Source organism: Melitaea cinxia, chromosome 6, assembly GCF_905220565.1.
Source record: "Melitaea cinxia chromosome 6, ilMelCinx1.1, whole genome shotgun sequence".
Classification (NCBI taxonomy): Eukaryota; Metazoa; Arthropoda; class Insecta; order Lepidoptera; family Nymphalidae; genus Melitaea; species Melitaea cinxia.
In genome coordinates, this window is record NC_059399.1 from 7,463,146 (window position 1) to 7,535,234 (window position 72,089).

Consider the following 72,089-nt stretch of genomic DNA (forward strand, 5'->3'; position numbering starts at 1 on the left):
TTGTTAAACAATGTGTTCAAATGTAACATCAATACGCTTCGTTCATACATAAGTATACGTTAAAATTTTATTCAGCAACATGGATACCAATTAATTCGCCACAGGTGTCACCTGTAACGACTCGTTCACGTAAATGTCCAATAATGCGCTTACATCGTTACGGTTTCACGCTAATTTATTGCACCGAAAAGTTGCCCACAAACGCGTTTGCTCCACACAACAACAAACTTAATGTTGTGGTATCTTCTCTGCGGTCTGCTCCAACGTATTGGTAATTATGTTCATTTCCGGGAATAGAAACAGAGTATATAGAACTTTATGTGTGGTAATTTAATATTAAAATATCATCAAGCAAGAAAGTATCAAAATACTTATTATATTTGATTATATCAGCCTCTTATGCTATTAAAACGATTTTTTAAGATTCAGCCGTGCCTTTGATCGATTTCAGATTAGTCTATATGTTTCCATTTTTCACAACCTCTTATTGTTTAAAGTTTTCTTTTAGCACTGACGAGCAAAAATACAACTTTAAAATTCGTCACAAACTCATGCTCATGGAATCATTAACTGCGGAATAACTGTTAATGAAAGTTCATTTCGTTCTTGGCGTTTGACATGATTTAAATGTGAGCTGGTTTTTAACCAACGATTTTATAGACAAAATTGTTAAGTGTAAATAAGTAATTGTTAAGTGTAATAAGTGTGTACTAAAGTAATTAAAAATTTAAACGTTACAAGTTGTTGGCCTTTCACAAAATTTTATTGATATCACTGATGAGGGCATCAAAGTACATTATTCGTAAAATATCATATATTGGAATTGTAACCCAATAATATTCAAGCTAAAGAAACCACCAATCATTGCGAGTGAAAACAATTGAAACGTTAAATTATTTAAGTTAAAAAATCAGTTGTGAAGTTCAATTTTTTTTATTAAATAATTCTACAAATATTACCAGCTCTTTGCTATGACCTAATTAATCACTGTTGCCTTTTCGAATTGAGTGTTAAAAAACATTAATAAGAAATGAATATGCAAAAAAAAACATAGTAAATATGTATAATATAGGTCATAAATCTAGGTTTCACCGGATTTGTCCTAGTTTAGAGAGCGTTAGAATAGCGTACGGAAGTAAGTCTCTAAAACAGCTCATTTTTTAAAGGAAACTAGATTTAATAAAGAATATAATATAATTATTTAATAAGCAAAACGAAGAAAGGTCGTCAACGGCCAAAGTCGACGATAATTCAAATATCTTACCTTATAAGTATATTACACGGATTAATTATATCATACGGATAAATATTTTATTTTGTGTCAATTTTAGTTACTTTCAACTAAATAATTTTACTAAACCGAACTCGAATAACAAATAAAGATACAAACATTCATGTTTGTAATATTAACCCCTATCATAACTCTTCGGTAGTTTCAATTAACTAAAACCCTCACCATTTGTTAAATACAAATATTGTCAAAACATATATAACCTTCATCAAATCCCTAACAAAGTAGATACTACTGAAAAAGGCCTCGCTGCTTGTCTGTACCTAGGTATATGAATATAAGTAGGTCGCTTAATATGTTTACTTTAAGCTATACTAAACCTTGAACATAAATTGTATAATGCATTTCAATTCAAATAATTTATTTTTGTATAACGCATCCTGTTTCCTTTTTTTATATACCACTAGGGCGGCAAACAAGTGTAAGATCCACCTAATGGTAAACAAATAGTGTACTGGCTATGGACGCGTGCAACACTAGGAAAATTGAAAGCGCGTTACTGTCTGTACTGCCGACTCATCCCAGGAGCTCCGGCGGTCTTACTTACCACAGAAACACAACATTACTTAAGAGCATTATTATTTAGCTATGATCTTAATTATGTAGGGTTGAGGTACTTCTGGAGTTGGGCGGCTTCAATGTTTTTGTAAGATATTTCCCGCTGTGCATAACCTCGATAAGTAAACATACTAAGTATATCTATATACTTTGTAAATCTGTTATATCTGTAAAATAAAACTAGGTGCTTGTTAACGGTGTTATGACATACCACGGTCGTTACGTACCGCTCAGTCACCAACAATTTGTTCATCAATAAATAATTGACGTCACGAATTGCTGTCACGATGAAGTACTGTATTATATCGTTGTAATGAAATATGCTAACTTCATACGTGATAAATTGTGACGGTCGAATTGCACGGAGCTACTATTAACGAACGACAAATTCATAAAATAAATTGCTTTATCGCCATACAATGTACTTTAGTACTCATACAAATCATAAACTTGCCATAAAAATCAAATGTAGGACAGACTCATTTATGTGAATACGTTTTAATGTAAAGGAAAAAAAATGTACTTATGACACATTAAAATATATGTGAATATGTATGTATAACGGTCCTATTGCTAGGACCTTTGGTTCGATTGAAGATCGAAACAAAATAGTTGGTAAAGAACAAGAGATTTAAAAAACAAGTAATAAAGTTTATTATATATTCAAAACTGTGTACATGCAAATAATATTTACATATATGATGGAATACGATGATGACATCACAGAAAAAGTAGTGGATAGATTTCCGTTAAACCTTTTAGTTTTGTTTCTTCTTTGTTTGACTTTATCTGACAAAACGTTGCGAAAATTCCATTGAGTTTATGACTTTTAAATAAGTCACTAATTTTAAATAACTACGACTTTTACAAGCTCTGCGTATTTAGCGATGCCTATCCAAAGACTACTGCTAACATTTTGTAAGCACATTATTGTGCCTCTGTAATTTTGATGATGCTGATAAAATACATTGATAATATTATAATAAGCAACACGCAGACCAAACTAATGAATATAAAAGTGTATATATACCTGCGTATAAATATATATATAGTATAGTTGCAACATTTGATCAATTTTATAATAATGTTTATATATAATAATGTTTATATATAATAGAAGCATTAGTTTAGCATTAGAAAGTTTTTGATTTTACGTACCTAAATAAAACACTGGGCAGACTTTAACATTTTATTTACGACCTGTTAATTATATGTATTTTTACATTTATTGGAAAATATAAATCACAAAATAAAGAAAAATATTTTAGACGAAATCAGATTAGTTGAAAAGTAATGGATATTTTTGGAAGAAATTTAGCGTTTTGAAAAGATATTCTGTCATTGCATTTTTATGTGATTGGCTTTTGTAAACATAATTTCTCCATTTGAACGTCTTCGTAAGAAGTAGGAAAATTGCAGTGTGTAATTATAGTGGGTATTCCACTATGTTTGAAAAAGTACTTCAAAATGTTGATTTTCCAATAAAAAGCCACATATATATATATATATATATATATATATATATATATATATATATATATATATTGCAGCAAAATAAACACGCTTTCATGCCATAAAATTAAATTACATTTTAAACCTTTTTTATGTCCACGAAAACGTTAGCGTTTACGAATAAATAATAATCGATCTGGAGACATGGGGATTTGAACCGTGGTCATCACGCGGTCGATCCCGACCGGCCGATTTCCCACCTGAGCTATTACAATTTTATTGACAATTGCTAAATTTACTTTTGTATTCTAACCATAATATAACGATTTTTCATTGCCTAAAAACAAGAATCAAACGGCATTTACTAAAAATGAATCTTAGCTATATCGATTTATCGTCCCCGAAATCCCCTGCATACTATATATATATATATACGTCGCGTTTTACTTTTAATAGCGCCAAGGTGTTGACAAGTGCTAAACGCGAATACGTTTGTATTGGGCGCTTGTGCACTACATTTGAATTGACAAATATTCAAGGAATTATAAAGTACGAAATTGTATTTTATATATAAGCTGTATTACCTGAATTACATTGCTGAATGCTGTAAAATTTGTTTTTACAGTTGGCAATGTGTAACCAACTTGCTGTACCGCTACACATTGCTTTACAAAATATAATTCAATTAAATACAAAACTAAATCGTAAAATTATGAAGGCTTAATGAACTTATTATGGTAATAAATATGCCTTCATGAATAACACATATATTCTGAAAACTTCGTTGTTCGTGTTTTATCAGGCAGCTAATTTGCATTGTAGGCACCAAGATCACCATTTCCAGAGCACTGATTGAAAATAATTATAAACTGCGCGCCATAAGAAATATTCGTCAAGGATAAAAACTTATCTAGGTAATTGTTTTAAAATTTATTATTTTTATAATTTGTCATATATTTTTTACAACTATATATGGATAATTGAAAAAAAGATGAATGTTAAAAACAGAAAAAATTAATGTAACAATACAGTATATCAAGAACTATATGACGATATAATACTTATGTCAATGAATGAAATATCATTAATAATATTTATATTCGTCGATTTTAAATCTATTATTCATTCTTAAAAAAAATAACTCTAACACCAACTTATAAAATAGATTCTTGCAATACAATCAAAACACAGACAAAGCAAACCTTTCTATGTTATATTACAAAACATGTTTATTACATGATTATTAATGTTATTTATATATCCATAATGTAAAGATAGCTTATTGAAAAATATTGTCGGTAAGTATATAAAATGTAAGAATTGGGCTAAAGTTTGTTTCCAAAGTAAATATTTTACAACAATAGACTACGTACCGCGATTCAAAATTTCTTAACCTTAACAAAAGACGCAGATAAAAATCCTTCTTAAAACTCTCTAAGAAAATATTCCACGAAAGTCTTTAAGATTCTCTTTCAATGTAATATAAGGATTTTTGAAAAATATTCAATTTTTACACTGAGGATTGCAATGAAAATAAACAAACAAAACGACTTGTTAGATACTTTTAGTATACTTAAATACTTAACGATTTTTTTCCCTAAAACCTTATTATTTTTTTATACTTACTTTTACGTTACTTTTTTAAAATTTATTATCTATTTTTTTATTTCCTTCAGACTTTCAATCAAAACCTTAAAATCCAAATCAATTAAAAACTCTAAGAACGACACTTCTCCATGACCCTTCCATAAATTTTTATTCTCATTTTATTCTCCCAAAGAATGTTACTCCTGAAATTTTAAATTTCAAATAAAAAGTCTTTAGTCGTAAGTAGTTAGTATTGTAAACGACCTATCTATTAATTTTCATACTTCTCAGTGCAGAAATATTAAAATTCCATAATTTAACAACCGTCTCCTACGCGGTTACGGAGCAAGTAACTTAAAATCCTTTCTTAACTGTCAAGTCTTACTTATAACCTACCTCATAGCCAATTTAAAATTGCATAGATTTACTAGTATTTAATATTTTTAGATAGACTTTAGTTAGGCTTTAAAATACAAAGATTTGTCATGTTATTACTTACGAAATGTAAGACAGATTCAACTATCAAAAAAGATCAAGTAATGTATTTTTATTTCTATAAAATTAAAAAAATATATATTTTCAGACGCTGGCTCATTATAACTTCGGTTACTTTCTCACAGAATCCAAATATAAGACTTGAAACAACATTGAGTATTTGCAGCATCTGCGCTCCAAGTGCTTCGATCATATTATGTAGAAGTGAGCTGAATAAGCCGCACTTTGCTACAAATCCCGCACTCGGGTTGGATTTGCCTGTGTCCGTTTTGTGCTTGTTATTCAGACGCTCTGAGACCGGTGCAGGCTTATGTGAACCCACACACAAGGGACGCTAATAGAACCTTGTAACAAATGTATCTACATGCTACTATGTACTGTTATAAAAAGGATATATTGTTTGAAACATTTAACCGATTAGTTTTTATATTTAAAAAAGGAGAATAAAACCAGTAAAATTAATTTTTTTGTTACTTGTTTGACATTGAAATCATCTATTCTAAAATATTATATCATTATTTATACATTTATCATTCATATACATAACAACACACAATATATAACTTACACGTAAAGATGTGAACTACGAACGAATACGTAACCTCTGCATCCTTTACGCCTTAGTAACATATCAAATATCTGCTATAAACGTTTTAGTTTAAGGAACTAGTGACCGCGGCTTCACCAATTTGAATTTGATACCAATTGAATTAATAATTATATTCCTTACAAAGTTTGTAACTCTTCTATCATACGAAAAGTGGAGTAGGTACTATTTTAGCAAAAACAATTTCGCCTAAAACATCGACGGTTTGCGGGTTCGATACCGCTCCGGATGGTATTTGTATTAAGTACAAAAATTTCTTTTCGGTTTGGATGTCTATTCTTGTGGGTCTCCCCACCGTGAGCGTGGAGAGCACGTTAAGTCGTCGGTCCCGTTTGTTATCATAAATACCTGATAGCAATCTTTATTCATAGTAGGGAACGTATCCGCCAACTCGCAGTGAAGCAGCGTGGTGGATTTAGCTCTAAGCCTTCTCCTACATTGAGAAAGTGGCCTATGTCCCAGTAGTGGGATTTTAGAGGCTGAATGCGTGCATTTACAGAAAATGCTTTATTACCATTTTACTATTTTGTTTAATTTATTTCCATAAAATATTTGAATTGTTTAAAATACAAGTATAATGTTATAATAATAGTAATACGGTGTATACTATGAAAATCTTTAGGATACAAAATTCTACTATCTAGCTATAAAATACTTATTTAATAAAACTAATTATTTAAACCCAAAATAAAACGATTATAACTACATCTAACAACATGACTTGAAACATATTAAATGGCTTCATTAATATTCTTTTGAGTTTAAGAAAAACTGTGACGAATGTTTCAGTTAAATGGGTAAAAACGAACCGTAAAAAGGAAAGTCGCTTACTAAATCGAGGGAAAAAATAAAATGATGACATTTTCCTAACGACCGTTCAGGGATGTTATTAGCTGATGTCCACGGCCGCATAACCTAAATTAGTTCCTGTTGAGGATCTTTGTCAACTAACTCTGAGGATTTGTCTATAATCATTTATTTAACTGAGGTAGGCACAATAGGAAATATCCTGCTCAAAATCTGGAGTGTCCCGACTGTTAGACCCCAAAGTTAGCTGTCGGTCCTGGTCGTTATCATATAGGTAGACCTGATAGCGATAGTTACACAAAGTAGGAAAAAATCTGCCAACCCGAAGTGGAGCAGCGTAGTGGTATAAGCTCCAATCCTTCTCTTACATGGCAAAAGAGGTCTATGCCCAACTGTGGGATTTTATAGGTTGAATCGATCGTGTATCAAAGTAATTTTATTAAAAGGCCAGAATAGCCAGTACGTGCACAGCAGTTTTGCTTGGCGAGTGTGACACTCTTAAAATAAATTTAGTTAAGTTTTAGGAGTGTGGAGTACTTGATGGTTAGTGTATTACATAATAATGAAAAAATAATAATATTAAATAAACAAATAACGTATAACGCTACAAAAAATGTTATACAAACGTTTATTGTTAGAGAAAGGGATCAACGGCTAGTTTCAGCCTTATAGAGAGTATCATCACTGCGTGTAGTTATGGGTACTTATTTTAATTTTGACTGAAAATACTGATTTTGAATTTAATTTCATAATAAACATTTCTGAAACTCCTGCCAAAGTGAACATTTTAGTAGCGAACATGCAACAAAACATTAAAATATGTATCGGTTGAAGTTGCCAAATTTTAGACAACTATGCTGATTGACTTAATTTGATTTATTGCTGAAATGCTATTGTATACAATATTTAATATATAGTGGACAATATTTGCAATTTAAATATAAAAATAATTATCCTTTGTCATTCTCAATTAAAAAGAATGTTTTAATAAAAGAATATGATTTATTAGACTCATTATGTTGTTTGAAAATGTACTTTTTAGAAGTATTTACTTGTTGGATACGTTTTTGTAAAAATAAAATCGTTTGATAGTTTGTTACGTTCGTTATTGGGTATCATTGTCAATAGTAGTTTAATGTTAGAATCGCTCTTAAATCATGTGAAAAGAAAGTTGTAATATTTTGAGCGACAGTAGGTACATCACTATGAACGAAGCTTACTGATTCTCATTTAAAAGCTTGATGTGATAAATTTATCGCGGAGAACTTAAATTGCGTATAATGTCATCTGATTTTTGTGTGTAGTTACAAGATTTTCGTAAAATATTTACAAGATTTCATAACAAAAAGGTTACAAGGAAACCCTATTATTAAGATTCTACTGTCTGCCTGTCCTTCATAGGGCTGTATCTTTCAATCAGTGATAGATGATAAATTTTACAGACTGATCATTAATACAGCTCGTCTAACGGCGAACAACGATGATAAGAAAATAAAATTACGAAATTAAGTTTCAGGGATTGATCCTTTACAATTTTTTGTTTGACCTCAATCTTAAAAAATGTATCTATATAAAGTATTATAATGTAATAGGAAAAATTCTAGTACTAGCCCGCCGGATACTTTAACAATTTTTATTATTACAATCATAATAAGCTATTAAATTGTAATAACGCCTATATTGAAAATGAAATTGAAACGTCTTGGCACAATTCCAACGGTCACGTCGACGCCCTTGAAAACTTTTAACTGCCTATGCCGACAATCAGGATATTTTATTTTGTTACTTTATGTGTTTTTTATCTTTTGTTATCGTAACCAACCATATAACCTTCTCTTTATGTACATGCATTAAACCTATTGTTTATTTCCACTTTAAGAATAATTGTCTTGATATAGCAGCGTCTGAGATAGGGTACAGCAAGAATTATCTTACTTAAAATTTAGAGAAGCCCGACTGGGGAAGAACGTTTACCTTACAGAAAGTCAAAGCTAAATAATGCTGCTCTTAGTAGTGTCGTGTTCCTGTGGTGAATAAGATAGCCAGAGCCCCGGTGGAAGTTTGGTGGTAGGGTCGCATGTAATGCTCCTGTTGTTGCAGACGTTGATAGGCTACGGTATCTGCTAACCAACCAATTTTTGGAGTTTTTTCCTTAAAAAGTGATATGTCCCGTGGTATGAAAAAATACGGAGACAGAAATGGTGTGAAATAATTGCCGCAGACATTTATTGGCCGCCCGGTTAATAATGCTAATAGTGACATTTTACAGCGCTTTATGTAGCGCTTTGTGTAAGGTGTACTGCACCAATACGAATTTTGATTTTTCAGTTTTATTATTTTTAAGAAATATAATTTGGTTCATTTGATGGAACATTTTAAGTCTTAAATATCATGATAATCGTTTTTAAGGAATAAACTTCAGACGCCTGTGTATGATTTATCGAATAAAAAGGCGTATGAAGAAACATAGAGAGTGTAAACAAATTCAGCTATAAGGATAATAGTAAATCAACTATTCCAGTTCTAATTATTGCAGTTTCAATTAACGCAAATGAATATTTGAATTGTACAAATATTTGTTCCTATTCTAAGTCTTTGTCACCGTGGATCTTCCTTCCTCGACTTGGTGAGCACGTAAAGCCATTAATCCCGCATCAGAATTAATATAGACTCATGTTTCTTTTGGAAGGAAAATCATCCTCCAATAAGTAACCCCCTTTCGTACATAGAAAAAAGGATCTTTATCCAACATGAATACCTACGGCATTAAAGAATAAAGCCACCATAATATAGCATACATAGCCGGATAACAAAGTTCCACTACCGCCTTGGAACTTATAAAGCCGACCGATGGCAGGATAACCATTCAACTGCTGGCTTTGAAATACACAGGCCGAAGACGGGCAGCTGCATCTTCGGTGCGACAAAGCCAGCCCTGCGGTCACTAACCCGCCCAGCGTGGTGACTATGGGCAACACACATATTCAGGCCATTTTTTGCACGAACTTGTGGAGGCCTATATCCAGCATTGAACTGTAATAGGCTGAAATGATGATGATGATGATGATAAAATGATGAACTGTTATAAACATTTTATATTTTGATTTAAATCTTTAAAACTAAATGTTTTAAAACTTGTATATATTTATAACTATAACTCATTTAAGTATTTTTCTCTAAGTAATAATCTTTTTGAATATGCTTTTAAGTCTTATTGCTAAGTAAATTTTAAATTTTCAACATGAGACAAAAAATACAATTTATCTAAAAAAAATCTTTTAAAATCAGTTATACTAAATTACGCTTACGCTTCAGCCTGTAATATCCCACTACGGGGCATAGGCCTCTTTCCCCATGTAGGTGAAGGATCAGAGCTTAATCCACCACGCTGCCCCAATGCGGGTTAGCGGATATATTTCCTACTATGAGTAACGATCGCTATCAGGTGTACATGATAATAACTGGGACCGACGACTTAACGTGCTCTCCGAGGCATGGTGGGGAGACCCACAAGGACTGCACACACACCCAGACCACGGAAAACACCTGTATGGCCAATACAAATGTTTGTCATGTGCGGGGATCGAACCCGCAACCACCAGCGCAACAGGTACAATCCATGGCTGTGACCGTTGCGCCAACGCGGCGTTAGTTATACTAAATATTAATATTTAAAAACAAAGCGGACATTTTGAGTACATATTTTAAAATTCTATCTTCATTGCGTAAGGGAATAAGCTACCTGTTAATGTTATTAAGCTTAAACCATGCTTTACCACGATTCACAGACAACCCTAACCGAAAATGAATTTCTCTAAGGCTGGTTTATTAGGTATTCTTATTATAAAACTTGTAATGAAGATTACCCAAGACTTATATTACTATTTATCTGCCAATGTAAATCTGAAAGTAAACAAATGGATACTTATGTCTACTAAATATACTATCTTCGTGCATGTTAAGATCCTGGTCACAATGTCAACACACCCGATCCTACCTAGTTCAATGACTACAAATGTTGTTCTAAGCCATATTTTAAGGCGAGTAATTTTCATCATTTCGTAGTCACAAGCGTTGGCTTATGCTATACTTACCTATCCTCTAAACGTGCAGCTACGCCATGCATCCGTCACTCCTCGCAAGTGGAAAATTAATTTAATGAGATGCCACAGTCTTAGTAAGTGCACATACAATCAACGAATACTGTAACTATTAAACACACAACTACTAAAAACATTTATTTGAAACATACACGTAATATTATTATATTACAATGTTATTGAATACATTTAAATTTATTTTAAAATTAGCGGACCCGGCAAACGTTGTCCTGCCCGGAAAATAGCTACCAAATTTGATAGCTTACATACAGATAGCAGCGCCACCTACCGAGTCCAATTGAGACAAAAACTACCCTATCTCCCAAGTTGCACAAAATTTAGATGTGTACAAAATTTGATAAAAATTGGTTCAGTAGTTTCGGAGTTACATACCAATAGCAGCGCCACCTATCAGGTCCAATTGAGATAAAAACTACCCTATCTCCCAAGTTGGACCAAATTACAGATGCTTAAAAAATTTGATAAAAATTGATTCAGTAGTTTCAGAGTTACATACATTTTAAATTTTCATTGTTACCGCCGTAATCCTTATTTGGCATGAGTTATCCCAAAATCCGCTCATCGGTCATTTCTACATTACATATAGGAGATTTGTACCAAATTTAGAGTCGATAGTTTAAAAACGGGAATTTTCCATTCTTAACGCCCCCGCAACAATATAATAAGTAATGTGAAATTGCTAGTTAATACCATTTTTACTGTATGTAAATTAAATTAAAATGCGGTCTACAAATAAGATCAATTTAATCATTAATAACTTACGTAAAATGCGCCATAATATGTATATTAATTATTTAACATGAACTTTATTGAATAGCAATGAAGTTCAAATTGACTCTACACTTTATTTAGAAAACGTTTATAAGGGAAAAAGAAAAGGGCTGTTTTTAGGGTTTTCCCGGCAATTATTCGAATTTTTCTCACCTTTTAAACCTTGCCTAGACCTCCACAAACATTTCAAGACCAAGATAAGATAAATCCGTTCAGCCGTTCTCGAGTTTTAGCGAGACAAATGAACAGCAACTGATTTATATATATATGGATAAAGCCCATGAGTATTTAGTCTTACTATCTTTCTCAGGGTGTTATTAAGCAACATTGAGTTCTAGATGATTGATGATAAGATGAATTTAAAAAATATATTACTAGGCGCTAGCCCTTATTATATCTTCTTTATTGCTTATTTAAACTTTTTTTTTTGATATACGTTTTTTATCCGCACGGCTGGTTCGATTCATACAAAAAAAAACTAAGATTTATGTAAGTATTCCTAGGCTGCCAACGTAAAAAATAAAATTAAAATAAAATAAAATAAAACAATCTATAGCAACTAATATTGCTAACGTAATAAAATTATTAATTCAATTGTGTATCAAATTTAAGATTTGTAAATACAATACAATAATCAACACAAAGTAAAAAAAAGTGGATAAATTTTATTTTTTAAAATGTATAGTCAATTTTTTTTATAAGTGTTTCGCCGAACATCTAATATCAATAAATTATTAAATCTACTTATATATATTTAAGGGAACTAGCCCGTAAATTGGACAATGCTATGGGACAAAGCGGGACTCTGGAAGAGTGCAGAAATTGCGAGATCACGAACGAAAACAATACCTGTTTTTTTTTAAAGCTAATAAAATTCAGAATAAGTAAAATATAGATATGTTTTAAATCTAATCGTAATTATGCATTTAATTTTGTAAAACTGATTAATTGTAGTTAGGTATTTGAATATTTTTACGTGCATTTATATTTCTCTTTCTTCAGACTATCGCAGTCCACTGCTGGACATAGGCCTCCCTAAGTTCGCGCCAAACATCCCTGTTTTCTGCAATCCTCATCCAGTCTCCGCTGGCAATCTTACGTAGATCGTTTCTTTAAATAAAAACTCTATAAAATAATATCTACATCAATAGTTGTGTGGTGCCATTGAAAGTCCAAATATTTGTCCAATTACCGGGCGCAAACAAATGCAGTCGGCATTCAGAAAAATATTAATATTTTGGTAGTAACAAGGACAAGTATTATATGAAAACACATGCAATAAAGAACTATCAACTATTTTGTTATTACAAAATACCTACACCATAATATGTATTATTATTTTTTTATGGATACGTGTCATCTTATTGTAAATTATTAAGAAAATTCAATATTATAATTATTTTTAAATAAGGTAAGACAAAGATGACAGTTAACTTAAATGTTAACCCGTATTAACGAAACAATGGGACAATTTCATGTAAGAGCGTTTAATTTCGTCACTGACCAGCTTGATACGTCGGAACGCCAAAGGTGCCTTTGTTGATTAGTTCCCTTTGTTTCAACGTCCGGCCACTATTTCATTGTCTGTGAACAATTTATTGAAGACATCCCTTTGAAATGCTAAATATTTACTTGGTATTATTTCAGAGGCTTATAATATCACGCATAAAATATATTCATGTTTAATATATAAAAAATGTAAGGCATTTAGTACCTTAAAATAACGGCATGATGGGTAAATATCCAGTGGCGTAGCTATCATAGGGCCAGGTGGTGCAGTGCACCAGGGCCCCGGAGCTCAGGGGGCCCTCTAACCTCAGCTTTGAAAAAAAAAAAAAAATAAAATAAAATAAATTTAAAAAAAAAAATCTTGTGAGCAGGCAATCGTTTTTTCCCTTAATTAATCTCATCTGTATAATAAATATTCTATATTGTCATGTGCGTCGTTGTTTATTTATTCCCTTTTTCTTCTATTAAACACATGGATATTCTAATAGAGACGGGGTATGGATTTAGCCTACTAGGGATAAGTTCAACTCACTGCTTCCTATTCTTATTCCTATCAATAATTTTAAAGGCCAATACAAGTTCAAACAACGCGGAAAGAGGGGAGGAGGGCCCGATTCTTTCCCTATGCACCAGGGCCCTTGTCCCCCTAGCTACGCCACTGTAAATATCATTTAAATGTTTAACTACCTACCTACTTTAACAAACAAAAATAATTAATATACTAATACAAAATCACTTCATCGTAACGTAACGTTCTGTGAGTAGTGCTTTTCTACATACAGTAACTATTTTAGTAGTTTCCCACACAGTACCTATTCAGTATTTGGAACTATGAAACCGTCCAGTAGCCACTTCAGCTTTCGTAGACGGTATTTCAAGTTACATTATAAACTTTAAAAATAGTACAAAAATTGTTATTTTTATTCTTTTTACTACCTATTAAATTAGCATGTAAAGTTGAGTATTCAAATTAATAACAAACATTTAATATTTTGTCCCATCTAGCGCCATCTAGTGTTACTTCATCACAACTCTAAAGCAGCTCTGTCCAGCTAAGGTTTTATAAGTGATTCCATTATTCCATTTCCAGTTACATAACTATTAAATAACTCTTATATAATTAATTGCTTTATGTAACTCACTGTTGTTAGTATTATGTAATGTGTTAAGGTTTTTGGTTAACAAACATTTTGTACAATGGTATTCAAATAGTTACTACTGTTAGATTATATATGAAAAAAATTAAAAATATTCTATAACTATTAAAAAATAGCAGAAAATAAAAACAATTGCTTCAGTTATACATATATTTATATAGTAAACATTTATGTATTCAAAAAGATAAGAAATAGAGAAGAATTTGGTGCAAGAATTGGTATTGAGGCCCCAGGTTGACTTAACCTAGACATTAAAGTATAATAAAGAGAAATACACTTATTATTTATTCTTTACTACCCTCTTCTTGAGATATGTCAGCCTTAAACTTCTTAGCTTGTGTCTCTTCTGAATCATCACGCACTTCCTCTTTACAAATTTCATGTATATTATACTTCTTATATGAGAAGTAATTGTCCACAATACTTAACAAGCAAATGCCTTTTATTATCTCCACAATTATACATAGACCAGGATTTTTTAAATCTGCCTTGTTTTCTGCATTCTTTAGAACAACTAACTCAGCGAGCTCCTTAATAATGAGCTCTCGAGATGCACTACTATTTAGCCTTTTGTTAAATACAATTGCAAATGTAGAAGGTTCCTTTAAAAAGTATTTATCGAAAAGTTTCCCTGCACATTCCATTATATCTGGCAAGTTTGCTTTGCAAGTTGCCATGATAGGTAACAAACGCAATACGTGTCGCGTTTTCTGTACTTTTGTTGTCGTCAAATCTTTTATAATAGCCGATGTCAATTCTTCGGGACTCGGTAGGTTGGTTTTAATAAAAATACAGTTCGAAACTCCTGTTTCAACGACCTGAAACCTTTTATGCTTAAGGGACTTCTGTAAATCTTTTTTCATAGATTCCACCTCGCCTTTGAGCATATCTCCAATATCAATCTCATTGTCTGTGTCGGTATCAGATCGCTCATCGGACTCCACCGCAGAAGGCTTGTTACCGTATTCCGCAGTGTATAATTTCTCTGCATATTCATTTAGTAAATTGTACATCTCCTTCACACAATCTTTTTCCCTAAAGTTACATGTACAAAAGAAGCCTCTAAAGCCGGGTTCTAGAAAATATTTGTTTCTCCGCTTACGAAAGTAGAATTTTTTCTTCTTTCTATTATCGCCCATTATGTTTTCGACAACTTCTCAGGAGCAATCCACAGGATAAGATATGATATAACTATTATTACGTGAATTGAATTATGAAATCATAATAATACAAGATACACCCATGCTAACATAGTTGTCAAATTTGACAATCTCACTACCTCGATGGGGTTTAATGACACTTCTTATCCACAGAATACAATATTTATATTATTTGTTAATTTTTTCTACGTAAACTTGTAAATACCACCTCCCTGACCCTGGCGGATGAAAAGTTATTTTTACTATTTTTTTATAAACAAATCGTTTGTTCGTCGTTTGTTGTTATAACAAATAAGTCGAACATCATTATATTCATTCACCTTTAAAATATAATGACCACATCCCTATTTACCCTATAAAAAATCACTTATACTCATTCACTTTTAAAATATATAATGACCATTTCCCTATTTGGCTCACAAAAAAAGAATACCTGGTTAATCGTTTTTGGAAAATTTATTTAAATACGAATTACATACTGATTAAATATGAATAATATTTATCGATCATACCGTCATAATAGTAATAAAAAAATATGAAATTGTTATTTAAATAAAAAATCACAAGTGCCAAGGGAAAAAAATCGATTTAGAATCATAATGATTTGAACCGAGATCTTCTCGCTTCGTAACCGGCCGATTTCCCACCTGAGTTAGTATAATTTAAAAGACAATTTTGAAATTTACCTTCTTATTCTACTTATATTGTAGCCATTTTTTCATTGCCTAAAAACAGGAAAAACGACTCTGTAATCCCTTGCATACTGAATTTCATGAAAGTCGTTGGAGTTGAAGGTTATATATAATATCTGCTGTGTGGCTACGGCAGTACAGAATATAGCCACCCCTCTTTTCCCGTGGATGTCGTAAGAGGCGACTAATGGATAACACAGTTCCACTACCACCTTGGAACTTAAAAAGCCGACCGATGGCGGGATTACCATCCTACTGTTAGTTTGAAATACACAGGCCGAAGACGGGCAGCGGCGTCTTCGGTGCGACAAAGTCAGTCCTACGATCACCAACCCGCTTGCCCAGCGTGGTGACTATGGGCAAAACACATAAGTTCGCGCCGTTTATGGCGCGAACTTATGGAGGCCTATGTCCAGCAGTGGACTGCCATAGGCTGAAGTGAAGTGAGTGAAAAAATATAAATAAATATTTAATAAAGTAAAACTTCTTTACGCACGCTTGACTTGAGAAGTAAGCTGGTGAATGCAAAACGAGAGCGTTACGAAAAGTTTGATCGGACGAGGCGAACGGAGGCTGAGAGGGAGATATAAGTAAATAGTGAAGATAGAGAGAGAGAGAGAGAGAGAGAGTTTCGTTTCTTAAGTCTTACTTCAATCGTGTGGTCTAAAGCACACTCATTTTTTCAAGTATTCAAACTTTCGATGGAATAAAGTACGATAAGTCAATTTAGTACAATATTACGCTTATAAATATAACGCTTTACTTATATCAGTAGTGTAAAGTATTATATTAAATAATTGATAGTAGTAAAGAATTTAACTGAGGTAGGGAAATTTCTAGCTCAAAATATGAAGCAGCCCGACTGGAGTAGTACCTCGACTTTAAGGAAGATCACAGGTGCAGACGTCTATAAGCTACGGTAATTGCTTACCATCAAGTGAGCCGTACGCTTGTTAACCGACTTCCAAAAAAGGAGGAGGTTCTCAATTCGACTGTATTTTTTTTTTTTTTTATGTATGTTACATCAGAACTTTTGACCGGGTAGACCGATTTCGACAAATTTTGTTTTAATCGAAAGGTTTTGTGTGCCAATTGGTCCCATTTAAATTTATTTGAGATCTAACAACTACTTTTTGAGTTATATCTAATAATGCGTTTTTACTTGACCCTTTTTTTGTCGACCTACGTTGTATTATACCACACAACTTTCTACTGGATGTATCGATTTTGATAATTCTTTTTTTGTTGGAAAGGGGATATCCTTTGTTTGATATCATGATAAGGAAACCAGGATCTGATGATGGGATCCTAGACAAATCGAGGGAAACACTCGAAAATCCGCAATAAATTTTTACTGGGTGTACCGATTTTGATAATTTTTAATTTAATCGAAAGCTGATGTTTATCATATGGTTATATACAAATTTTATCGAGATCTGATAACTATTTTTTGAGTAATCTTTGATAACGCGTAGTTGCTTGACTATTTTTTCGTCGATCTACGTTGTATTACTTGTCGATGTAATTGAAGTCGGTTTTTTTTTTCGTTTGCGAGCAAACACAATTATTTTCCGACCTAGTTATATAAATAAAAAAAGTATTTCTAAATTCTTGTGGCATTGATGTCACGGGTTGATTTAAACTCATAACAAAAGTATTACCGTACAAATATTTGTCGTAATTTGGACATATAATTACGTATATTTCAGAGATTATTTTAAAACATATTACAAATATGTTTTCGTTGTACTGTGTACACCCTCTCCGTAAAAAAAAAAAACATTTTTTAGTTTTTACTGAAAACTCTTTGATGATTCTCTTTTTAATTAAAAGCTGATCGATACCATTTGGCCTTATTTAAATTAATTGAGATCTGACGAGTACTTTTAAAATTATCTATAACTAGCGATCCACCCCGGCTTCGCAAGGCAAAAACTATCAGTGTTCCTCTACTATCAATCTATAAATTATTTTAAACTCACTACATTCAATTGATAAAAGGTCATTAAATTTGCCATGAAGCTATATATTAAACGATTGCTGTATTTATATATTAATGTGTATGTAAATGTTTATATTTATTAATATTTTATTGCGTACGTATGTGTATAATGTATATGTATATATAATTGTTATATATTCTATTTTTTTTCTATTATTTATATACCACCTGGCCATCTGAAAAGCAATATCCCTTTCATTATCAGGTTGTCTGGAAAAGATCGCTTTTTAGCAATAAGATCGCCTGGTTGCACAATTTGTTACTATAATTGTTTGTAATGTAAATTTTGTTTTTATTTAAATAGACAATAAAGTATATTATTATTATTATTACTGTATTGTATTATATATATAATATATTATGCATGTTTTATACATATAAACCTTCTTCTGGAATTACTCTATTTACTAAAGAAAACCGCATCAAAATCCGTTGCGTAGTTTTTAAGATCTAAGCACACAGACTATCTACGTTGCATTACTTGTCGATGTAATTGAAATCGGTTTTTTTCGTTTGCGAACAAACACAATTATTTAAATATACTGTGTATGTTTGCCATAGTTATTTATTTGTTTATTTAATGAATTATATTTATGTGATTACTTCATGTTTACTTTTTCGCTTGTGTTGTTCAAATATTTTGCACTGAAATATATTATTTACCTATAAATAAAAATCCCAAGGGTTCTTTTAGTTCTTTTGTTTTTTTATATTTACACCAGTCTACTGTAATTAATTAGACTTCTAAATTTTGAAATAATACCTATTTACTCTAATGGTTCAAAGGAAAATTAACAATATCATTTGTTAAATCTGGCTTAATTTTTTTTAACCGCATTTATAAGATTAACCTAAATACGTTTTTAATATAGTAAATTTGCAAAGACAAAAGAAAATTTCCAGTGGTTAACTTTATGAGTTATTTATTTACACTTTAACTTAAATATTTAATTAATATTAATTATATACATAAAAGTAACATCTTATTAATAACAATCATATTGATAACATAAAAATGAATCTAAATTATTTAAAAAAAAATACTTTTACAATACTTTTAATTTTCGCTACAGCGTTACAGTAGGCGTCCTAACTATGTAAGAATTACACGATATCATTGTCTCAACTCCATATAAAATTACTGATAACATTATGTTAAATCACAATATTTGGTTTTCATAACTGTTGGTAGATTCGCAACAACAGGCTTTTTTTGTTTCGGACAAACGGTGATACTGAAAAAGAAAAACAAAGAGCAAATTATTAAAAAACCCTGAATGGACTACTTAATTATATAATATGTATTTCTCTAGTCTGTTACTGCTGCTCTGCAGTTTTTATGCATAAAATATTTTAAACTAGAATTTTATTTTTATTAATTAATCTATCATACTGTCAAATTTTGCACCAAAAGAATTTTTGTACATATGATAGGTATCAGCACGGATATGGAGCGTTCGGCGATAGAGTGGGGATCGCTTTCAACATCGTACAGAGGTCGAAAATTAAAAAATGATGTGTTGAGAAAATGGGTAAAGCTAGTTAGTTACTCATCAAATCCTTTTTTGTTCTATTTTTAAATGCAACGTTTGATTGAAATTTAGAATCGTTTGGAATGAATTAAGGGCGAAAAGGAGTCTCATGAAAAAAAAAACTCATAGACCTAACGTCAAAGTTAGACCATTCATCGACATAATTTCGTTCCCTGACGTCTCCGGCGCTTTGGAACATGGAGACCCTTCGCCCTTAAAATCGATAAACGGCCTAGCTTTGAGGTTAAGTCTATAGGATTTGTTTTTTTTTTAAGAATGGTGCATTACCTTGTATAGCGAGTGGTATGGTGGGGGGGAGGGTAACTCACCCATTCCCCTCGCCCCTTTTCACTCTTATATTCGTACCAAACGATTCTAAATCCAACCCCAACGTTTATTTATTAAATCAAATAACAAAGTTACTGAATAAAAAGAAAAAAGTTTTTTGTATACGAAAAAATTATTATAATACTTATAGGTACTCACTCAGTGTTATATTCGATTGATGATATTTTAATGTATTCAATATAAATGCTGGATGATTTAAGCAATCTCCAGGTTATTGGATTTAGAAGATTCGTTTCATATTTCCATTCAACAATAACTGATAGGGGTGGAAGTCCTGTGTCCTTAAATGACATTAGTTTAGTATCTAAATCTCCTGGCCTGTAGTATTTCCTGTAAAAAAAAAACAAAGATTATATAGATTATTTTTAACAAATAAATTTTGTAATTGTGCATAGCTTTACAGTTATTAATTTTGATGACGCGTATAATCTATTATTCAAGAATTTTAAACTGTTTATATTTTTAATGTGATAAAGTATTAAAAGTCGTACATAAAACTAAGACGTACATATTGAGATATTGACGTCAAAACAATTAATTATATCGATACATCTTTACTATGCAAAACTTAACGATAATGAAAATTGTATAAACAAAGATAACTTAGTTCCGTGTATATACAAACGTATTTTAATCGACCGTATAGTCATAATAAACAAACAGTTATTTTTAAATAAGATACAAAAAATATATATATTCAGATGAACTTTAAACTACGTTTTAGAGTAAATTGTTTGAATATAACACTGGTAACACTCATTAGTATTTCTTAGTAGTAACATTATTGTTAATCTAGTAAAGTGTAAACAGTCTTTCACTATGCGTCGAGAAAGCGTAGAGGTAAGATAAGATAGTAAAATAATTAATTAGGATTTTTCTCCACGGTTTTTCCCCATGCATGTTCGTATCTTGTGGGAATTTTTTGCAATGTGGAATCCACGAATGTTCTACAAAAAATTTCTTAATTATTATTTATTTTTATTTATTTTTATTTATTTTTATTGCTTCATTTTTTTGTGATTCACAAACATAACAATCGTCACCGACTTCACAGATTAAAAATATACTCACTGTTCTTCGTTCATGAACATGTGATCACTTTTATTGTTATTCCTATCAACAAGTGTTATAGAAACTCTACCAACATCTGGACCGTGAACTCTGCTTTCAGTTGAATTTGATACTTTCAATGTGACTTGATAATGTACTCCTGGAAAGTTAAGTAGGAAACTTAATTATATTATATGTCATAACTATAGATTGTTGTAGTATAACGAGTTTTATTTCAATGAAAAAAATAAATATCGTTATGGCATTATGCTCTTTTAATTTAAATCAAAAACAATTATCATTGCTTACTTCAAAAAATGTTACTATTTAAAAAAAATATCACAATAATCTATATGAATGTTTGTAAAGCGAAAATTTGTTTATTTAATCACTTAAATCTCAGCATCTACAAAACCGATTTGAAAAAATCCTTCTGCGTTAAATAAATATTTTTAAAGGAATTTATGCCGCTTTAGCCAAATGTCGCTACTCAAAAGATCGGAATACGCATAACAAATGTCAATCAAATTGACAACTGTCAAACTAAGAAGCAGGTGGAGTTAAATAATTTACTAGTTTAGTTAATATTTCAACTTACTGCAAAAAGGTTTTGAACCTCCAGTTAATGAATATAATGCAATATTCGTGTTTGAATCAACAAGGCCTCCTGTCTGAAGGTTTTTGTACACATTCTGAGAGTGAAAGCCCATCGGGATGCATAGGTGTTTATTACTACATGTCGTACAGTTTCCGTCTAAGAATGCCTATAAATAAAAAATAAACAAAATATCTTAAATAATTTTACAAACTTTAAAGTAAATTTCGTTTGATTCTGGTAAATAAACAGCCTTTTTAATGTCCACATTTCTGTTTAACAACTCGGTACTTAATCCTACTTACTTATTTTTATTTAGAATATAATTAGCGATGACAAAAATACAATCGAGGGTTTAAATCCAAACTGCGACCGCTGAATAATTAGTTCTAAAATGCTTAATTTGAATTACTAATCTTCTTTTCACGAGAACAAACAAAAACAAAAAATGCGCTTTAACAATACATATAATAAAAATGTAACGGATCGCTGTCTGTACATGTCTGTATATGAGAAAAATCATCATTGGGACCTTTATCAACGCAAATAGCATACAAACCAATGATTGTTAGAATGTTTGTCTGTGCGCTAATTTCAGAAACGGCTTTAGACGTTGTTTTCACTAATATATTGTGATAGGCTTCACTTAACATATAGCGCTTGTTTCATGTCAATCGGTTCATAAATAAAAAAGTTATGTCAATTTAAAAAATCACGTTGAACTACCCAATGCGCGGACGTAGTCGCAGGCACAGCTAGTCTTACCTATATACAAAATTCTCGTGTCATAATGTTAGTTACCATATTCCCCCGAAACGGCTAGATCGATTTTTATGAAATTTTGTGTGCATAGCGGGTAAGTTTAAGAATGGAGGGGTGATTAAGGGGGTTAAGAATATATATGGCAAAACAACGTTTGCTGGGTCAGCTTGTAATTAATAAAATTCTTATTCCTAGTAGGATTTACTCCTATGTTTGGAATTCAGAAAAACAAACATTACACAAGTGCAAACGCCAATACCACATATTGAACGAATCGAACAGATACAGATTATATACGATCATTCTAGAAATTACCATAAAAATAATCTCACCTCATAGGATTTACACTGTATGGCCATGAAAGGACAAGATGGCGCCACGCTTTCAGTAAACAATTCGTAACTCCTCTCGTGGTTACAACTAACGTATTTAACTACTTGCAAGTACATATCGTTGCTTATTCCCTCGTTTGCAGATCCGTCGTTCTTACAGCCCGGCTGTATCGAACCTCCATTAGGGTAAAAATCTACATGACCAATTGGTTCTGATATACCGAAACCTGTAAAGAAATCATAGAAATACTATATATATGTTCGAGTAGCCCGTTGGCGCAGTTTAGGTTCGATTCCCGCCGCGGGTATAGGTATAATATGTATATTTATTTATATATAAATTATTTGTATTTTTCTTCTCCGCAGAGTCTGTATTCCAAACCAGTGGTAGCTTCACTCTCAAAAATAATTAAATTTTTAATTTGAAAAATGACAATTCGAATTTGCTTTTGAAGCCAATTTGGATAAGGATAATTTTTATTTTTGTCTAAACTTAATTTTCTAGTTATAGTTCTACAGAGTATACCAAGCTGTAGATATTTGTGTCAGATTTCTTAGTCAATTAATATCACTCTACGAAATACTAATCATATTAATGAAGAAGCAAAATAAAAGTCAATCTAAAGTGTATCGAAGCTTAACTCAGGCACAAACGAGAAAAAGTTTAGCAACTATAAAAATTAATAGAAAAGCTGTGTAAAATTAAAATTCAAAGACCTCATTTTATTTACCTGAGAAATATAAGGGTACAGCATTGCTGTGTATAATATCAACATATTTCGCGTCCGATCTGTCCAAACGTACTAAAGTAACCGTATAACTGAAGTAAGGCGCCGCGGGGTCTAATCCCGTAATCCGTCCCAATTTTAAATTAAATTTCTGAAAACAATAAGTATTCATTTAGAATTATTCGTACTGTGTGGCTACGGTACTAAAGAATTTAGCCACCCCCTCTCTTCCCGTGGGTGTCGTAAGAGGCGACTAAGGGATAACACAGTTCCACTACCACATTGGAACTTAAAAAGCCGACCGATGGCGGGATAACCATCCAACTGCTAGCTTTGAAATACACAGGCCGAAGACGGGCAGCAGCGTCTTCGGTGCGACAAAGCCAGTCCTGCGGTCACCAACCCGCCTGCCCAGCGTGGTGACTATGGGCAAAACACATGAGTTCACGCTATTTTTGGCGTAAACTTATGGAGGCCTATGTCCAGCAGTGGACTGTGATAGGCTGTAATGATGATATTCGATTAAAAATGTTTCGAAAAAAATTAAGATCATATCAAAGAATTATCTGCAGTTACTGTTTAGAAGCTTACCTTTTGCAATGCATGCCCACAATAACCACCTAAATGGGCACCCAACGAATGTCCAATGAAGTGGAAATTGTCTAAATCTGATAACTGTAGCGCATCCTATAACATAAATAAAATTATAGATCAATGATAATATTCAACTTTAAGGTCGGCTCTTATTGTAAAACAAAAAGTAAATTAAATTATATAAAATAGATAAAAAATTAAAATAGAACAACAAAGTCGACAGTAACGATGAAAAATTCAAATCAAATCATGAAAAATCAATCAATCAAAATCGCTTGAAAATCGTATGCATGTCTTAAATTACATTTCTGAAAAAAAAACAATACTTACATAAATATTGTGTATAAGGTGAGCAGTCATAGCGCCAACAAGTCTAATGTTAGCAACCGCCTGGCCATAAGGAGGCTGGGAACCCCTCCGCCAATCAACCACAACGACTGTTGCTGCATCGTTACCTTCTAAGTTAAGAAGAGCATCCGCCATATTTTGTATCTAAAATAATAAGCCGATTAAAATAACGCTAGAGCAAATTTACTAAGTTATTTTTATTAGGAAATCTGAAGATAACAATTATAGCCACAACGTGTATCAACTTTATTGTAATGAAATAAAATTTAATAAAAACATAACGAACCCATTACAAAAACCATGTATAGTTTTATCGATATTTTTGCAATAGGGATCACTTGAATTTACCAAAAATAAACAAACTATTTAAAAAAAAAACAAATTAATCTACATCTTACCCAGTGTTTATGTCCACCTTCCAAAAATCCATGTGAAATAAAATAAAAAGGACCTCTTGCATCCAGATTAGCATTAAGTATTTTTGTTGTGTCCTTTGCTTCTAACAACACGGGTATTTTTCTATTTCGTCTCGTAAACACTGCATATCTGCGACAAACAACAATAACAAAATAATTCTTGTAAGTTGTTGATAAAATAATTTCCAGGAAATTATTTTTATGCTCATCAGACTAAATTTTTTTCATCGACGATACAAACAATTGCTCAATCAATTGCAAAACAAAAATGTAATGAATGTCGTTACTGATAAGCAGAACAGCAGCAAATCTTATATATAAAATTCTCGCGTCACAATGAAATTTTGTGTGCATATCGGCTTGGTCTGAGAATCGGCCAACATCTATTTTTCATACTACTATGTTACAGGGGGGTGGACTAAGGGTCTTAATACTATATATATCTAAACAACGTTTGCTGGGTCACTTAGTAAATAAATGTTATTATAAGGATTAACTTTGAAGATCCTCTCATCAAGTTCGTAGGGTGCAAAGGTTTTTATTGCTTTCGATTCAGTGATAAAAAATATCACAAACAAAATTTCAAACTTTGTTTATTCAAGGATAATGAAACGGCATAATGCAATTATGAGACAAACATTAATTTGTTTAGTCTTTCATCGGTGTCACGGCCGAGCCCCCCGACTGTTATCGCTTTGAACTGTGTAATCATATTTTTAGAAACGCTGCACTTTGAACGTTTAAAGCGACTATAAAATTCATCTCAATCAATGGTATGTCAAGTATTAATAACTGATAATAAATATATATGAATATAAACTCTTATGGATACGAGACGTCTTATAATATGTACCAAAATACAATCGCTAAAGCGCGTCAAAAGTTATAATTCAAGCTACTAGTCACCTAGTGGTCGAAATTCGACCATAATTAATTTAAATTATAAGTTTGATCATTAAAAGAATATATATATATATATATATATATATATATATATATATATATATATATATATATATGCGTGTGAGTGTCAAATAGGTGGTAGTTTGTGTAATGTTTTTTTTTTTTTATCACCGCAATTTTCGTAAAGAGGTACAAAGTTTTTGCTTCACGTATTAATTAGTTATTACAGTATATAGTAAGCCAGTCTAAGTTAAATTTTTGAGCCATATATTTTTTCTTGTAAAAAATACAACAAGTATCTCGACAAGCGAATACACTTTAAAACAAAATTTATAATTCTAGATTTTTGTTTAGTAAAATTTTATTATAGGTAGTTCAGCAATAAATTGAAAGTAGTTAGTATCTTCTATATAAGCTAGACTAGAATGATGCGCATGTGCAACATATATTCGTTACTTGGATGATAAAATAATAACTAATTAAAAAGGTCTTATCAAGGTTCTTATGATTGACGGCTTGTTCGAAATAAACAAGATTTATCTTTGTATGTATGTCTAATGAGTGACATCATCGCGAGTAAAAGACACACCCTCTTTTCTAGAATGAAACCAAAGCAAATTTGATCTCATATAAATAACAAAAATGACCTGCGCTGTTTCACTCGTGTTTTACGCTTGTAATCTCTTTGTGATTCCGGGACAAAAAGCGGCATGAGTTATCACAGATCAATTTGTTTAGTAATCGCCAATTTCTTAAGCGGCAATTAATTACTAGTTAATTACTTAAGTAATTACTAAATTAAACATAAATGGTCAGTAAGTTTAGGGTGAAATTGTAGTAAATGTCCAAACTTCATATCGTAACAAACATTGCCATTTAAGCATAGGTATGCATTCGTGTAGACCTGAAGTAATAAACAATTTGGACGAAAGCAAAAACTCTAAAATACAATTCATCCAAAAAATACAAAATTTATAGGCTCGGCATGGAAATGCTATTTAACAACGAAACCTCAGGTCTCTTTTTTAGGATTTCTGCCAAATTTTTGTTTTTTGCATAAAGAATCATTTTTTTTAAGTAAAACTACGCACGCTTGACTTGGGGAGTAAGCTGGTAAATACGTGACGAGAGCGTTACCAAAAGGGTGATCGGGAGAAGCGAACAGAAGAGGAAGATATAAGTTATAAGTTACTGAAGATAGAGAGACAGTTACGTTTCGTAAGTTTTACTTCAGTCATGTGGTCTAAAGCACACTGTTTTTTTTTAAATATAGACTGTGTGATATACATGCATATTGGAACTTGATTTAGATTACAATCAAGACTATATACATTCCTAATAGACTGTCTGGTACTTAATTTTATAATTTTTTAATGTTACTGACCAGTTACTTGTTGACCTCTTAGAATTGACAAAAATAGTATTCATTATTCTCCATACATATATGGATAGGACAATCTAAGTAAACTCTTAGCATGTTTCTTTTAACTCGAATAAATTCTCAGTTGGTAATAAACCACGCATAATGTTCAATATTTATTTTTTAATGTGACACAAATATATTATTTTAAACCTATGGAATACGGGAAAACCCACCAGGTCATATAGAATAAACATTACATAATACTATAAACATTTACAGATATATAATTGTAATTCTTCTATTGGACAGTAAAAATATTATTCTTAATTAACATTTGAATGACAGAAATTACAACGTCACACCACCAAAGCTAGATCTAGTTTCAGTTATATGCGGTTTTCCATACTAAGGTTAGAGTATGTACCACGTAGGTATATATATGTAGGTATAAGTAGTATACTTGGAGCATACCACTTATTATTAGTATGAATGAAAGATATTGATGAGTTTGACGAGACGGCATTGACGAGGTAAGTGCGGCGCTCGAGCTGCTTAAAAACGGGAGGGCCCCGGGATATAACGGAGTTACGACTAAGCTTCTAAAAACCTTGGCGACGCTCTTTAACGTCGTCATCCACGGGCATATGCCAGAGGCGTGGTCCAGGAGTACGATGGTGCTGTTCTACATGAAAGGCGATAAGTCTCTCTTGAAGAATTACAGACCGATCTCACTTCTGAGCCACGTCTATTATCTGTTTTCAAGGGTCATTACGAATCGTCTCGCCAGAAGACTCGACGAATTCCAACCATTGGAACACACTGGTTTTCGCAATGGCTACAACACCATACACCACATCCATACTGTTCGCCAGATTATACCAAAGACGAAGAAAATAATCAGCCGCTGTGTATGGAATTTGTGGACTATGAGAAAGTCTTCGACTCTGTCGATACCTGGGCTGTCCTGGACTCTATAAGACATGTCATATCGACTAGCGATATATCGAGGCACTGACGCGGTGACGATGACCACCCATATCTAAGAAAAGCGAACAAGACCTATATTCCTTCGTCGCAAGGTAAGACAGGGAGACATAATATCACCGAAACTGTTTACCACTGTGATGGAGGATATCTTTAAGATCTTAGAGGCATCAATGTCAACGTCAAATACATTTCTCCCTTTTGTTTCGCCGACGATATCGTCATCTTTGCGGAATCGTTAGAGGAGCGGAGCAAAATGCTGGACGGCCTAAACGAGTCCTTCGATCAAGTCGGTCTCGGTATAAATTTGAACAAACGAAAGGTATGTTTAAAAACGAAGTCATACCGAAACCGGTATCGGACGATGGTTTCTTCTAGAAGTTGTTTAGGATTATTTCCACTCAGGCCATACAATTGAGCTTGGCCGAAACAACCTCGAGAAGAAAGCCGATAAGAGGGTTCGGTTGGGCTGGGCGGCGTTTGGCAGACTGTCGTCTATACTTCACTTTGGGAGATTCCGCAATGTTTGAAGACAAAAGTCTTCTAGCAATGCGCCGTCTTTTTTATAGTTGTTGCGTGCCGTACTGTCTGTCTAGCTCAAAAGTTTAAATTCGCTTAACGTACAAGGAATGGACAATACTTAAGGTCTCTCTCAAAGCAACAGCTTGACTAATTTTACTTTAAAAAAATGGTGTATGTTTATTTGGTAAGAATAAAAATAGGTCTTGGTCTATTTTTATAATCATAGGTGATGATGATGTCCCTATTTGTGTAGCAGAACAACGTTTGCCTGATCAGCTAATAATATATATATTATTATCACTATTGAACACTACGATGAAACTCGGTATGTTGTTACGAAAATTAAATAAAAAATAAGCGTGCATTTTATTTCGAAATATTAGTCAAGATTAACGCAAATAAAACTGTAACACACAGCTAAAACTTCAAAATATACAACGAAAATATTTTTATATACTCACCTCACGCCCAACGTCTCAGGAGAAACGGGAAAATAGTTGTCAGGACGATGTTCGGTCCACGGGTAAGCTTTCGAAAAGCAGCCGTACGGGCTGAAACATCGTTCCAGCTCAGCGTCCTCTTAACAAAAGAAATAAATTTTTAGTTTAACACAATATAAATGTTGCATTAATTAATTTTTTTATTTTATTTCTTACTGAACAAATGAGACCAAAAATAATGGAACAATATTAATATCCATAATTAGTTTACGATAAAAAAAAACTTAAGTAATTTATTAAATCTGTTACCATATGTAATATTAGTAATTAACGAAACAATTGTAACATGAAATAAACTAACCGTAAAACGTGCTAGGAAAATTGGTGACACCAGTCGTATTCTGTTTTTCCATCAACACCATTATAGTTTGCAACATTAAAGTTGCGCTCGTTTTATTAAGCATTTTGAAACGTCAGCCCGTCCAGTGTTTATTGAAACAATGTTAAACGAAATCGAAATTCGATCCACGTGCCTGTGTCACTGTACTTTATCAAACGTATCAGTAATGAAATTTAATTCTAGTGTGTATCAAACCGTACCACCAATAGCTGTTGGGTATCAAATGAATTATTTTCAAGGCGTCTTTCGTTTAAATAGTACATATATACAAGACAACCTCCTTCGGTACATAACGTGGACTAATAGATCCGCATTGCTGGTAGTTTGCAGACGTTCCGGGATATGCCGATAAGAGGGGTTACGACGTTATCATTACTCGATTATTTGTTAAATGCTATTGACGCACGAACTGTCTGCCCGATTGTGAATAGAATACTAATGATCTCAATGTATAAGTAATACGGCTTCGATCTAATCATCAATGCACCGATTTTATCTACCCTCTAATAAACGTTTAGACAAGATGATAAATTATATGGCGAAATAATAATATAATAAACAAACATACTGACTAATACAAATTTTCATAACTAATAATTTACAAACAATAACAAATCCGAAATTTTTATGATACCAACATTCTTAATAACAGCTATCGAAATATTTTCAATGACATTTTAATTAAATAAAATGTTAAATACGCATAAATAATCTAAAATATACTTCAAAAAGTAAATAACGATAGCCTTTATAATTAACTAAACCGATGGACTTTGTAATGAGATAAATTCTTAAAAAATAAAACTTGAGCAACATAAACAACTAAATCATTATTTCTAATAAACAGAAATACTTTATATTCCTTCGTTGACCACAATTTGTCCTGATAGACGTGAACATCTCAAGAGATAAATGAAATGCGTGGGAAATATGAGAAGATGACAAGAGGCAAATGACATCACTGCCGCTTTAAAATACTCTAATATAAGTAGTACCTAATGTTTTATTGCAATTCCCAATAATCTTCATTAATCTAAGTGGTCCATACCTACTGTGGCCTTAGATTGTCATTAAGCTCTGTAAAATATATAATTAATTACCTTATTAATAACGTGCACGTATAACAGAAAAAATAAATCGGAAAAATAAATACAATTTAATGAATCAAAAAAATTATTTTTATACTTTGGGAGGAAGCTCGTATATAAATAATAATAAATAAATAAATATCTACACAATACACACACAGTCGTCTGTTCCTTAAGTAAGCAACTTAATGCTTATGTTATAGGTAACAGCCGACTGGTATAGCTACATATTTTCTTTTTAACCGACTTCCAAAAAAGAAGGAGGTTCTCAATTCGAGTGTATTTTTTTTTCTTCGACAAACATACTTATAAATAATACACACATACATATATAAATATTATATTACACCCAGACTCGGGGTGGGAATCGAACCCAAAACCTCCGCCCAATAAGCTCGTATATGAGATGGAAATGTTATTATCGAATAAGGTAAACGGTTAACTTGCAATAATTCAAGCGCAATTACGGCAATTTACGGCAAGTGCTGTGTGGCTACGGCACTAAAGAATTTAGCCACCCCTCTCTTCCCGTGGGTGTCGTAAGAGGCGACTAAGGGATAACAGGGTTCCACAACCACCTTGGAACTTAAGAAGCCGACCGATGACGGGATAACCATCCAACTGCTGGCTTTGAACTACACAGGCCGAAGACGGGCAGCAGCGTCTTCGGTGCGACAAAGCCAGTACTGCGATTACCAACCCGCCTGCCCAGCGTGGTGACTATGGGCAAAACACATGAGTTCACGTTATTTTGGCGTAAACTTGTGGAGGCCTATGTCCAGCAGTGGACTGTATAGGCTGTAATGATGATAATGATGATGATCATCATGAATTACGGCTTAGTTATGATTTTTTTTTATTCTTTAACGCATCTATAATAACTACCACTGTTTTATAGTTTACACATAATTTAAGAATTTGTGCTTTTATCATATGCAAACTCCGAAAATATCAATCACACTGGGACATTATATAAAGCGGCGAAGTAGGATTAGCTCAGGATCGTGGACACGAAGTTCTACCGAATTCTACCGTCGTTATTTTTTAATTTTTTTTATTTATATATAACTAGATCGGCAAACAAGCGTACGGCTCGCCTGATGGTAGGCGATTACCGTAGCTTACGTGCAACACCAGAAGCATCGCAAGCGCGTTGCCGACCCTATCCCCAATCCCCCAGGAGCTGTGATCATCTTACTCACCAACAGGAACACAACACTGCTTGAAAAGTGTTATTTAGCTGTGATTTTCTGTAATTCGGGCTGCTCTATCTTTGAGCAGGAAATTTCCTGCTTTATCCTACCTCATTTTTTTTTCAATTATGTATAAAATATCTAAACATTTCTAAATTAGTAACAGGTCGATATCTGTCCATAGGAGATATTTAGGAAAAACGGATTATATACGAGAGCAACAAAATAATTACTTTATATTTAATGTCTGTTTTTTTCTACATGGCGGCATAGCTTCACGAAATTTTATACAGTTCCTCATATGTAATCCCTGGAGGTCTAACATAAAACCTGAAGTTGTTTTTATTTTGATATACCGTCTTTAACATGAGTTATTATTATATTATATAACAGTTATAGCAAAATAATAACTAAGTTGCGTAGTTGTTTTACAATATAATAACACTAGAAGGGTATTTCTTTCTGTTACAGATACATTGTGAAGAGCTCAATAAGACCTTGCTTGAGTCGATAGTGACCTACTAACATACTAACGGTTGAGAAATTCAAAATCATCACGATTTTTTTAAAGTGATTCTGCAGCAAAATTAAAAAAACACTCACCACAATTTATATTATGTTGCTGATGCGGTGTTAGCGTGAAGAGGTTACTTCCGGTCTGGCTTCTGGTTGACCAATAATACTTCAGTATATTCAGTATATATAGTCACATATTCGAATGAGCGCTAGTCTAGCGATATCTTGACTGAATACGAAGCCTTCGAAGTGCGACTTAGTATCGTTATTTCAATTAACGCCTATACGACTCGTAGCTATATATTTGTTAGCAAAGTTAGGTTGCGCCGTGGAGATCGTCAGGAGAGTAGCAGCACGAAATAATACCAAAGATATTCGTAATGAAATGTGAGTTTTATTTCAATAAACTATCACTGCATTACACTGTCGGATTATAAAAGTAAAATACAATAATACAATTAATTTAACAATTTGTCACAAGTCACAAGCAGATGGAACGATTCAAGATGAAGAACGGAAGTGAAGTTAACAATAGACTATACGTCAACACGACTACAGTCATACCAAAGCCAATTACAATATCCGGTGTAGAGCATAGATACAAAATCTTTAACACTCCTCCTTAGGCTCTACATGGGATATAGTATTACAAATACAAAACATATTCAGTAACACACTACATCATGCTAAAACAAATACACATTCAAAAAACATAGGCACCTGATTATGACTACACAATGCAGAAAAAATAACATTTCACAATGCAACACATTAATGCATGATCACAATTCTATAATTATAAGTCATAAATCTTTAATGCACTTATATTTACAACAAACCATTAATACATGTCATTTATTTCAAATATAGTGTGATCCCTGTTATTAATTTAGACTACATACATTTAATTCTTTAATAAAACTATAGTGTTTTTCTCTACACAATGGTTTTGTAAACATATCTGCTACCATGCGCTCTGTTGGTAAGTATTTTACATCGAATAAATCTTTTTGCATTAAGTCCTTAACATAATGATACCGCAAGTCAATGTGTTTAGTTCGTCTATGGGAATATTCTTTTATTAGCAACAATTTTTGTGCGCTTTGGTTATCATTGTATACTACAACATTAAAAGTTTTGTTTAAAATTTCTGACAAGAAATTTCTCACAAAACATATGTCCTTACATACATCAGAAATAGCTAGGTATTCAGCCTCTGTACTAGATAATGCTATACAACGCTGTTTCCTAGCTTCCCAGTTTATGACATTCCTACCGAGTTTAATGATATACCCAGTATAAGACTTGCGATCTGATAAATCATTGGCCCAGTCTGCATCAGTGAATGCACCAATCGACAAACCACTACTCTTATAAAAATAAAGACCATAATTTGTCGTTCCCGCTAAATATCTTAATATTCTTTTAGCAGCACGCCAATGACTCATATCAAAGCATGTACCAAACTGACTTAGTTGGCTGCAGGCATATGAAATGTCTGGTCGCGTACAAACCGCTAAATACATAAGTGAACCTAAAAGCTCTCTATAATTATAAACGGAATCTTCTAAACATTTATCTGCTTTATCTAGCTTTAAGTTCACAGGCAAAGGTGTTGCGACCGGTTTACAATCCTGCATACAGAATTTACTTAACAGACGCTTAATGTAGTCTACTTGGTCTAAAATAATTACATTTTCCTTTCTTGTTACATTGATCCCTAAACAGCTCTTTAGTTCTCCTAAGTGTCTTATATCAAAGTGTTGCTGTAAAAGCGACAAAACACCTTTTATACAACCACTATGGAACACATATAAGTCATCTACATATAGAGCTATTATCACATATTCATTTTTGGATCTTTTTACATAAATACAGGGCTCACATTTTGACTGGCTAAAGCCGTTATTAGTTAAAATATTATGTATCTTAATATTCCATACACGACTAGCCTGTTTAAAGCCATATATGCTTTTCTTTAGTAAACAAACTTTATTTTTGTCTCCGTTACTAAAACCAATTGGCTGTTCCATATATATTGTTTCGCTAAGGTCGCCATTTAGAAACGCTGTAGTTACATCCAAATGATCTATCTCTAGGTTAAATTGAGTGGCAATAGAAAACAAAATCCTAAGGGTTGAATGCCTGACTACAGGAGAAAAAGTATCAGAATAATCTACCCCTTCTTTTTGCGTAAAACCCCGGGCAACCAATCTGGCTTTGAATTTATCAAACTTACCCGTGGCGTCGTGTTTTCTCTTATATACCCATTTAGACTTGATCACATTACCTGTTTTCGGGCGATCAACGAGCTCCCATACGCCATTTTTGATCATGGCACTGAACTCACTCTTCATAGCTTCAAGCCATTTATCTTTATCGCGTGAATTCATCGCCTCGTGGTATGACATGGGGTCACTTAGCGAAGCAGCATCAGCCATCATAGTAGACAGGTCGTAGTCCTTATATTTAATAGGCAATTTACCTCTATTATTACGCACTGGTCGTGGCGAGCAAGACGCATCTGTACCTACAGACAATGTCGGCTCTCCTCCTCGAGATGTAGATTCCGGCAGAGAAGAGTCAGTGCCAACAGGCATACCATCTTCATCACCTTCATCTCCGGTGCAGTAGTTGACGTCAGATAGCGGCGAGAAAGCATGTGGCGTACTCTCCGCGTCTGAAAGTACAGAAGAATCATCATTAGACCTTAAAATTTCATTATCTACTATATTATTATTTGTATTGATGTCAATATTTAAAAAATCATTCCTCATCTCATTACCATCTGCATGTGAATTATTATAAAATAATGTACTTGTATAATTTTCTATTTTAAATTCATCTTTGGTATATTTTCCAGCAAACTCGTTTTCTAAAAATGTAACTGTCCTTGAATGAGTTACTTTACGAGGATCCGCTGGGTCAACTAAACGGTAACCTTTACAATTATCACCATATCCTACAAATATATATTTCTTTGCCTTGGCATCAAGCTTTTGTCTTTTCTGATTAGGAACATGTGCATATGCAACGCAGCCAAAAGTACGCAAGTGACTAAGATCAATATTGGATCCGGTCCATTCGCATTCTGGTATTCTGTTTGACAACACGGCGGTAGGGCTTCTATTTTTTAAATAGATTGCTGTCATCACAGCTTCCCCCCAAAAACGATTCGACAACCCAGATTCCAGTAACATAGCACGTGCTTTATCAAATATTGTCCTATTGACACGCTCCGCCACGCCGTTCTGCTGAGGGCAATAAGGCATAGAGGTTTGGTGAACTATCCCTTCCTTCTTTAGATGATTAGATAATTTATTATTGCAGTACTCGGTTCCGTTGTCAGTACGTAATACCTTAATAGGCAATCCTGTCTGTTTTTCTACCATAGCTTTAAAAGAAACAAAATGGGAACTTACTTCATCTTTAGACTTCATGAGGTATCCGAAGGTCTTCCTCGTACAGTCATCAGTGAAGGTCAACAAGTAGCGGGCTCCGCCCCAAGTGCTGACTTGCACCGGTCCAGCCACATCCGAGTGCACCAGCTCCAGAGGTTTGGCAGCACGTCTTCCACTAGCTTGAGGAAAAGATGCCTCATGCATCTTGCCTGACAAGCAAGAGACACAGCTGGCAGGTTCCATTGAATTGTCTTCCTGAAAAACAACACCAGAACACTGACCACCACCTCCCAGGATACTTACACTTGAGTGGTTTAGATGACCAAGGCGCTTATGCCATAAGCTTTTAGGCACAGACGCAGCTGTGTGAACACTCACTGTCCCCTGCCTAGGATGAAGGGGCTTGGAGTGATCAGGGGGTAAGGACCTACCTTGCTGAACTTTAAATTTATAAAGCCCATTTGTTTTACAAGCTGAGAAAATTTGGCTGCCTGAGATTTTTGTATTCTGATTATATACAGTACATAAGTTATCCTTAAAAACTACAGTGTAACCTTTGGCAGTAATTTGGCTGACAGACATTAAATTATTTGACAGTTGAGGCACCAGAAGTACATTTGACAAACTAATACTTGAACTTACTTGTATCTTGCCTATTGCTTTACTTGAAAGCTCTTCCCCATTGGCGACGGATATAATATAATTCCTATCCTTAATATCACACATGAGATTCAAGTCCCTACACATGTGAGCAGTAGCTCCGCTATCAATAATGAATTCGCTTGAGCTCGAATCGGCGAAGGCAGCAGCAAAGAGAGTGTGTTCCTTCTCCCTATTACTCTCCTCACGCCGTCTCTTGAAGCATCGTTTGGCTACATGTCCTTGACGTTTACAATATGTGCAGGTTACCATCTTCTTGTTGGTGTGTGTTGTTTGATTTTTCACTACATATGCCGATGAAGATTTGTCGGTGCTACGCCTATGGTCCTCAAGTAGTAGTCTGGTCCTCACTAATTCACTTGTCAATGTGCTAGCAATCGACCCCGCCGCAAGACTTGATACGACTATGTCAAACTGTTCGGGCAATCCTGACAACATTATCTCTGCCACTTCAGCATCTTCAATTGTCTTTCCTATATCAGAGAGTTGCTGTACTAAGTGCATTATAGCCTCAATGTATTCAGACATCGATGAGTATTGATTATAGTCGATCCTGTGCAACTGACGAAGTAAGACTACGCGACGATATAGTCCTTTGTCTTCGAAACTAGCAGCTAGTTTAGTCCAAGCCTCATGAGCTGTTTTACACTGCCTGACGTATTGATAAAGCGCGGGTTGAAGCGATAGAACAATGCGAGCTAACGCCTTCCTATCAGCTACAGCATCAGTGACCGCTTCGGTGCTTACACAACTCCACAAATTTTCCAAAGTTAATTGCATTTCCATAGCAAACTTCCAGCTAGAATAATTGGAGCACCCCGCCAGCTTTTCGATATGATGAATTGTACTCACATTTGATTCGGCCATTTTGTTCGTGCGCAAAACTCTCTATTCCTCGGGCCTGGGCCCATAACCTGTTAGCAAAGTTAGGTTGCGCCGTGGAGATCGTCAGGAGAGTAGCAGCACGAAATAATACCAAAGATATTCGTAATGAAATGTGAGTTTTATTTCAATAAACTATCACTGCATTACACTGTCGGATTATAAAAGTAAAATACAATAATACAATTAATTTAACAATTTGTCACAAGTCACAAGCAGATGGAACGATTCAAGATGAAGAACGGAAGTGAAGTTAACAATAGACTATACGTCAACACGACTACAGTCATACCAAAGCCAATTACAATATCCGGTGTAGAGCATAGATACAAAATCTTTAACAATATTATAATCTTAAAATTGGTTAGATAATAACACAGCAGCGGGGTCGACATCGCTGTGCAGTTTTGGCAAGTAATGTTTATGATACATCTCAATCTGTTGAAAATAAAAACTACATTTGTCAGTTACTATCACTGAGCTGAGCGTGGTCGTGGAATTTTATTTACATTCTTCTATCACACCCTTGTATTACGATTTACTTGATAGCTATACCATGCCGACTGCTATAGCCGTGGACTTAATAACGCACTTAGAAAATTTCGTCAACTGACCGACGCTGCTACTGCATGACTGCTTGTTTAATGGTATATAAATGTATATATAACCTATGGTTTAATGTCTCACGGTCTGTTACTGTGGGGTAATGCGAAAGATATTGAGACTGTATATATTTTGCAAAAAAAGGGCTATAGTAATATTTCGTATCCCTTATAGGTAGGCATACCGATTCTCAATAAAAATGTGGCACTCGAAGATCATAGAATGATGAAAAGGTAACAACACTACAAGGTGATATTTCAAAATTGTCCTTATACACATATAAGTGCAAAATATCTCGAGAAAAATGTGTGAGTTATTTATTTTAGCTTAAGATAATTATTAAACGTGCCTAAAGAAAATGGAGTTATGAAATTTTGTTTGGCCGCAATTCGGACTCTATTAATATATGTATATAATTACAGTCCGAAAGTTTGTACACGAATATATTTGTAAGAAAATGTTAGGATGTACACTTAAACCTTAGAGTATTTCTGATTTTTTTACATTTTAACAACTTTAAGGGTGTTTATAGACGAAATATTATATTGTTATATACAATTGTATTTGCTCGCAAACGAAAAAAAAACCGACTTCAATTACATCGACAAGTAATACAACGTAGGTAGACGAAAATATAGTCAAGTAAATAAATACGCGTTATCAAAGATTACCCAAAAAGTTATTGTCAGATCTCGATGAAATTTAAATGTGAACACATGATAAACATCAAAATCGGTACAACCAATAAAAAGTTATGCGGTATACAACGTAGGTCGACGAAAAAATAGTGAAGTAGAAACGCATTATTAGATATAACTCGAAAAGTAGTTGTTAGATCTCCAATAAATTTAAATGGGACTAAATGACACACACCACCTTTCGATTAAAATTGTTTGTCGAAATCAGTTCACCCAATCAAAAGTTCTGAAGTAACATACATAAAAGAAAATACAGTCGAATTGAGAACCTCCTCCTTTTTTGGAAGTCAGTTAAAAAGGATTTAAATCTCTCGCCTTAAATTCGTTTTAATCTATGTAAAAATCGATTTAGCCATATGTCAAATGAATAAGACTTTTATGTTTTCAGTCTCTTACTTTTATTAAATGCCTCTTTACCTGAGTAAACACACAATTCTCAAAAATAATTATTTCATGCAAAGTAATCAAGTAACAATCACTTCTTTTTTAAAACTATGTAACATAATATAAAATGTCCACAATAATGGATATCCAGTCAAAATTAATAATTATTGTATACCTCGAACTAATAAATGCTTATAAAATTCATATCACACTACAAAAAATATTCTCAGAGTTGAGTGAATGATGATAAATAGAAAACTACGAATGAACTTTACGAGACTTATTTTTCGAAGGCGTCGACGAAAAGTTACAATTAAATGTCAAGTCATCTGTGAATATATCAGACATCGAAATGGCATCGTTTTTATTAGAGCTTCTTGTGTGAAACTCTTCAATATTTTCTTTTTCAGGCATTTTAAATTCTGAACAGCGCACGGAATTCTGGCTCGAACTCTGACACGGTGGGTAAAAGTGCATACTGTCTGTTGATGTTTCGTCTCTGTATCCACTATCCGCTCTCACCCAATTAATATTCGATATTTCCTTAAAAACAGACTTACTTGACTCCATCTTAGTCACAGTCAACTCTGAGGGTTTTATGGCACTTTCGTAGTAACTAGAAGCGTTTGCGTAGAAAGTATTTTCGTTAAATCCACTATCGAGTCGCTTCAAACTATCCGAACTGTCGCCAGTTTTTATACTATTCGTATTGTAGTCGAACTGAGATACATTATCAGTCAAAAGTTTGAGATCAACGTTGTTAAAGTCTACTTTCTTATCTTCCATATTTAATGAATTTTCATAATTGTCTAAGCTATTATCTAAGGACATGTGCAGTGGACTGGGTACGGTAGACGCACGAATTTTACTAATCTCGTGGGATAGAAGATTTGATCTATGTTTAATTCTAATAGGTGTCTCATCTAATAAATTTACACAAAGTATTTTAGTGGAAGACTGCATTTCATGCGTTAGTTCCTTTGAAGATTCCGTCTTAACTAATTGCTGGATGCTAGTGTCTTCTACGATTGACCAAGATACACGTTTGTTATCTGAAGAACTTTCTGAATCTGTTGAAATATATTTTGATTAGTATAAAATATAGATTAATACAATATGTAAGTAAAATATCAATTGGTAATATTTAACATTTTTATCATATACGCTTGAAGATTTTTATTTACATTGTCTATGTAACAAAAGAGTCTATCTACTGTATTTATGTTTAGGTCTGCCAAAAAGTTTATAAAGCACATCAACTGAATACTCAGAAATTCTGCACAGAAACTGTTAAAAATAATCTGTACACGTCGATTTGCCTTTTGATCACAATAAATATTTTATAGATAATTAAAATTTTAAAATTTAAATTTCAAAGACTACCTTTGAAACTATTGAAATATATCATTTTTTATATAATAATGAATGTTAACCTTAACAATGAATGTTTTCAAAATATATATTTTATTTTTTATTAAAACTATAATTAGGAACAGTAACAAATTCAATATTAATTTCCGTTTACTTTATAAATAAAAACACTTCTTGGACTATGCATTCCACTAGGATTTGAATAATGTGTCTGGAAACACATACAGCTTACAAGGTTAAGCACTTAGATCACGATAAACATTTGTATTAACATATAGTTAGCGGGTTAGATTGCCATGTGTGTAAATCTAACCAATGCCAAAAAATTTGAATTTAATAGTATTAAAAAATAAATACCTTGAGAATTATTGAGGATAGACCCATCAACACTCATGTCAGTACTGAAGTCGAGTTTCTGGACTGACCGGCTCCTGTTTAAGCTCGACAAACTGACACTGCGTTTCTCTAATAAGGAACCACTCCTGCTTCTTTGCGGAGAATCTTTAAGTGATGTACTTCTTTTTAAAATTAATTTATTAGGTGTCGTTTTACAAAAACATGTACCTTTCTTTTCACTTTCTACGTCAGAAACAATGCAATCGAGACAAGTTGCCATTGTTTCACATTCCGGTGAAGTGAAATTATTTTTCTGAAATAAGTATAAAAGGCATTTCATATTATAATCAAGTTATAAAAAATAAACTTCTTAGTATAATATAAGAATATAAACGAGTGTGCTTTAGATAACACAACTGAAGTAAAAGTTCATTAGTTGCCCCTACTTGTAATAAACGGTAACTGTCTCTCTTTCTATCTCCACTAACATCTCCCTCTCAATTTCCGTTCGCCTCGCCCGCTTACACTTTTCATATCGCTCCCGTCACGCATTCACTAGCGTACTCAAGTCAAGCGTGCGTAAAGAATTTTTACTTAAATAAAATATTTTCCTTTATGGATTATACACTTTTAACCTATCATTGATAATTTAAAGGCATTAAAAATCATTCAACTGCATTTTAACCACATCACAACTAAAACAGAACATATCCCTTTTAATTACTATTAGAACTTAAGGAAATATTTTACTATTGATTAGAAAAAAAAAAATTGTTTAAGTCTTACTTCTTCATCGCTGGATGTAACTTTGGTGACTGGAGATATAGAAGTACTTGCGAATGAAGATGGTGTTTTTGTGATCTGGTCACTGCGCTTTGGTGTCCTAAATTCGATCGGACTAAAGCAGGGCTCACCGAAGTCAACGACGTCAAGTATTTTGTTACGGTAACATGGTTTGTTGTTTATTTGACCTTTGTGGAGTGGTGTGCCAAACGTCCGTTTCATACCTCTTGCCACTAAATCACAACTCTGTAAAGTTTTTTTATTTTTAAATTATAGTAACAGATAGATTAAGTAAGAAAAGCAGATGAATTAGATGTATAATAAAAGAATTATTTAGGATTAATTACTAGTTTTTTATTGAGATATAATTAGTGTGTGTGTACACTGCAATAAGAGAAAATTATTTATTCATTTTTCGATTATAGAAATCTATTAAAATTTTATATAGTATGTAAATAATTTATATTTTCATTAAACAATGTTGTGATGTTCTAGTTCGACGACGCGTTGGCGTAGCGCTCATAGCACTGGCTGTTACGCTGGCGGTCGCGGGTACGATTCCCGCTCACGACAGACATTTGTATCGGCCATATAGATGTTTGTCGTGGTCTGGGCGTTGTGTTTGTGTATTGTGTGTGTTTCCAGACCCCCAACACAGGAGAAAATCCTACTAGGCGCCGTTGAGTGTGAAGCGTTTATTAATTTTATTAGTTTATTAAGTTAACAGAAACAAAATAGGAAAATTTCAGCTAAAACTTTGCACAGATTCTTGCCGATTTTCAGAATCAAATATGAAAACTTTAATAATTTAAATAGGCTTCACAAGCACTTCTGAAAAGTCACTATGTAAACTAAACATAGTTCTGGACTATAGATTCTGTAGTGTGTTAGTTGGAATAGTTGCTCTTTTAGAAACCATAAATACATTACGTAACAAATTTAATAAATATCCTAAATAAAAACTAACATTAGTTTTTACATACTGTCAATTGTAATATTACTTTTGAGATTTTATTATAGAGGCAAATACGCCATTTAGCCTATGAAGTTAAAATCTACTTTTTGAAGTCAGATTAGAGTAAAAAAGTTACTATTACCTCTTTTGTTATTTTTGTTAAAATATTAAACAGCTTGTGGATATATAAACCCATATTATTAAAATATTTACATTAGGCAACAGTTTAAAGAATACTAGCTATAAATTACCAAGTCAGGACTAAATAAGACAGGGGTGTGAGCTTCATAGGTGGAGGGAGGCCGTTGTTCTGTCGTAATCTCATCATCTGTTTGTTCAGATTCATCATGCTCCATATCAATGTGCTCTTCGAAAAACAATTTTCGTCTTAACGATCCATTTGCAGTAATTTCATATTCACCAAACATATCATTTTCCTAAAAATTTTAATACGAGATAAACAGTCTAAATATATTTAAAAATTACTTATATTACTAAACAGAAAAAAAAATCATTTATCTGTATCATAATTATTATACATACACTTAAAACTTTAACCTATTGTTAATGATAAGGTAATATAACTAGATTTGACATCAACCACTCTGGTGTAGTGGTGCGTGTAGTCACCGAAAACACCGACGGTTTGCGGATTCAATTCCCGCTTGGGATGGATATTTGTATTTTTACAAATATTTCTTTCTGGTTTGGATGTCTGGCCTTGCGAGTCTCCTCACCTTACCTCGGTGAGCACGTAAAGCCATCGGTCCCGGTTGTTATCATAAATATCTATTGTCGATTGTTACTTATATTAGCGATACATATCCCCCAACCCATTGTGGAGCAGCGTGATAGATTAAGCTCCAAACCTTCTCTTACATGGAGAAAGATGCCTTTGGGATGGACCAGTAGGATGTTACAGGCTGAATCTTAACTTGTGATACCAGAATTACTTCTGTGCCTCCTGTGACGAGTGATAGAAGTTAGAAATTATCATTTTACAGGAGAGCAATATCAGTTTTATGTATGAACTAAATGGGCTAGGTACATTAGAGTATCATCTTTTGTAGGATAAAATATTCTCTTTCAATACACATTTAAGTTTTACATTTAATTTCCGTAACTATAGCAGATAGAAGAACATGAATTGGACCAAAAAGTCATTACTTTGTTCATTAATGCTCATGTTAAAATCACAAAAATAGTATAACTTGATTTATTTAATTTATCAGAGAAATTCTTCTTCATTGTCAAATTGTCATTTAAATATTAAATCTTGATTAAGCTAAACTATAGTTATAACCTTTTATAAGGTTATAACCTAGAACCTGAAACAAGACCCACAAGGACAGCACAAAAACGCAACACAACCATCCAGATCACGGCAAACATCTGTATGGCTAATACAAATGTTTGTCATGTGCGGGGATCAAACACGCAACCGCCAGCACAATAGCCACAATACAGTGCTGTGACCGTTGTGCAAATGCAGTGTTTATTACAGTTACTATTGATCATTAGAAAAGGGTGCAAATGTGCAATTGCTTTTTAAATGACATACCTGTGTATAAGTGCAGAATGGCTCTAAAACTTTCTCTAACTCAGGAGGTAGTTTTGGTGGTAATGTAAGCACAGTTTGAGCTGAAACTAAAAAAAATATTGATTGTAATAAAAAGACCACATGCATTTTAGTTCACTCATATTTAACACTAATATGATATGGATGATATGGATATAGTACAGTATAGTCATATAGTGGCAGTGGCATGTTAGTCAATATGGTAATATCATATTTGATGTTAAAAAAGAACAAACATTTATGTCTTGAGAATTTTTATCACTCTTCAACTCTGTTTTGAAATTACAAAATATACTAATGTTAATATATTTTTTGATTATTTTGATTTTATTGAATTGTATAAATTATTTGTTAAATTTAATGTTATTTCTTTACAAAAATCTATAGATAAAGGTAGAATTTGTAATCAATTTAACTAACGCATTGGGTTACTGTAATGTTAGTTTTAAGTTTTTTATGCATAAATAAATAAAAATAAAATAAATAAATAATTTAATGTCAACAACAAACTGTTGTAACATAAGTAAAATTGTACCTTCTCGGACTGATGTTGTCTTTTCACTAATGTAGCTAGAGATGATGAGATTACTGGCATCTGAAGATGTCTGCAGTGGCTTTACTTTTTTTGTTGTTTCTAATGGACTAGGCATAACCATCTCCTGTGAAAAAAACCTGAAATACACAATTTTGATTAAATTATATTTCTGGACAATGTTGTCAACTCCTTCAGCTTTAATGACAAAAAATTGTAATACATAACATTAAGTTATGGGTATATTTAAATGAAAAAATACATATGTACCTTTCATTTGCCTCCTCTGCTATCTTTTCTAACGCTGGATCAGGCGATGGCTCAAATTGACTATTGCATGCAACTATATCGGCGGGCACTAAGGTACATGCTTGGTCGATATCCCATTTAAATGAACCGTTGTTAGACGTTTTGTACATTTTGCACATACCGGGGCTAAAAATACATACAGTTCAAAATATATAGAACAAAAATGTGATCGTTGAAATGCATTAGTACGTACCTGCATATTGGTTTGTGTAAACTTTCTATTAAAACTTTATCAAAAGGATTGCGAACTTTGTTCCTCGTGGGAGGTGTAAATTTTTTATTATTGTTTGGACTATCATTTTTATCAGTCATTTCGAAACGAAGTAAATATTTAATGCCTAACACAACAATAACATCTAACCGCTTCGATCCATAATTTAAATAATAGAAGTATCCTTATTTGCAGAGTATACACCGAAATCATATGTAACAATATTTATACTTAAGATAATATGTAAACAACTTCATTTAATTCTATTATAGCTGTTTAAATTCAGAGAAAATCAAAATGACAGTTACATTTTGTAATTTTAAACAACTAATATTTTTACCGTAGACAGAGTAAACTAGTTTACTCTGTCTACGATTTTTACACACACACGACCCCAATGTTTGACGTAATGACGTTTTGTTTTATTGCACAAATGCACATTGCATAATTCAGTGTTACCAGAAATTTTTGCCCGTCTGATCGACACAGTACCGAGAAATTACAGTGTTTTCGAAACATTATCGTACACCCAACAAAAAAATTCCAATTCAAGTTTTTAAGTAAATTACATTGAATAACTGTTTTCAAATTTCAGTGCTTCAAATTATCATAGAAATACTTAACAAAAATTTCAGTGGACCAAAAAATAAAGTCATCGTTGCTTCAAATTATCGTACAAAAATTGAATAATCTATTTCAAATTTTAGACGGCCAACAAAAGTCACAACTTAGTCACGGTGCCGATCAATGGGCTCAGCAGCACCATATCGTCTGCATAGCTAATGTTATTGATGCACGTTCCGCCTACATGGCATCCTATGTAGGTACTGCTGAGCCCCTCGGTTTCAGTTTATTAATATACAAGTTAAAAAGCTTGGGTGAGGTCAACCACTACTAAACTAATTATTTTAGTTGTAACTGAAAATTATTGATTAAAGGTAGTCCTGGACATTTGACCACTTCGGTGTCTTCCTTTGAAGTCTATAAAGCGTCTAAATGCCACTCCTTCCGGCCAAAATTCACCTTTAAAAAAATATGCTATTTTACTTTTAGGCACATAAGTGCATATTTGTGCAGTCCTTTTGGGTTTCTCCACCGTGCCTCGGAGAGCACGTTAAGCCGTCGGTCCCGGTTGTTATCATGTACACCTGATAACGATCGTTACTTATAGTAGGGAATATATCCGCCAACCCGCATTGGAGCAGCGTGGTGGATTAAGCTCTGATCCTTCTCCTACATGGGGAAAGAAGCCTATGCCCAGTAGTGGGATATTACAGGCTGAAGCGCAGTTTTAGGCACATAACCTTTGTATACATCATAATCTTATGGGATTTTCATAATAACTTTCTCCAAATCAACAGAGACTTATATCTTATTTTTTGCTATGTTATAAATATACAACGGTATTCATATATCCGCCGCTTTAAAATTTATATTTGATTCGACAACGGCTTTCCCTTTGTTACCAACACATCGATTTTTGAATCTTTTTTTATGTACTAATATCCATTTTTTATTTTCTTCTGGAGGCTTCCATTCACCCTGTTCCATAACTTTAGTGTAAGATTTTCTCTCCTGTGGCTTGTGGTCATTGTAGAACGGCCCGTCTGACGGTATTGTAGGTGGAGGAACATTCAACGCATGAGTCATACGCTCGCTCGGCGCGGCGCTAGCTTTGATTTGTTTACCTCTTCGAGCGATCCGCTCACAGCTGACTCGACGAAGTCAGCCAGTGACACACCGATATTCATTTGTTCGGTCGATAATTTGTTTTCACTACTACCCTCTTCGGGATGTTGATTTTTGTAACGGTTTTTTCTGCTCGGTGTAATGAGCAAGGCAGCACCCTCACAAATGTCCTTCTCATTGCTGAAAGGCTGCAACTCCATAGAACCACTGTTTCGAAACTTTCTAATATACAAGCTCGCCTCTTCGGATTTCTGTTTCTAGGAAAATTATTTACAACCGAGGCAACTTTCAGCGTTTCAATGACATGTTTCAGTATATTTAAATCCTCCTTACTTGTATAGCAATGAAAAATATTGTTGAGATCCTGACGACTGTTCACAAAGTCCTTGAGAATTTGTGTTACATCGACGTGGTCGAAAAGAACTGGGGATAGTTTTTGCAACTACCGTGCAACGAAGATCGGTAGAACTTCTGGATCAGCTTCTTTCAGCGTACAGAGGATGTCATCAATATCTCTTACAGTCTTCCCATCAAGTTTTCTTATCTTCATTTGCTTCGATAACGATTCATACAGCAACCGTTTCGCAGTCACAATATCACTTTAAGAGAACGCCGTGACACATTTACGGCTGCCTCATCCATAATGTCCATTTTATCACAAATTAAGGCAAGCATTTCATTAATTACAATATTACAAGACACATTTTACAGTTGTTGACATTTTGATTTAAAAAAGAAATGTCACGTAGCTCGGAAATTAGCGACCGACCGCTAGCGCGTGTTAAACCGAACTGATGATATAGTATTGATATTTGAATTTGGTGTACGTAAACGGCCTAAGTATATCGCATTACGTTAAAATATTTTTTTTTTAATATAAGAGGGGGCAAACGGACAGTTGGCTCACCTGATGGTAAGTGAAAAACAACATCCACAGACACCCGCTCACAGAACATATATAGCACCCGCTACATCAAAGGATTAGCAGGCGCGTTGCCGGCCTTTCAAAAAGGAATATGCTCTTCTTTTGAAGGTCCCTAGGTCGTATTGGTTCGGAAATACCCTAGGTGGCAGCTGGTTCCATAGAGGTCGTGCGTGGTAGAAAAATAATAATATGATTTAATGCCACATGCTGATGCCTCACTTATCAATCCCTCGCGCAGCGTAACACGGTGCGGGGATTCTCGCGTGTCGAATTGAACCAAGGAACTTATACCAAGTGATGTGATCTCCTTGTTAAGCATGAAGGTTACATGTTATTTAATTACCTTCTTTATAATATTAGATAATACTATGACATAATCATCAGTGTCATTCTGTCAAAATATCAATACCTAATTATTTACTATGTCTTATTTTATTGTTGAATACAGCCAATATTCTATTTGGTTCTGTCTTTATCTGTATCAATTTATTCAACAATAATTTTGTGTTTTGCTGATATTGTGCTCGCTATGCCTGACGAAAAGGAAAAGTCTTCCTCAATATCTCGGTATCTACGTCCCGAACGTTTTGACGTGGAACCCGCAGTGGCCGGCTCAGACCTGAAATGGATTCATTGGAAGTACTCATTTGAAAATTTTATCGCACAGGAAGCCGCTTCGGCTGACGATGCCCTTAAGTACAAACTCCTTGTAAACCATATCTCGCCATCGATATTTAATTTCATTCAAGCTTGCAACACGTACGTTGATGCTATGACCACTCTCAGTACCACCTACGAGAAACGAAAAAATATTACCTTGGCTCGGCATCGTCTTGCTACTAGAAAGCAACAGCCTGGCGAAACGTTAGCTGAGTATTCGAGATCTCTTGCCATTCTTGCTCGTGAATGTCACTTCAAAGCTGTTACTGCTAATGAACATCAAAACGAAACCGTATGTGGTACGTTCATTGCCGGAATATTGTCACAGAAAATAAGAGAAAGGCTGCTAGAAAAATCTACTATGTCTCTGGAAGAAACATTGAATCTGGCAATATCTTTAGAAACTGCTGAAAATACTTCACGATTACTTACAGTATCATCTCCATCAACGTCTGCTGTTCCTGTTAATGCAATCTCTGAAACTCAAGCACCGCAACCACAGTTCAATTTAGCAGCAACAAGAACTCAAAATTTTCAATACAGTCGCCCTACGCAAAGTGACCGCCGATGCTTTTTCTGCGGTGGCAATGTTCATCAAAGGATCAAGTGCCCCGCTAATAATGCCCAATGTCAACTTTGCTCCAAAAAAGGACATTTTGCAACCCTTTGCCGTAGTTCAAGACCAGGTCAACGTACAGTAAATGTTATTACCACAGACGATGACGACGTTACTCAACCCCAAGTTACCGATTCTCATTTGTCAATTATATCCGCTGCTGCTCCATCCAGCCTACGCAAAGCTACCATTCCTATTACCTTGAACAACTATCAAGCAGATGCGCTACTCGACACCGGAAGTTCAATCAGCTTTATCGATAAGAATACTGCTCTAACCATGAACCTTAAACGAAAGCCCTGTCGACAAGCGATAACTTTAGCATCTCTTAACAATATATCGTATGTCGAGGGACTATGCTACGCTACAATTCAGATTGGTGAACATATATACCAGCATCAACCTCTGCTCATTGTTGGCGATCTGTGTGCTGACGTTATCATTGGGCATGATATATTAGGAAAACACTCATCATTTGAACTTCAATTCGGAGGAGACAAAAGGCCCTTGAAAGTTTGCAATGTAATGGAGGCATCTGTCCCACCAGCTTCAGTTTTTACCAATCTTTCACCAAATATAAAACCTATAGCTATTCGCTCCAGACGGCATTCTCAAGAAGACCAAGAATTTATATCTAACGAAATAAGCAACTTACTTAAAGACAAGGTTATCGAACCCAGTATCTCGCCTTGGAGGGCACAAGTACTCGTTACTAGTGATGGCTATCATCGGAAGCGTCTTGTCATTGACTATTCCCAAACTATAAATAGATTTACGGAACTAGATGCATATCCTTTACCTAACATCGATTCTATCATAACTCAAGTCGCTAAATACAATATTTATAGCCAAAAACAACAATACAATACATCGCACTAACAACATCGGCTCCTCAATAAAAATTCTGCAAAAATAGAATCTTTAGCCAAGCGCCACAGTGGGTGTGCCAAGTGATTTTCGGAAGTGCTTTTCACATCATACCCTGCGGGCAAACCCGTAACCCCAAGGGGACCGGAGTAACAAGACCTAAGTTTTAAATCATTGATACAAGCAGAAAGGATCGTCGCAATAAATTGAGAGTTAGATCAACAGAGAGTTGGTGATAAGACCCTTGCAACGACTCCATCCATACCATCTTCAGTGGAAAGACAGCAGAGAAAAAACACATAGAAGGAACGTTACATAATAAATTATTTAAAATTCACACAAGGTAAATAAAACAGTCGAAGCGCACATCAATCTCGCGACCTAGTTTAAGCGCGTGACCGACAAAAAAAATACTTACGTTGCGTCGCGGCTCGGACGTCGCGAGACTGCAAACTGCACCTGACTCTGCTTCTTCAAATAAAGTAAAACTGTATCAAGTAAATACTGTATCAAGACCGCGCGAAGAACACGTGAAAAGACAGCTGCAACGACAAAGCTACGGGACACTTGCGGAATCATCGGCACATCACATCCTTTCGCCACGTGAGTCCAACTGATCAAATCTAGTTTTAAAAGTAATCATCGCTGTATATTTTGAAAGTAGTTATTAGTTGTATAGATATCTTTAGTACATAAGTGCAAGCAAAGATGTCTTCACACATCAACAAAAAGACAACCGAAGCGTCATCGGTGATTTCAAAATCATCGGTCTCGCTTCGTAAAAAAGTACTGAAAAAGCTTGCAAACGTAACCGGAACTAGTACACCTGCCGCACCGCTGCCGTCGACATCAAGCGAAAAACCCAAAAATGTACCGGAATTCACTGTCGTCCACACCGACACAGCCTCGGAGCCCCCATTGTCAGATCTGGAGGACGGTGAGACGTCCTCGGCGGGCTCTGTAGCCTCCGAAAACAGCAGGAGGACCTCCCTCCTCTACACCACCCCAAAGAGAGGAACAGGAGTAGAAATGGACATGGTCACGGGTGTGGCCAACGACCTCCTACAACGCGGCAAGGAAGCTTTAGAAAGTAGCGGCAATATGAAGCGTGGGGTGAAAATGATCGCCTATGAGAGTCTGCAGGGCCTCTACGAGACGGTTCTGTCGCTCTCGGACTCGCGCAGCCGACACAAGTGCAGCCTCGAGAAGGAGCGCGCCCGTCATGCCCAAGAATTGGTGCGGGTCGAAAGAGCTCATGCTAAAGAGCTCACTGAACTCAAAAAGACGCTCCTCTCAGGGATGCAAAAAACTCAGACAGACTTGGTGGAGACGTTGAGGGAGACTCGAGCCGTCCGCTCTTGGCTGGAGTACGAGACGGTGGAGCCTTTCCGGCGGATCCGCGACATCTGGGAAACGCAAGTCAAATTAGAAGAAAAGCTGAGCGAGCTCCATAGGGTGGTCTCGTCAACCAGGAACGGCAGTGAAGTGACTTCGCAGACGGACAGTAAAGTCCAGGAGTTACTTAAGGCAGTGGAGAATAAAATAGGATCGCTTTCAAGTGGCCTAGAGAAGCTGAAAGACGAACTAACTCATACCAAGACCCTCCTCACTGCGAAAATTGACGACATCCCACTGATCTTGGACGACGAAAGCCGCCCACAGGTAAACAAGGACACGGCATGGAGAACCCATCTGGATGAGATCAAGCAGCACATAAAGTCAATAAATACACAACCATCTAGTACACAGCCAAACCCACAACAAGATCTGGCCCCCCTATTCGAAGTTTTAAATGAAAAGGTCGAGATCATGTCCTCGGAGCTGCGCACCCTGAGGGATTCTAGCAAGACCACCGCATCCCCAAAAAAACCAACACTGGAGACAGAGATGGCGGTTCAGGAGGTCAAGCAGACCCTCAATACTATTAAAGAAGGAGTCACAAAATTAGCTCCTTTGGCGCCGACAACCTACGCCCATGCCGCAGCCCGACTAAAAACAGAGAGTGTGGAACAAAGACCCAACCACACTCTCATCATTTCGTCCCGAAACCCGCAGGAGACTAGCGAGCAAGTGCTTACCAAGGTCAAAGACTCGCTGGACTTAAAGAAGTCTGGGGCGAGGATGGAAAGGGTCCGTAAGGCTCGCGACCAGAAAGTCGTGGTGAGGTGCGCCTCAAAAGAGGACATGGCTAAAATCAGGGGCCAGGTCCAGAAAAATACAGAGCTGACGGTGCGGGAGCCCACAAACCAGGACCCCCTGGTCTGCGTGCGTGGAGTGCTGTCAAATTACACCAACGAGGAGATTGTAGACCTTATCAAGGCCCAAAATAGTCATATCCTCGAAGGAGTAGACAAGGCGGCACTTAAAATGAAGGTGCGGTTTAGGAAGCGCGCCCGAAACCCCCACGAATGTCACCCTGTGATCGAGCTTTCCCCGTCGCTCTGGGGAAAGTTTATAGACAAGGGCAAGATCTATGTAGGATTCAGTAGATGCACGGTCGAGGATCAGTCCCCCCTCGTCCAGTGCATGAGGTGCCTTGGCTTCGGACATACCAGGGCACTTTGCAAACAGGACAAAAACACATGCAACTACTGCGCCGGAGAACACACGGGGGCGACCTGTCCCTCGAAAGCGAAAAGTGACTTGCCCAAGTGTATAAACTGTCTCAGAGCTAAAAGATCCGGTCCTGACCTGGAACACACCGCGTACAGCGCTGAGTGCCCAGAGAGAATAAAATGGGACAACATAGCGAGATCACGGGTGCAATATTGCTAAGGGCGACCCGGAAACCAAAGTCGTGGTCCCTAACAGAAAGGCGGACGGTGCAGGATGCGCTTTGCGCTTTATACAAGCAAACCTGCAGCGCTCAAGGTTGGCAACGAGCGAACTGCTTCAGGTGGCCCAGAAAAAGGGGATCTCTTTCGCCCTAGTACAAGAACCGTATACCGGAAGAACGGGCGAAATGAGGCAATACCCTGGCACGAAGATCATCCAGTGCACCCTGGGCCGCCAGAAACCAGTAAAGGCGGCGATTATCGTGTTCGGTGACAACGTGGAAGTCATTCATGACCCCCAAATTGTCACCGAGAACGTGGCCGCCGTCTTCGTAAAGGCCGGCCGACTCGAGCTTGGCATACTGTCCGTCTACTTCGAACCAAGGGACCAAGATATAGAACCATATCTCAAACAGGTGAGAACGGCTACCACGAAGTTTCCCACACACCATCACATAGTGGCCGGTGACGTCAATGCCTGGAGTCACTGGTGGGGCAGCAGCTCAGAAGACCATCGCGGAGCACAACTCCATGGTTTTATCACCGAAATGGACCTCCACATTCATAACAACGGGGAAGTTCCTACATTCGAGACTTACAGAGGAGACAGGCTATACTCGAGTTGCGTAGACCTGACTCTAACCAGTCAATCTCTTCTCGCGAGACTGGAAACCTGGCGAGTGGAACGAAATCTGATCACATCTGATCACAACGCCATTACTTTTAGTCTGCGCACTGAGGGGCCCTTGAAACCATTGGACCCAATCTCGACGCGTAGATACAACACCAAAAAGGCGCGATGGACAGATTTCTCCGCTACCCTAACAACCGGCCTCGCGGAAGAAAGCATCACTCTGGAAGCCGTCCGAAATGTCTCGAACAAGGACGATCTCGATGGCATAATCGCAAAATACGTCGCGATTATTCACCGCACATGCGAGAGTACCATACCGAAGATAAAACCATGGAAAGGCGACCCCCGACCGCCCTGGTGGTCGGAAGAGCTAGATTCCCTGAAAAGGGAACAACTAAGAGCCAAACGTCGCATCAGAAATGCTGCACCCTGCAGAAGGGCTGGCGTCATCGAAGAATACGTACGGGCCAAGGAAAAATATAAACAAGCGGCAGACAAAGCAGCCACTCAGAGCTGGAAAGAGTTCTGCACGGCACAGGACCGCGAAAGCGTGTGGGACGGTATCTACAGAGTCATCAGGAAGACCTCTCGTAGACACGAGGACGCATTGCTAAGGAACGAATCAGGCGAAACACTGTCACCAGAACAGTCGGCAAAACTCCTAGCAAAAACGTTCTACCCTGATGACTCTGTAGAGACCGAAACCGCCCATCACAAACAGATCCGAGAGGCCGTAGAAGGCAGAACTCCCGCGGAGTTAGAAGATCTGTCCGATGACGACCCGCCGTTTACGGCCGCGGAGCTGGAACAGGTTCTTTTGAGCCAAAATCCCAAAAAAGCTCCAGGCCCAGACGGGTTAACGTCGGATATATGCGCGGCGGCAATAAACTGCAACAGGGAATTATTCCTAGCGTTGGCGAACAAATGCCTATCGCTGTCCCACTTCCCCAAGCTGTGGAAAGTCGCCCACGTACGCATCCTCCGCAAACCAGCCAAAGAGGACTACACCCACCCGAAGTCCTATAGACCTATAGGACTCCTGTCAATCCTAGGAAAGACAGTTGAGAAAATGCTTATAGGTAGACTTCAGTGGAGACTCTTCCCCACGCTGCACCGAAGCCAGTACGGATTCATGCCACAGAGGGGAACGGAAGACGCCCTCTACGATCTCGTCGAGCATATCAGGCAGGAAATTAAGTCCAAGAAGATAGTACTTCTGGTATCGCTTGACATAGAGGGCGCTTTCGACAATGCATGGTGGCCGGCTCTCAAAAACCAGCTAGTGGACAAGCATTGCCCGAAAAACCTATACGCTATGGTCGCCTCATACCTCCAGGACCGAAAGGTCATCGTAAATTACGCCAGAGCGACCAGTGAAAAGGAGACCACGAAGGGTTGTGTCCAAGGATCCATTGGCGGGCCGACCTTCTGGAACCTCATACTGGATTCGCTTCTGAGAGAGATCAGCGCGATGGGGGTATACTGCCAGGCCTTTGCGGACGACGTTGTCCTCGTTTTCTCCAGCCAAAAAACCAGCAACCTACAGACCTCAGCCGAAACCACCTTAGCGGCCGTACAAGAGTGGGGTATACGTAACAAGCTGAGCTTCGCCGCGCACAAAACCAACGCGATGGTGCTCACTAAAAAACTCAAATACGACACCCCCATAATCCATATGTCCGGCACTCGACTGAGGCTTGTAGATGAAATAAAACTGCTGGGGCTCATTTTGGACTCGAAGCTCACTTTCAACGCGCACGTATCCGCCGTGTGTAAAAAAGCGGCGGACATCTATAAACAGCTCGCGCGCGCGGCGAGAGTGAGTTGGGGTCTGAATGGGGAGATCGTACGGATCATATATGTGGCGGTGATAGAGCCCATCGTTCTGTACGCAGCGAGCGTATGGTCCCCTGCAGCAGAGAAACTGTCGATAAGAAAGCAGCTAGACTCACTGCAGAGAGGATTTGCACAAAAAATGTGCGGGGCGTACAGAACGGTGTCTCTGACATCGGCACTAGTCCTCACTGGCTTGCTCCCGTTAGACCTTCGCGTCCGAGAGGCGGCCATACTATTCAAAACCAAAAAAGGTCACAGCACGGATCTTCTTCCACCGGGAAGAGAGCTAGAGCGCAGGGTGGGACCAATGCAAAATCCCCACCCTTCCCTACTCATGACAACAGAGTACGAGCGCTTAGAGAATCTGAACCCCGAAGTCCTTGAAGAACACAACATCGTCGGGCCTTTCATCTTTACCGACGGAAGCAAAATAGAGGGTAAAGTAGGAGCCGCCCTCACATGCTGGGACCAAGGCAGGGAAGTAAGATACTCTACTTTCCGGTTAGAGCCGCACAACACTGTCTTTCAATCGGAGATGTACGCACTCTTCAGAGCCGTGGACATGGCAAAAACCTCAAAGTCATGCTCCATTAACATCTTGAGCGACTCGAGGTCATCTTTAGATCTGCTGAGGAGCCCCTCAGTGACTCACCCTCTGGCCCTGGAAATGAAGAGTCGAATCAGACAGCTCCGGGAGGAGAATAAGACAGTGCGGTTCTTTTGGTTGAGGGCCCATGTTGGAACACCGGGCAATGAGAGAGCGGACGGGTTGGCCAAAAAGGCGGCCTTAACAAAAAAGACGGCACCTGACTACGACAGAGTACCCATCTCGTATGTCAGAAGGCAGATCAGGGAAGAGACTGTCAGGATGTGGCAGGAAAGATATAATTCTTCGGAGACGGGCTCGGTCACGAAAATATTCCTACCGGATGTAAAGACCGCTTGCAGGCTGGTAAGGAAATCGGCACCAACAGCTGTCGACACAAAAATTCTGACCGGCCACGGAGGATTTGCGGCGTATCTCCACAGATTCCACCTCACTGACAGTCCTTCATGTATCTGCGATCCGAATTGTGAGGAGACAGTTCTGCATGTTATACTGGACTGCCCGAGATTCAGTAAGGATAGGTTAGATCTAGAACTCAAACTCCAGATCAAACTTGAGCAGACATCGCTCCATACCATCCTGGAGAGTGAAAAAAACAGAACTGCCTTCCTCACATTCGCGAGAAAGGCCGTCAATATAGCCGCAAAAAGGAACAGTACGACCGCTCCACCACCTGCTGTAATACCCACGCAGAGCGCTAACACCGTCGTCCACGCAACACACACCCAAACACACAACGCACAACTACAAACACAACAAAACTGTGTCCAACAAGCCACTCAGAGAAACAGCTCAACGGCTCCGCGGATTTCTCCTGGCCGCACCCTTCTGGGTCAAATAACAAAGATCATGCCCTCCTCGCTGCAGAAACTGTTCAGGAATAGAGCCGACCAAAACGCACCTCCGCAACCGACCCACAGCGGGATGACACAATCCTCGCTTAGCGAAGGGAACGGAAGCGAAGTAGTGGGAATTAAAACCAGATGCGTGGCTCTGTTCATGGACAGCGAAGTAGAAAGGATGGGAATAAGTTTCTGTCGTTCCGAAGGACGCGATCGGCTGGCGATTTCGCCGGGGCTCGCTTTACTGTTAAAGGGTAGCACGCAAAAGACAAGTATAAAGCGCACTAAAATCACAGCGCTATCGCAAGAACAGAAGGGCGACTCGACCTACCGTCTGGTGCGTTTGAATAACAAATCCATCGTGCTGTTCGAGTGGGGAGAGACGTCCCCCTTTACGCAGTCTAGTGTGTGGCTACGCCGGTTGAGCGAGACCCCCGGTGGAATCCCCAAAAGAATTAGCGTGGATTCGATGAGGGTCGGATATGATAGAGGTGACGTATCTGATAGGTACGGTTGCCTAATGGCCTCCAAGTACAGTGAGGTCATAGTCTACGAAGACAGGGGGGAGGATCTCGGATATCTAAGACCGAAATCCATAACACCAACACCTCCTGCATCTCCGGCCGACGACGAGTCCACGCTCTGCGGCTCGGAGCGCCTACAACAACGGATCGAGACCCAGAAGGTAGAGCGAATTAAGGCAAAGGCCACACCTGAACCTAAGCCGAGCTCGATGCCATTGGCGACCTTTATCCACGCAACCATCTCCCCAAAACCAGGCAAGCTCCCGCATCACCTCTCTCCCAAAAAGGCTGGACAGGGTGAGCGGCAATCGGCGGCGCTGAGCAGGTTCACCAGAGACAATAGTCCGAGGCACCCGGAGGCGTCACCGGCCGCTCGTACTAAGGCCGACATGGGACATGTAACACCGCCGAGACTTCGACCTGCCTCCACACCGCTACAACATGCGGAGAACGCCCTAATCGAGTTCCTGGCGATAATAAAGGCAAACCGCGAGGTAAGCCTGGCCACCTGCAAAAAGATCATGCAGGCCTACCAGTACGATCACCAAAGATTACTGGAGGTGGAACTCGAGGAAGCCGAAGCGGCCATATACAACAGTGAAACCCGACAAATACTCAAGGGCAAGATGTCGGGTAGGTATATGGCAGCATATAACAGCACAGCAGGCTTCGTGAGTGCAGTCGAGTCGGAGGGGAATGACGAGGAGCCACAAGCCTTCGAAACACCTGAAGGGGACCCAGTGGTGGTAGTGGCCAGATGCACGAAAGTAATGCTGGGGGACCGGATGCTACGGATGGCGAAAACCATCTCGGGCGACCGGGACGGCTTACCGACCGTGCCCTGGGGACTACCATCACTGGAGTGGATAAACGGGGTACCGGGATGCGGCAAGACAACTCGCATAGTCGGGGACTTCGATGAGGACACGGAGGTCGTGATTACGACCACAGTCGAGGCGGCCAAAGACTTAAAAGAAAAACTGGCGCACCGCTACGGCAACAAAGCCAAGCAAAAGGTGCGCACTATGGCCTCCGTTCTAGTTAATGGGTTCAACGAGGGCTCAAAAATCAACCGCCTAACGGTGGACGAGGCCCTCATGAACCACTTCGGAGCCATAGTAATGGCCGCCCGACTATCGGGAGCTCAGAAGGTAGTCCTTATCGGAGACATAAACCAGCTGCCGTACATCGACAGGGACAACCTGTTCGAAATGCGGTACTGTAGACCAACCCGGATAACAACCATCTCGTGCGAGTTGTCATGCACGTATCGAAATCCCAAAGACGTAGCCCTTGCCATCAGCGAAGTTTATAAAGACGTATACAGCTCAAGCCCAAAGATCCGATCTTTGCGAGTGGAGAGCCTCACGGGCGCGCGTATTCCTGCAAGAAGAGACCGAACCTTATACCTGGTCTTTACGCAAGAGGAGAAGAGGTTGCTGACTGACCAGGGATACGGATCCGGGGAGGGATCGCGCGTCTTAACCATCCACGAGGCGCAGGGCCAGACCTACGAGGACGTCATTGTCCTCCAGACGAAGGCGAGGAGGCTCAGGATCCACGACAGCGTTTCGCACGCTGTAGTCGCGGTGACTAGACACACCAACACCTGTGTCTATTACACCGACGACCGTGACGACGCAATTGGTCGCTTTGTGGCGAGGGCAGCGGAGACCGCGGATAAGAAAATACTCGAGCACAGTCTCAAGATGGCGATTCATCACAGAGATGCCGCCGTCACTGAGAGTGTGCTCATCATTACAGCCTATACAGTCCACTGCTGGACATAGGCCTCCACAAGTTTACGTCAAAAATAACGTGAACTCATGTGTTTTGCCCATAGTCACCACGCTGGGCAGGCGGGTTGGTGACCGCAGTACTGGCTTTGTCGCACCAAAGACGCTGCTGCCCGTCTTCGGCCTGTGTATTTCAAAGCCAGCAGTTGGATGGTTATCCCGCCATCGGTCGGCTTCTTAAGTTCCAAGGTGGTTGTGGAACCTTGTTATCCCTTAGTCGCCTCTTACGACACCCACGGGAAGAGAGGGGGTGGCTAAATTCTTTAGTGCCGTAGCCACACAGCACGAGAGTGTGCTCGACATGTTGAAAACTATTGACGTGTGAAGACACTTGTTGAATAAATAAATAGTGTGTATATAAACATAAGTACTAAGTGCTAAATTAAATACGATTAATTATATAAATATAAATAATAATTACTAAATTAAATAGGATTAATTACATATAACATAACGTGTACAAATTATTTATACTTAACATGTGTAACAAATTAATTAAGATTAATTATATAATATTAATTTAAAAAAAAATAAATATATGGTGATAAATATATAAGAATATATATAAAAAAGAAACAAAAAACGAAAAAAAAAAAAAAAACTTACTAACAGTAACCTAGGCTAAGTGTATATTGTAAGTAGGCCAGTAGGCCATAAGTGTATATATAAGGTAACTAGGAAATAAGTGTACATATATGATAACTAGCATATAAGTGTAAATATAAACTTAGATAATAAAAATAACAGTATAAATACAAAAATTTCAAGAAATGTACACAGCTTCTACCCCTGGACAATTGTAAGATAAAAGTGAAGAAAAGGAAAAAGTAATAATAAATAGTAGTAATTATATATATAAGTAAATTAAGATAGCATAACTTTAAATTTTGGTCGGTGGACTCACGTAGGATTAGTGATACTAAGCTTAGTTTAATTAGTCTCTAAGTTGCATATGTAGGTGCCAAGGTATCGAGAGTAACAAACAAATAATTGGAATAACAAGAGCACGGGCATTATAAGCCCGTGGATATATATCGTTATAAAAAAAAAAAAAAAAAAAATATTTATAGCCAAATCGACCTCAAAAGTGCTTATCACCAAGTTCCAATTCTTCCAAAGGAGAAGGTATACACCGCCTTCGAAGCGTGCGGGAATCCCTACCAATTCACACGAATACCATTTGGAGTCACAAATGGTGTAGCGGCTTTCCAGCGAACCTTACAGTATATCATTGATTCGGAAAAACTGAAAGGTACATATGCTTACTTAGACGATGTAACTGTATGCGGAAAAGATAAGCAGGATCATGATGATAACCTTCGCAAATTCATGAAAGCTACTGAAAAATACAAACTCACTCTAAATATGAGTAAATGCACTTTTGATTCAGAATCCATAAATCTTCTCGACTATACCATCCAACATAACGTTATCAAACCTGACAAATCTCGATTGGAACCACTGACGAATCTTCCTATTCCATCTGATACAACTACTTTGAAAAGAGCACTTGGACTATTCGCTCATTATTCAAAGTGGGTCAACAACTTTTCTGCTAAAATCAGACCTCCGATCGAAGCTACATTTCCTTTATCTGAAGAGGCTATTAACTCTTTTAACAATCTAAAGATTGACATTTCTAAATCAGCCTTGGCTGGAATAGACGACAAAGAGATATTTTCTGTTGAAACTGACGCCTCTGACTTCGCAATCGCAGCAACGCTGTCACAGAAAGGAAGTCCCGCAGCTTTCTTCTCACGATCGCTTAACGATTCTGAGAAAAGACAACCTTCTATTGAGAAAGAGGCTTGCGCTATAGTTGAAGCTTTACGCAAATGGAGACACTTCTTGATTGGAAGACACTTTCTACTCATAACTGATCAACAGTCTGTTGCATTTATGTTCAACCAAAAACACTCTAATAAGATCAAGAACGAAAAGATCGACAGATGGCGCCTAGAATTGTCTTGTTTTAAATACGACATTGTTTATCGACCCGGAAAACAGAACTTTGCTGCCGATGCGCTCTCTCGAGTCTGCATGCACATAAATACTTTGTCTAATAGCTCCAAACTTGTTGAATTACACCGATCTCTTTGCCATCCTGGAATTACACGTATGGTTCATTGGGTCAGATCGAAGAACTTACCATATTCCATCGAAGAAGTGAAAAGAATGACGGCAGCATGCCCTATCTGTGCTGAAATCAAACCTCGTTATATAAAACACCAAGGGCATCTGATAAAGGCAACTGCACCTTTCGAAAGACTAAACTTAGATTTTAAAGGGCCGATTACATCTAATACTCAAAACCGATACATTTTAACAATAATCGATGAATATAGTCGTTTTCCGTTTGCGTATGCCTGTAAAGATATGACATCCGGAACGGTCATAAATTGCCCTAAAAATTTATTTTCCATGTTTAGTACTCCGGCTTATATCCATTCCGATAGAGGAAGTTCATTTTTATCGGATGAAATAAGACATTTCTTAACCTCACTGGGAACATCTTGCAGTCGCACTACCCCTACAATCCCCAAGGAAACGGTTTGGTTGAGAGACTAAATGGTACGCTGTGGCGAACAATTCAATTACATCTCAGATCGAATAACGAAGACGTTGCTAACTGGGAGAAAACTTTGCTGCCAGCGCTACATTCCATAAGATCACTCTTATGTACGGGAACGAATGCAACGCCACATGAGCGTATGTTCAACCATCCTCGTCGCTCGATAAACGGCTAATCTTTACCAACTTGGCTTCATTCACCCGGGCCTGTTTATATGAAGAAGAACGTAAGGAGTTCCAAATATGATCCAGCTGTAGAAGAGGTACAGCTGTTACAAAGCAATCCTGAATATTCTTACGTTCGATTAGCGGATGGACGAGAGACGATAGTCTCTAATAGGTCCTTAGCGCCACTACCTCAGGCCGTTGATGATGACTCGTCGGACGACGAAGAGCAATTAGAAATGGAGGAAGTCCCTTCTAACGAAGCTCCACCTGCTAGCCCAGAAGTGGAGAGTACACAAGTTCGTCGCTCTGTTCGAGAACGCAGACCTCCAGCCCACTTTAAAGATTACGTCTCTTCATAAAGGGAGGGTGAATGATGTGATCTCCTTGTTAAGCATGAAGGTTACATGTTATTTAATTACCTTCTTTATAATATTAGATAATACTATGACATAATCATCAGTGTCATTCTGTCAAAATATCAATACCTAATTATTTACTATGTCTTATTTTATTGTTGAATACAGCCAATATTCTATTTGGTTCTGTCTTTATATGTATCACCAAGTTGAACACTTTCACAACGGAGCGGCAACGTCGAAGAGGTATCGCTAAAAATATCGTTATTTAGTGGTGTTAGAGGTAACGTTATCGGTATCGTTCATAGAGCAACACGGAGGGGAGTAGCCATTGCGTTTGTTACCGATACAAAACTTTCTGTCATTTTTTGCGGGGGGAAATTATACACATGCACACTTTATCTAATTCCCACACAAAAATAATCGTCTGTCACTACGAAACTCACACATACTAAATTAAAATCACACTTACATTTTTCACACACACAAAGATACATTCTGTGTATCATTACAGTATAATGACACGCCGCAACTACACGGACAAGTTGCTTACAGACGTGGTTGTAACAACTGTCGATATGTATTGTCGATAAATTCAAGTACTCGGTTAGGGAAATAAGGTTTTTAAAGTGATACAAAGGTAAGATGTTATTATAAAAATAGACTTAATTTATTATATACTAAAAATCAAACATCTTCATGTAAAATAAACGATTATAAATAGTGAAGATTTGATTGTTTGTTTCTTAGCATTGAATAGGCTTCGCATAATTACCGGACCGATTCAAAAAATTATTTCACCGTTGAAGCTACACTATCCTTAAGCGACATAGGTTATACTATATTTTCAAAAATATTAGGGATCCTTACTAAAACTCCAATAATGTAACCCAAGGGATAAAAAAATAACCTAAAAAATTCCTTACATTGCGTACGCTGCAAAAACTAATGATAATAGAAATATATAATGTAGTAAGACTTTGTACAACACATCATTATCTACAATAATTGTATTTGCTCGCAAACGAAAAAAAACTGACTTCAATTACATCGACAAGTATACGTAATATATACGCGTTATCAAAGGTTACTCAAAAAGTTGTTATCAGATCTCGATGAAATTTGAACGCGACCACATGATAAAAATCAGCTTTCTATTAAATTAAAAATAATCAAAATCGGTCCACCCAGTCAAAAGTTCTGAAGTAACAACATACATAAAAAAATACAGTCGAATTGAGAACCTCCTCCCTTTTTGGAAGTCGGTTAATAAGTATCGCGACAGCATATGTCTAACTATTATAATTATGTCACAATAGTCTACAATAAACGATTTAAAGTTAACATACATTTTGAGGAGTTGATGATGTACACGGTGATGTCAACGAATCGAGAATAGGGAATGTAGCACTAATGGTATCATAAGATGATAGCTTGTCATCTGCTAGATTGAATGATTTGTTGATGACTCTGAAAGGATGGACATTGTTAATTTTCAAAGTTGATAAATCTAAGCTTCATTTCACTACTATGACTAAGGTGAACCATATCTTGATGGTAATCCATATCTTGATGGTAACCTTGTACATGAGACAAAAAAAAAAACTTCGGGACAAAAACAGTGTGGCGTTAGTGTTGGTTTGGTGCCCTCGATTAATTTCCTTCTATTGTTCGCCAACACTTGAAAGTTAGTGGTATTGATATGATCTGAAAAAATTACACTATTTTTTGTGGGCATTCAGGTTAATCTGTTATTACAATTTTTTTCCATGTATCCCTTAAATTTGGATTTTTAGAAAACCTGCCAAATTTTGATATAAAACATTATGGTCGAAGTTCACATTAAGTAATTCTAGTAAAATGTATTAATACTCATAATACGTGTATTGTATTTAATTTAACGAAATTTTATTATATAACTATGTTTATTTAAAAAAAAAGCTACAATATAATATTTTAAATAAATCAAAATCTCAAAAATGTCTGTCTCCTCTTTTGCCTTTGAAGTTTTTATCGATAACCATCTACAAACAAACCGGTAACAACACTATCGCTCGGCGACAGTGACTTCTCGGAAATAGACTCCGATCAGTCGTTCGACCGATCCGCATATTGTATGCGGGCGAGCGGCCTGTGTTGGTAAACAAATCGAGTCAACACGAACGATAATATTTGTAATTTTTAAGTTTAAAAAAGGTTTAAAAGAAGTATACAAGTAATAATGTGATTAAAAAATACTTACGTATGAAAGGTAACGCCATGTTATAGTAAATTTGACGTGGCAGATCTTTTTTTGCAGCAAAAAACAGAACATTTTGGCATTTTTTTGAAGGACGTTGATAATCGCGCAACTAGATTTAGTCTAGTGATCGGTGCGGCTGCAACTAGTTTTATTGTTTGCATAAGGCCATTTGGCCTTATACCTTGACAGAGGAGAACGCCTGTACATGGCTACTCCCCTCCGTGTTGCTCTTTGGTATAGTTATAAATATATTTATCGGTAAATCGTAGTAGCGTTAGGCACAAACATTTCCGTTACCTGATTACCGTAAAAAAATTTAACAGTATAAGAGGTATCGAGAAAATTAACGCTATTTACCGTCATTTTATAATGGTAATTGGTACAGTTAACAAGCCGGTGTATACTGCATTGAATAATATTGCTTAGTTTTGATTTTGAAATATATTCACCTTTGAAGTGAGAATTATGATATTCACAGACAACATAAAAGTTTTAACAAATTGACTTTTACAGTTGAGACTGACGTTTTACAAATGTTTTAAAGGTATAAGTTCGTTAGAAATTTAGAATTCAATCATTAAATCAATCAATAATATAATTATATTTATTGATACCTACATAAAGTTGTATGTTTTAATCTAAGTTATATCTTCTCCGTAATAATATGTATAGAAAATTAATTTATTTATAACACAGTTAATAATGATAAGGAATGTTAGCTACCTAAAATGCAATTTTATTTTAATAGTAACTCTGCAATTGTTAATAATTATACCTAGCTAATGATAATTATAAACAAAACTTCAAAGTGCTAAAAAAGTGATTACGAGTCACGAGAAATAAAGAGAATAATCGCAGAAAAATATATTGAGGCAAAAATCATGGATGATATAGATGAGAGCTATGAACCAATGGATATTGATTTAAGTTCTAATTCTGTAAGTCCTATGGATATTTCATTTATAGAGAAAGATTTAGAATTTTCACCAGCAACTATAAAGTCAGAAAAAGAGGACGATATTTATGAAAAACGTTTAAACTTAAAGCCCATCACCGTTAACAACTTATTAAAAAATTACACACAGAATCGTAACAGATACAAATTTACCACAAATCAAATTGCAAAATTAGTTTTATATATAATGGTGGTGCTTTTTGCTGTTGTTACATATCAAATAGCATATTTTAAATGTAATGAAAGTTTAAACATAGGCTTGTTAAAAAAATCTTTTGCATCAAAGATATATGGCCAAGATATAGCAACTGAAAAATTATTAAAAGCGCTAGATTCTGATGTACCCAACAAAGTTATAACATTGTATGGTGGAACTGGAGTTGGCAAAACATATACAGCCTCATTAATACTTGAAAATATACTACAATATGGTAATACTTACCACTATACAATGCCTGGCTTTTTACAAACATCATCAGATTTTATGTTAGGCTTAATTTACTGTGAATCATCAATCATAGTTATAGATGATCTAAGTAGAAATGACATATTGATGGTTAAAGATCATATTAAAGATTTAATTACAAAGAGTTTAAAATACTCAAAAAAAATTATGATTATTCTACTTTATAACTGTGATACTATGGGAGAACAATTTTTCCGAAAATGTGATAGTCATTTTTTACAAGAGTTGACACAGAGCTTGAAAAATATTGATGCCCATAAGTTTTATATTAAATATGAGCTATTAAATGAAGAAGTTTTGAGAAAGTGTATTAAAAATGAACTTTCTGATAAAATGTTGACTGAGTCTGACATTGCTCATATCATGAAAAATTTTAATGTAACTATCGATGGATGCAAAGGTGTTTATCAGAAAATGAAATATTTAAGCATAGTTTAGTTTCAAGGTATGTAATATATTGAAGAAAATATTAAAATTTGTATTTCAAATAGATTTGTAGTTTTATTTTATAGTATATTATTATTATTAGAAATGTACAATAAAGTAGTTCTGTATGTAGTTAAGCAAATAAGTTATGTTGGATTGTATGGTTTGTAGAAGTTATTGATAATACAGTTTGTATGAAATTAAGAGGTAAGTTTACAAGTTTTCACCTAACAATTATAGAAAAATAAGTATATTTTAGATCAAAAAAACTTTATTTTAGATAATGTTACATGATAATCGGCAATGCAGAGGTTTAAGAAATTATGTCAAATAGAAATATACTGACAAATGTTTAATACACCTACACTTCCACATTTTTTAATTTATCCTACATCAAACATCACCATTTTGATAATAAAGAGGAAATTTTAAACAAATTTAGAGGTGCATTAAAGGATGAAATACTTTGGTTAACCTAGCTATAACAAAACAATCTCAATATAACTAGGCAGGGGTGCGATATTAATTTTAATTCAAACTAAATAGTTACTATTCACTCAATTTAAGTACATCTATATAATTTCAATATAAAGTTATAGGTTTTATAAATATTCTAACACAGAATGCTCCATTAGTACAATACAAATTCTAGCTGAATGGTCAAAAAAAATTTTATTTGAACAAAAAAGCAATTAATTTTCTAATGGAGGAAAGTTTTAATTTTTAGTAGAACTGATCCAGTTTTCATATAATATGTTATATTGCACTGCACCCATATTTATGATTTATACATTTATAATAATTGAAGCACATAGACTGAATGTAATATTCCTAATGTAATAAATTCGAAATAACTCACAAATAAGAAATATCGTACACTTACTTAACATATGAATCTATAAACAATAGTGAACATTTAAATGGTAACTTGTATTACAGATTGTTAAGCAAATATTTTTATAAACTAATTTTCTATTAATTATTTTAACAACTTGGCGAATAGATAAATATGATTATTTCAATTAGTTTAATATTAAAAAGCTCTCCTAAATATTTCAAAGCCAGTAGGTTAGTGCATGCAATCAGGAAAAAGTGCCTTAACAATGAGAGAGAGAGAGCTGTCTTTTTTTAATTTTTAAAGTAGTAAAAATCTGTATATGGACATAATATTCGCTATTGGATAATAATTCAATAATTATTTTGGAACACTGTTGAGGGAAGACAATACCATATTTAATATGTTGATCTTACACAAACTTGGTATTGGTATTGTGATCGTTTTATGATCTATAGTAGGTTCACACTTTTGTGCAATTCTGCTAGGTTAGCTTTAATTTTTTGTTATGATTTTCGTAAATAAATTCTATATTTTCATACTATTTTAACATTAACAGAATTTTTTAAAAATTTCAATACGACATTCAGATAAGAGACTATACTTGGGAACACATTTTTCTTTACTGTAGTAAAAATCAGTAGTTGTAATACATGCTAAATATTAGGTTTGGTTACCATTTCTTACTATTATATTCTCTTTTCTGAATATAGATACATTTTAATTATAATATTAATATTCAAGTTAGTAACAAACAAAATTCTTAACAATGTAATTTGATAATAAATAATTATGATTTATGAAGATATCAATATATGAAGATTATTCCAAAGCAAATTATCAAATTTAACCATTCAGTTAGTTAAATAGACACGGACGAGGTACCAAGAAATATTTTTTTCTTAATGTCGGTAAGTCTATTCTATGAAGTTGTGATGTTTTTATGAAAGAAGATGAGACTCAAAAATTATTACTATTTGCCAATATAGGCAATAAATAAATTAATACATATGTTGTTTTAATTACTTATTTACGAAGTACAAAATATAAGTGATGTTTATTTCGGTAAATTTAAGGTAAAGTCGTGACATATTTCATAACAAAATAAATTAAAAGTTAACAAGTATAAAGACTTAAAAAAGACGTAAAATGTAAAAAAAAATAAAATAGAAAATAATTTTAGATGATACATACTGTTTAACCTATTATGATGTGCAAATCATATCTATTTACACATATGTATTTATTTAGGTATGTATAATTTTCAAAATTAATTAACACATCGATTAAATACTAATATGCGTAACAATAAAGACTAGAATACATTTTATGTTGTACAGTTATTGGCACTAATTTCAGTGATAATGGCACAACTATGTAATTTTTACAGTGGAGATATCACCATAATTACAATGTCATGTAATTTTATATTACAACTCCAATCACTTTCTGAAGTAAGTATACGTTTAAAAATTAGGTTTGCTAACTATGCTACGATTTACAAAAATGTAAAAACATTGGTTAATGTAATATATCTAATTTTATTTCTAGAAAATACTGAATTTTCCCACAGACTTAAATTTAGAACGTTTCTTAAGTGAAACTGTGCAACAATTACTATTAGGTACTCATTACATATACTATCACCCTACAAAGCTCCTCTCGTAAATTTAGAAACAGCACTCCATACCTTGCACAGTTATCACTCTAGAATTGTTATATTATATTATATTGAATTTCAAATGATATGAACAACGAACTTTAATTTTTGCAAACTATAAAAAACTTGTTCGATTATTAAAGCAAAAGTACAGTAAAGTTAACAATATTTTAAATCTAAAATTGACCAAATTGATATAATTTGCTTAAAACATTAGTAAATCAATACTAGTAGACCCTAATTAGTCTATAAATTTGAAATTAAGTTACAAATTATACACATTTTTAGAGTAAACGTATTTAAAATTACAAGGACACAAGATTTAGTGGGATATGTAGTGCCAATAACTGCAGGTACTTCAATCTTACTAACTAGGTATTCAATAACAAATAGAACACCATTTTAAGCACGACAAAACATTTATAGTTAAAAATGTAGAGAGACTTATCGAGAAATGTGCTAATAATTCTAAATCTTGAAAATGTCTGGAGATTTTATATTAGTTACATGATATTGATTAAGATTCATTTTCATCAGATCTGTTAGTTGTTTGAGAGGTTTTTAAATGTAATTTTAACAACGATTGCTTTAAATATTCGTTGACATTCGATTGTGGCCGAGATCATTTTTATTTATCCTCTATATCTAGCATTAAGCATTGGATATTTAGTTTCAGTATCACATTTTAGCCACAAAACATTCATGAAATATGGTAGTACATTTTACTTTGTCGGAAAACGAAATAGATTTTTAATTACTTATATTGATTAATTACCTATAATTAAATAACTTAATTCCTTGAGATTACAAAGAATTACTAGTAAAATTCGTGTAATTTTTAGCAGAATTAGATATTAATATATTTTGTTAGCTGAGGATTTCCATGTAAATGGTCTCTTATTAATCATGAAAAGTTATAATGGTTTTAATGACATCACCATTAAACAAATTTTGCTTTTTGAGACCAAGGTCCACTGGCTTTGTAAAGCCTGTAGAAGGGACTAGTTAGGAGCGATGGAAGTGAACTGCAGTCCACTTGTTGTAGCGCTTATGCCATATACGAGTTTCTTGAGTCTGGTTTGTAGATCGCCGCCCTTCAGCGTCTACACTCTGCGTTACACACACGTAAGCTATAACAGCTACATCATCTCCTAGTAAATGTACTCTAGGATTTAAAATTGTAGTATTTGTTTTTACGTGCGTAGGAGTATTATCGATGAAGAATTTATGAAACTCTACGCCTTCTATAAGATTTCCTAGGGCATCAGGATCAAATGCTGTGACATTAGGGTCACATAATTTAGAATATGTTTCATAGTCTCCGTTATTAATAGCATCAATCAAAACTTCAGTAGCTTTAATTACCTCAGCTCTGCGCAGAGAAGCATTACTATCACCTCGAGCCTTTCCGAATGAGTCTGCTTTGGTAAGACTTTCTTCATCGTGCTCTTTCGAAATGACTGTACAAGCTCTGTCAACACCCTTTTTATCTTTGTCCAAATCATCATCTTCTAATGTAGTACTACTATCAGTTGATTCTTTCACTTGTGAACCATCACCTTTCTTATTGACCATAGATTTACCTGAAAAGTTGCGAGTGGCAAGCATTGTGGTTAAAATTGCGCCTTTCAACTTACGACGAGCGTTGAATTTCTTCAAGCAGTCCACTGTTTCCTGTCTATGCATAACCGATGCAACACGCTCACGATGACAAATCCAAGGGTGCTTCAAAGCTTCGGAAGCAGTTATTCTCTTACTGGGATTGACCGTCAACATCTGGTTAATTAAACTTTTAGCTTCCGGTGTTACAGTATCCCATTCGGGAGATGGATAATCGTAAGCACCTGCTTTAATTTGTCCATATAATCGATGCTGATCCTCATCCCAGAAAGGTGGGTACCCCACTAACAAAATATACAATATAACACCACATGCCCATATATCAACTGGTTTGCCATAAGGTTCTTTTTTTAATACTTCTGGTGATAAATAACCAGGGGTACCGGCAAATCCAAACCATGCTTGTTGATCACCTTGGACTTCAATAGCCAACCCGAAATCAGCTAATTTCACAGCAGCCCCTTTAGCTTTGCTTGCGAGTAACAAGTTTTCGGGTTTCAGGTCTCTGTGAACGACTCCATTGTGGTGACAATGATGTACTGATTCCAAAATTTGTTGGATACAGTGAGATGCATCTGCTTCAGAATAAAATTCTCGTGCCACTATGTCCTCAAATAATTCACCACCAGTCACTAAGTCAAATACGAGGTAGTGAAAATGTTCTTCTTGAATAGAGTCGTGTAATCTAACAATGTTAGGATGTTGTAATTTTCGGCAAATGCGAGCTTCCCTTTCTAGTTTTTGAAAATCTCTAGCTGAGAGTTTTTTAGTATTGATTATTTTGGCAGCGAACTCATATCCAGTCGATTTTTGAACAGCGCGTCTTACTATTGAAAATGCTCCTTTGCCTAATTCTTCTTTCAAATCGTAGTTATCCGAAAAACGAGTGCTAACACTTTCACGATTTGGATTCGCCATGTTTTAGTAAAATGTTAACTTTACCTGACTAAAAGTTGAGTTTAACTTGTTTTTCAATCTTGAGCGCGATATTGTTCCGTACTTAAATACTATCAATCTGAAACAAGATAAAATTGAAATTAATAAAAAAACACCATTTAAGAAATGATACTATTTTAATAAAAAAATATGCGTAAATTTTTTTTTCAATTATGAGAGTAATTTTATGTTAATTTTATAAAGTTGACATATCATGATATTTTAAATTGGGAACCATATTATTCCTATAAAAAAAAATGTATTTTTAATCTATACTCAAAAAAAAAATCAGCACGAAAAAATATCTTTAATTTTAATTTGGTTTACTATTTTAGTCGACCAAGCTAATATGAAATTTGCAAGCTGAATATAAAACACGTAGATGCCTAGACTAAAGTTATCATGATCACAAACATAGACTTCTAATATTAACACAACGGTACCGGGATGACATTTCGTTAGCGCAAAATAATCGATATACCATTGTCTCAACATATTCACAATATCTGGAAGACTTCAAACTATTTTTCTGAATTTAATAAATTATACAGAAAGTATTAAGACACTATTAAAAAATATCCATATTATTTTTCATTAATAACACTTAACTATATCGTAATAAGATGATCAGTGTTCAATTTTCGATGATATTCTTAGCAGTTGTAACTCGTATAGACTGCTCGGAATGTATTTTTAATGACGAAATTTGTGTCAAGCAAATTAAAGAAGACTACTGCCGTTACACTATTACGAGAATCGAAAATGTATTTACCTATTATGTGCCCATTTTACACAGTATTTGCAAGACGAAGACCGAAAGTTAAGGGCCTGGCCCTACACCACACTCCTGCTCGGGACACGAGCTTCGGGGTCAAACTCATAGACATTTGTGTGTTGCTACAGTGGTGTTACTCGATAAATGCATGGTATGTGTTTCTTTTTAAAATACATTTAATATAGTTAACTCATCGGTTTTTAACTACATGAAACATAAAAACTTCAAACGACTACGAAAGTCAGTCGTGTAATCACAAAAAAAGCCAGTTGGTACGCTTAT

General features: G+C 35.5%; 6 protein-coding genes across 6 annotated transcripts; 2 read left to right on the top strand and 4 right to left on the bottom strand.

The window, feature by feature from the left end:
* Window positions 1–14,491: 14,491 nt before the first annotated feature.
* Window positions 14,492–15,630, bottom strand: LOC123654292 (THUMP domain-containing protein 1 homolog). The gene has a single exon (XM_045590206.1). It carries the CDS (start codon window positions 15,492–15,494, stop codon window positions 14,640–14,642), a length of 855 nt encoding a protein of 284 aa, XP_045446162.1. The 5' UTR covers window positions 15,495–15,630; the 3' UTR covers window positions 14,492–14,639.
* Window positions 15,631–19,250: 3,620 nt separating this feature from the next.
* LOC123654293 (pancreatic lipase-related protein 2) lies at window positions 19,251–29,629 on the bottom strand. Its single transcript, XM_045590207.1, has 11 exons — window positions 29,488–29,629; window positions 29,148–29,265; window positions 24,897–25,044; window positions 24,481–24,642; window positions 24,148–24,243; window positions 23,560–23,707; window positions 22,829–23,055; window positions 21,738–21,903; window positions 21,161–21,299; window positions 20,228–20,419; window positions 19,251–19,444 (listed from the first exon to the last, which is right to left on the bottom strand). Exons 1-11 carry the CDS (start codon window positions 29,588–29,590, stop codon window positions 19,360–19,362), a joined length of 1,584 nt encoding a protein of 527 aa, XP_045446163.1. The 5' UTR covers window positions 29,591–29,629; the 3' UTR covers window positions 19,251–19,359.
* A 9,318-nt stretch (window positions 29,630–38,947) lies between these two features.
* On the bottom strand, window positions 38,948–45,361 carry LOC123654609. Its single transcript, XM_045590505.1, has 8 exons — window positions 45,010–45,361; window positions 44,778–44,942; window positions 44,511–44,647; window positions 43,958–44,043; window positions 42,648–42,833; window positions 41,445–41,687; window positions 40,680–40,971; window positions 38,948–40,015 (listed from the first exon to the last, which is right to left on the bottom strand). Exons 1-8 carry the CDS (start codon window positions 45,126–45,128, stop codon window positions 39,210–39,212), a joined length of 2,034 nt encoding a protein of 677 aa, XP_045446461.1. The 5' UTR covers window positions 45,129–45,361; the 3' UTR covers window positions 38,948–39,209.
* Window positions 45,362–48,170: 2,809 nt separating this feature from the next.
* LOC123654542 lies at window positions 48,171–49,796 on the top strand. Its single transcript, XM_045590441.1, has one exon. It carries the CDS (start codon window positions 48,171–48,173, stop codon window positions 49,794–49,796), a length of 1,626 nt encoding a protein of 541 aa, XP_045446397.1.
* A 15,057-nt stretch (window positions 49,797–64,853) lies between these two features.
* LOC123654295 lies at window positions 64,854–66,047 on the top strand. The gene has a single exon (XM_045590209.1). It carries the CDS (start codon window positions 65,016–65,018, stop codon window positions 65,991–65,993), a length of 978 nt encoding a protein of 325 aa, XP_045446165.1. The 5' UTR covers window positions 64,854–65,015; the 3' UTR covers window positions 65,994–66,047.
* A 1,782-nt stretch (window positions 66,048–67,829) lies between these two features.
* LOC123654294 (calcium/calmodulin-dependent protein kinase type II alpha chain) lies at window positions 67,830–71,952 on the bottom strand. The gene is made up of 2 exons (XM_045590208.1): window positions 71,805–71,952; window positions 67,830–71,111 (listed from the first exon to the last, which is right to left on the bottom strand). The coding sequence occupies exon 2, from the start codon at window positions 71,012–71,014 to the stop codon at window positions 69,482–69,484; it is 1,533 nt and encodes a 510-aa protein (XP_045446164.1). The 5' UTR covers window positions 71,015–71,111; window positions 71,805–71,952; the 3' UTR covers window positions 67,830–69,481.
* Between the last annotated feature and the right edge of the window lie 137 nt (window positions 71,953–72,089).

What these genes read in the sequence shown, in the direction of transcription:
- LOC123654292 (XM_045590206.1), bottom strand. Translation starts at nt 15,494, where the DNA reads ATGGGCGATAATAGAAAGAAGAAAAAATTCTACTTTCGTAAGCGGAGA.
- LOC123654293 (XM_045590207.1), bottom strand. Translation starts at nt 29,590, where the DNA reads ATGCTTAATAAAACGAGCGCAACTTTAATGTTGCAAACTATAATGGTG. An exon ending in TTTTCCTAGCACGTTTTACG is followed by an intron (nt 29,266 to 29,487) that starts GTTAGTTTATTT and finishes TCTTTTGTTAAG; the next exon opens with AGGACGCTGAGCTGGAACGA. An exon ending in TACAGTGTAAATCCTATGAG is followed by an intron (nt 21,904 to 22,828) that starts GTGAGATTATTT and finishes TTTTATTTATAG; the next exon opens with GCATTCTTAGACGGAAACTG.
- LOC123654609 (XM_045590505.1), bottom strand. Translation starts at nt 45,128, where the DNA reads ATGACTGATAAAAATGATAGTCCAAACAATAATAAAAAATTTACACCT. An exon ending in TCTTATTTAGTCCTGACTTG is followed by an intron (nt 41,688 to 42,647) that starts GTAATTTATAGC and finishes AAAACTTTACAG; the next exon opens with AGTTGTGATTTAGTGGCAAG. An exon ending in TTACATCCAGCGATGAAGAA is followed by an intron (nt 40,972 to 41,444) that starts GTAAGACTTAAA and finishes TACTTATTTCAG; the next exon opens with AAAAATAATTTCACTTCACC.
- LOC123654542 (XM_045590441.1), top strand. Translation starts at nt 48,171, where the DNA reads ATGCCTGACGAAAAGGAAAAGTCTTCCTCAATATCTCGGTATCTACGT.
- LOC123654295 (XM_045590209.1), top strand. Translation starts at nt 65,016, where the DNA reads ATGGATGATATAGATGAGAGCTATGAACCAATGGATATTGATTTAAGT.
- LOC123654294 (XM_045590208.1), bottom strand. Translation starts at nt 71,014, where the DNA reads ATGGCGAATCCAAATCGTGAAAGTGTTAGCACTCGTTTTTCGGATAAC.